A 72089-nucleotide genomic window follows, 5' to 3' on the forward strand; every position below is an offset into this window, starting at 1 on the left:
AATACCTGTCCCTTTGATGGTGTACATGGATTATCATAGCAATACATGGCATTTGAGTACCAAACCATATTATCTGTGGGATGTTTTTAGCCATGCATCCGAGCCCTACCTCAAAACTGTGCATTACTGGCATTGAAAACATCATAATGGCCAGAGCTCCACAGAAAATGCACAGGAAAATCCCATTTTGCCTATGTTGTGAGCTCAGAGAGGCAATGCTGGTTGCCAAAAGCAAACCCATAACTGTTGGGAATTCATTTTTTCTTGAATGTCAAATATGGCAAAATCATGGGCACAGAATTACTTTACTTCAGAAACACACCAATGCCATGTCCTGAACATGGACAATATACTCCATGTAATATCACTTGCTGAAATGAATCAATCTAAAAAAAAAATCCCAAGGATGGATGCAGTAACCACAAAATCCTGATGGTGGCGCTAGCGGTCTAAACTCTGACAGGAGAGCTGTCTTGCAAAACTGTCTAAGTGCAAAGAAAGGGGTCCCATGTCATTAAAAGTTCAAAGGGGTTGCCTGTCCTGAGAACTCTCGACACTTCAGAACTCAACACAAGAAGCCAGGAAATAACAGGGTTCTGTTAATTAAATGCAAAGTGGCTCCCTGGCCTCCTGATGTCAGCTTGCCAGACACCACACAAAGGACCCTTTCCTCTGAAAGGAATATGTTGATTTTTACTGTTTTACTGTCAACAAAGGCCTGCCTGCCAGAGGATGCATGAGACTGACCCACCCAAGTCTTGGAGGCGGACTCCAACACTCTGAGGACTGAATTGAAAGTAAAATATATATTTTACAAAAACACTGATAACTCTTTGTAATCAAATGACAGAAATGTATAACTTTGAGAGACTTAATTTAAAAAATGTACCTTTAATTCAAGCCCAAACTCCAAATTGTGGGATATTCTGGGACAAAACCCTGCTGTTTATTAATATTACAGACTCCCTGTTTCAGCTAGACAAACGAAAATGCATTGGTATGTGGGTAGATATGTGAGGAATAGTTGTATAAAATTTAATGAAGATCCAATGTTGTTTAGCACATTAAAACGCGCAAAATATTGCCATTTCTGAATGCAAGCTCCCAGGAAGAGCAGAGTTTGAACAGGAGATACCTCCTGTAATGCATGATGGGTGCATATGATTTTAAAACAATATGTACCTCTGCAAATATGTATTTGGTTCAAATCTAGATTTGTGTGTAAGTTGACAGGAGGAGTGAACTTTCTGCAGGCTGTAAAATGACATCACTCTGACACAACTTAGCTCCCCCAATCAGGGGAGAAATGAAAGCTGGACCAATGGCAAGTGGAGAGGGGTAGGGTCTAGTGATGCTGCATACACACCCACTCTCAAAACCCATAAAAGCAGACAGTCAGGACAGATAGGGACCTTCATTTCCATCTGCCGCTGGAAGCTCTGCCGGAAAAATCCATATTTACCTCCATCAAACCTCCAGAGAGACAAACTAGAGACTTCAAATCCATCAATCTCCAGAATCCAGAAGCAGTGCTGTACCCAGAGAGAGAGCAGAGCTGACCCAGACCCATGTTAGCAGTTCCAGAGACCAGACCGCTGTGCGGAGAGACCGTCCGTGGCGAGTGAAGAAAACCTGACCAGATCCATGGCGAGGCCCATTTCACTCAAGAATATAGTGTGAGTACCTAGAAAACTGTGCAGAACCAATCTCTTAGTTAAAATAATATAATTCAATCCTATTTTAATCTAAGTAGAACTGTCTCCTAACTGTCACCTGTCATTTGCAAAGCTGTCACCTGTCATTTTCTAGTTGCAAGCTGCACTTGTCTTTTTGAACTTTAAAATTTCAAATCTGAAAAACGACCTTTATTTAATCTCTCATATCTCCGTGACCGTTTGTGCTAGAGACTTGCAGTAACTTTCATCTGGAAGCTGAGATCCTAGGCTTTCCTAGGACCCCAAAACGATAGTGATAGTCCTTGTAGTTCCTCTGTAATCGCACCAGACGCATTCGCAAATTTTACCGCGATTTGCAAATTTCTCCACTTGCAAAAAGATAGCTGCTTTTGCTTTCCTCTGAAAGAAATTCGTTTGCCTCATAAAAACCATCCCTGCACCATTGCTAGTGTGAGCCTGGACTAATATTAACTTGATTTCACTCACCCTGAACCTCCTAGAGGGAATTAAAAGCATTTTAGCATATTTTTTCTTCATTTCCAGCACATTTAAAAGCATTTGGGCCTGTGTTTTCAACTTCTGTAGTCAAAGTTGCTGGGGTGAACTGAATCACATTTGATTGCATTTCTGAGAACTGTGTGCTTCCCTCCATTTCCTTGCATTGCATAAAAGGGGGGGGGGTGAATTGTCCAAGAAAGTGATTACCTTGTCTTTGCTGAAATCCTATCAAGTTATTTTCTGTACTGCATTTCATTCCACATTGCATCCGTTTGAAACCATAAAAGTATTGTTGCTATCTTATCCATTTCATGTCAACTCCTTAGTGATTATCAAGAAGTGTGCTAGTGCCAGATTCTCTGTTGTTAATCTTTATCATATCAGATTAAGTGTGCTATTCAATTATTAATTTATTATAAAGCGTGATATATATATATATTGTTTAAATTATCAATTAAACCTTTTAACTTGCAAAACAGAACTACTTCTTGGCTCAGTGGGGTCGGGGTTATTCAAAGAGAGGGGTGTTATATAGGGGTAGTCATCCAGAACGCATGAACTGGACATAAAGATATATTAATAAGGGTTTCCATTCAGTATCCCAGACTAGGCATTGACTTAGCTGTAGTGTTGAATTGAATCCTCTTACATATCTCAGACGGGAGCAAAGGATGGTAAATTGTGGGCATGTCATGGCAATAGCTGGTGAGCAGTATAAGTACCTGGCGACATGATACCAATGCTTACTGTGACAAATCTGAGAAATGTGTCCCTTTTTCCCAAGGAGGATCCACCCCCTTTGAGGCTAAGGAGGTGAGCCCACTCCACAAAACCTTCCCTAGGGATTTGGACAAGTAGCTCCTCACTGGGAGTGACTCCTCCTTAGGGGGTGAGAACTCCCAAGGTAGAGTGTGATCTCCTGTAAAAACTGTACTCTGTACCTTTATGGTGGCAAAAGAAGTCCTAAAGGTAATAGGGCCTTTTTGCTTGCCTGCCACCCCTACCGAACCCTCTGCAGACTCCCTATCAAATAATGAAAAATGTGTCACCTCTCGTTGCAGAGACGCATATAAAAACAATGAAACCCTCACCTGGAGGAGGAGATTCCCTGATGGCAACCTGGATATCTCACTTATTATTGCTGGGCTCCCCTATTCATTTTTAACTTGGAGTACAACAATTTAAAAAGACACATAGAGAGGGTACTTTTCAGACATCCTGTATCTCTTCTAAGAAAATATGTCTCTCTCCTGTTGGCAACGCTAGACGTCTGACTTTCAACACATGTAAAAACCAGCCCCCTATTGCTTACTTTAGAACATGGATTAGAAATCTGCTTTTGAGTAAAAATATATATTTCACTCATCTAAATAATACACTAATTGTTAATCGGAATTATGTTTTTACTCCATAAAAATGATGTTTAATTATGTTTAATCCGCTACCTGGAGACGTTGTCAGAGGTGCAAAATCCTGGGCCACTGCACCTGTGGTCATGGAGGTTTTGGAAATGAATTGACACATTTTGACTTGGTAAGTGTGATCTTGCCGAAGAACGGATGTCCACTAAATTAGAGCTGTCCAGCAACCAGAGCAAAATATTTGAGGATTACGCATTGTTTGATGTTATCAGAGGCTGCCGAGAAGTGCACTCGAACAAGAGCAGATGTGTGGCCATCATCTCATGTGGTTCAGGGGTTTTCCTGTAGGCTTATCAGTGTGGTTTCATCAGCACATCCAAATGGAAACTGGGCTGGAGTATCTTCAGTGGTTGCAGAGAATGTTGTGAGATGACCGCTGTTTCGAATGTTTTTCTAATGCACGTTAATTCAGATAGGTGGCGTTAGTTTGCCAGGATCCATGGGCTATCCTTTATTATTTTAGAATAATATGGTAATTATGGGATTGATTTCTGAAGTAACATTGCCAGCTGTTCAAACGTTAAAGTGATTTTTAGGGTACAGAAGCTGAAAATGGATTACCTTCACACTGCAGACAACTGAAAGGGCCATGATAATATGATCTTAATGGTGTTCACTTCTTGTGATGCTGTGAACGTGAGGGGGAATGTAGGCCCTGCTTCGTGGTCTGTCATGTGGTCTAGGTAGCGGGAGAGGTCCCCAAAGATCACAGGTGTTGTCATAGACAAATGACATCCAAGGTGTGCATGGTTCATGGGTTGTTGTTGTTTTTTGGTTTGTTGTGTTGTCACCAGCTTTATGTACATTCGGAGGAATTTCTTGAATGCACTTTTCCCTTTACCACTGTCAGTGCGGAAGTGTGCCAGATTTGGTTCACAGATGCCATTCTGTGTAGTGGCAGGCATCAATCTCAGGTAAATTATCAGCAAGGAGTTGCAATGTCTTCCTTTGGCGCACAAGTGCTCAATTCCGATACTGTATTCAGTGTAGATATTCGGAGAACCAGTGGTTGCGACTTTTGTCTTTGGGTTTGCACCTGAATGGTGTAGGTGAGAAAATGGTTCTATATTTTTTTGCTTTTTGTAGGTCGCCTTCCAAAAAGACCAACTTATTCCAGCCAATTTTAGGCCACCTACAAAAAGTTGAAATGCGACATTGCTTCGCATCCCCCATCCCCACCTCCATCCCCTCACCCACCCCCATCCTCTCTGGCAGGATTTGTCTGAAATCGCGGGGTTTTACCCACGCTGTCTCCATCGCCATCCAAGAATCCCCCAACATAAACACACAACACACACAAGCACACAAACACTTACCCGTTCTCCCCCGATGGTACTTCCGGGTCCTGGAGTGCCTTTCAGCCCCTGCTTGTACTCTTGAGTGGCAGGGCATGACAGTTCGATAGAAAGACCACTCTGTGCGGTCACAGAGTAGTCTTTCTAAATCAATCTTTTTTTTTTAAACAATTTTTGACTTTAGACCAAGAATACACTGACAAAGATGTAACAGTGCACTCAGTGTGCAGCAAGGATCTCAATTGGAGTGGTTGTTGTGCTTCCAGATTCCTGAAATGCCTGGATTCCTTTGGGGTACATTTTGATTATGTTCCATGCAAAGGGTAGTAGCTGCTACCTGGTGATGTGTTTGGGTTGACCTAAATTCCAGGAATATTTTTGTGAGTTTTAAAGAAAAGTGTTCGAATTTATTTACAAAGCATTGGAAATCATGCCCCAAGCGAAGACCATGTTTATCGTTCCTCCATCATCACCAAATCTGTTGTGTTGCCTTACGCATAACTCAAATGTAGCCCGTCCATGCATTTCTTTAACTCAAGTAGGCACGATTGGGTGACTGTTAGACAGCACATACCAGGCAAAGTATTTACCAATGCAAACCTTAGCTGTAGGAATGTACATACCCACGTATTGTTATGTACCGTAGGAATACGCCCACTATCCATATCTGAGAGACACCCAAGGTCCTCTTACCCACAATTTTCTTCAAAGTCTCTACTGCCCCTGCTTAAAAATTCACCACCTCAGAGCATACAAAAATCAGGCGGAAGTTGGAGGCCCATTTAGCGATACTTTTACGGCATGTGCTAGGGAGTGAGTTGCTCAGTTTATGTTGCATAACTCGGGTGATATATGTCCTGTGGAGGGCATTGTTATATTTTATTTATTCTGAGTGCCATTCCTGGATACCTTCTGCACTTGGTAAAAAAACATACTCCATTCTCTGGTAGTAAACTCACTTCCAATATCCAACACCATCCACCCATTTTTCGCTATATGTATGCAGCAGGAGTGTTCTATTAGTATAAGTAGATGTATGCAGTGCAGAGATGGCGTGCAGGCCTACACTAATATCTAGAAATGAATTAAACATGGACATGTCTTTTGGTTCTTTTGGGAAAGTCTTCCAGCAGTCATGTGCATCCTTGTTGAGTGAATTGTAAAATAAAATGCCCTCGGTTAAATCGTGGAGCGTTCTCATTTAAGGGAATGTATACCAATACAAATCTGCCGACAGAGTGCAGCCACCACACTAACAAGGCTGTGGGTCTACTTTCTTCACATCTCTAGAAAGCGTGTTATGACCACTGTGGATAACTTCTGGCATATGGGATCTCACCTGCCAAGTATTTAAATGAAGTGGCTCAAAGCTATTGTGGCCCGTCACTTCCTATAACTGTACCCAAAAGTAACTTCAGTCCACAGGATTCTACCATTGAACCGACTAACACGTTTTCAGGATTGGGTTGGACACTCGAAATATAAGGAATGAGTATAGGATGCCCTGAGCATTTTTCTTGTGTACATGATTCCACATTGAACATCTAACATTGAGGAAAGCTTGTGAGTAAAGTGGGTGTTATCCCTACAAGCCATGGTGATATCGTGAAGAAAGAAAAATAATGCATGTGTCTGATATAAGGGCATCAAGGAAGCTACTCAGTCCCTGTCGATCAGTGGGCACTCATCATGGTGCACTGATTCTATTGGCTTTGACTCTTCGGGCAGGTAGGCTTTGTGTGGTCAGGTAGATGTTGGTGTTGGGCAGACAATTGTGTAAGGCCGTGGTAGAAGTTAGGGTGAAGTGTTTGGAGGCTCTCGTATGGAGTGTGTTGGTGATAGGCTTGGGGCTGGGTGCCAGGTTGAGCCTAGGATGAGAGTTCTGTTGCCAGGAACCTTTATTTCCCTGATCATTTGAAGTTGGTTTCACTGTCTACTGTCAGCATTGGAATGCCACTAGGATATTGCGGATATCTCGGATCATCAGATAAACTTTAGTGCTAATGTTTATAGTGAGCAAGGTTTGACCACCACTGCATGACTTAACAAGATACTTGCGGCCTCTGGAAATTACAGTTATACGTAAAATAGGCAAGGCCTTCTTTGTACGAAAGTACCATGTATGTAGAAGAGTAGTTATCCGCTATCTGCGAATTTTGGGGTTGCATTGGGATGTCAGATTTGCATATTGGTTTTTTTGGTTGCTTTGGTATAGACTCATTGGAAATTGACTGATTGAGTGAGGATAGGCATCTCTACCTTAGATGGGCCAATTATCTGAGCATAAATATCAGAAAACAATTCAGTGGGAAAAAACCCGGAAAACAATACCAATGTAGCATTGAACCTGAATAGGAAAGCTGCATACAGATGCTTGGGCATAGGCGACATAGCTCTTTAATATAGTGGTTCTCGAGGATCTTGACATGCAATGGCAGTGTGCGGCAAGCGGAGCAGCATGCCTGTGGAAGCCAGTTAGCCCTCAAATATTCTCCCAAATGCTGTCATTCCATATCACACAATCAGATTCGTGGAACAGTTAAAGCCAGTGCCTTCTAAGGGGTCATCATATCGCCTGACATATGACAGCAACACTGTTGTCACGTGGCTGTGGTTTATCCTTCAACTCCCACGTCGTTCAATTACAATAATCGAGGCACACAATAAAGATACATTTTTTGAGTAAGCCATAAATAGTCTGGTAATTCCACAAAACAAATTACTTGTCCTTTCATCATCAAGCCCGGCTTTTTTATTTGTTCCCAAGCGTTTGGCAGGAGCCAGATAGATCAATGAAAACATGTCAATTTTGATGTGCCTCGTGAGATGTAAAAGCTTCAAATGGATTTCAGTCAGGAGGCGCGCAGACTAGAGAAGCCATTATTAATGGCCATCAGCGACACGGCGGAGGAAACTGAAGACGGCTCTCGAGATTTACAACGGATTGAGTGGATATTGAAAGCAGCACGATCATCAAGCACTGCAAATACTTAAAAGAATGCCCATTGCCAAAGCTAAAAGGTTTGGCATTTAGGTTGGAATGCAGCCTATACTCACCCAGTAATTTCAAACATGTCTGCAAGTACCTGTTTGCAGACATATCACATTAGTAGTAGACATCATAGCAGAAAGACTTATCTTTACTGTGTGCATACATATTTTTTCTATGTCTATTGCTAATGTTATATGCCAGCAAATACTACATTTCAGGCATGATTCAAAAGTCTAAAGTAATAATGGTGATTTCAGGGGTGAAAGAGGGTGTCAGTAGGTGTGATAAACTGTAGTGTTTGAGGGAGCCAGGGTGGAGGGCAGTATGTGAGGGTGAGCATGGCAAGCATGGGTGAAGCAGGCTGGGCGGGGGTAGGAATGGGTGATTGTTATAATGTGATCTTTTACTTATGTCTGTGCTGTGACCATTAGATCTGTGGAATGTATGAGGATGATTGTGGAATGTTGGCTGCAGAATACTGAGGGAAAACACTCACTGGCTAAGAACCCAAGGGACCTGGAAGGAAGCACAGAGAAGAAATACGTCAGAAAAACAGTGCCTGCTGTTCAAAGGTGACACAGATGAGAGGAGACATCCATCGCCGACCCAAAAAGAGAAGACCAACTCTCACCACCTTAACCTAAGAGGTCAGGCAGGGGCTGCAGTGAACAGCTCAGCAGCTGAGGTGTCAGCCTCCACCATGCTGCGAGTGGTATTTGGGTCAGAGAGGGCGTCTGCTGTTTGCCTGGAGTGACAGTGCTGCAAGGAGGACCCTGTGTGGCAGCACCGGTCGGCTGGGAGCTGCAGCACAGGTGCAGAGCTGTTCTCACCAAGAGGCAGGAGAATCAAGTCTGCAGGGGGCAGGCTAAGAGAGTTTGACGTTGGGTCTGCAGGGAGCAGGCAGAGCCTTGGCAGACAAGCTGCGGCTGGGTCAAGACCCTTTTGGTTCTGTGTAGTGCAGCAATTGCTCTGAGGAGCAGGAGCTGTGGGCAATTAGAGACTGTCTGTTGCCTGTGAGAGTATGCAGTTCCCCGAATCTGTGTGTTCTGCAGTTTGGGAGCAAGTGTTTGAAGGGCGGCAGTCAGGTAGCAGCGGACCAGTTTGAGCGAGCGGTGTGGGCACTGCCAGCACAAGTTTGAACCTTGTGTGGAGTCGCCACTTAAAGAAGGTAGGCAGTGATTCTTGGAGGAGCATGGAGTAATTGAGTACCAGCAAAGCTCCAGGGCCTGGTCAGGAAGTGTTCTGTCAGAGATCTTTGTAGGCTTGCCTCTGTAGTGAGAGTGATGATGTTGCAGAATTTTGTCAATGTGGGCATTCTTCAGCAACGGCTGGAGCGGTGCAAGATTACGGAACATCAATGATGCTGGGTTTTTTCCTCAGAGTGGATGCGAATGTTGGCTTCCTGGAAGAGAAGCAATTGGGCCGATGTTGGAGATCTGATGTGTTTGCGTGGGTGCACTCTGAAGAAGTTGAGAGTCATGCCGCCAGGCAGCGCTCAACAGGGACTAGGCACTGTCCATGAGAAGTGTGCCTTAAGGTACTGTGCTGCAGGTGGGGCGGAGTAGGGGGTGACGTTTTGACAGATCAGTCCAGAAATATTGGTTGTTATTTATAGTCATGCGCATGTTTGTACACCCTTTCAGAAACTTCATTTTTGTTCTCAATGGCTTTGAGGTGGATAGAGTTTAGTGTCATGTGAGGCCTGGTTTCCTTGAGGGCTATCCATGTGTGCAAATCGTTGAGAGTCAGAGCAAGTTCCGCATGACTGGTTGGACTGGTGAATGACATGGCAGCCGTTAGGTGAGCAACATCTAGCATTTTAATGTTTTATGTCACTTTTGCCTCAACAGGATCCAACAGCATTCGTGGACTTACAACTAGGGCACAGACTTGATAAGTGCAATGTTCTTCATTTAGTGTATACCTTTATTTATTTTATTTGCTGCGTGCTGTGTGGGTGAGGGTGCGTGTTGTGTGTCTTGTGCGGTAAGCTTTGCTGGTGGCCTTCCAAACCATCAGTTAAGTTTGAGGCAGCCAGTGTTTTGTTTTGTTTTGTTGTAGAGTAGTGTCAGTCGTTAGGGGGACTCTGGCATACCTGCATGCTGCCTCAGGGGTGTTGGACGCCAGGCCTGTTGTGGGGATTCCGTGGGACTGTGCCATTGAGTTGAGTCTTGGGCACTCTTCAGGGTGGTAGGTGTGGATGCCTAGTTGGGTGCTGTTTGGCACCTCATTGGTTGTAAGTTGTTAGTGGCATTGGACACCCCAAGGAATATCGGTGGTCAATTTTAGAGGTGTTGGACATCCCTGTGTCATTGAGATGTTGGTGGCGTTGGACACCCATTGGGTTGTGGGTTAAGTGGTGTTGGATAACCAGATCAAGTTGCACTTGTCAATTCTTTCTCTGGTTAGCCTGGGTGTGTTGGACAACCGGCACGGATTTGGTGTGTGGCGAATCAACTTCCGGGGTACCAGTAGTCCAGGAGTGAATATCGGTTTCTAAACCATCAATCATCCCCACACCTCTAGTGCACCACAAGGGATCCAAACAGATTGGAATAACAAGCAAATGATAAACCTCCTTTTCCAATTATGGTAACGTGGATGAAAAGGCAGGCTTATCTCCGAAAGGTTGTGGATCATTGGTTAATTGCAACACATCAATAAAATACAATAATTACCCAAGGATAAAAGGGTTTCTCCAGTTCAGGTTGTATAAAAAATATCTACTTTATTCATATCACAACAGACAGTCTAGTAACACTACGAAATACAACCCACCCTGTGAGGAAATGAGGAGGACAGTTTCAAAGAAGGAAAAGGGATGCACTCTGGGTACTGACAGGAGGGTAGGACTAAGGGGGCAGAACCACAATGTTCCTTGTGCTATAGGTGTTCTTGGTGCTCGATAGGGACGAGTCGGCATCAGTGTGCTTTGCTGGCTTCTGTGACAGAGTTCATGCTGGGAGTCAGCTGCGGGTATTAGACAGCAAGACGGGTCGGTGAGTGAAGCTGGATGAACTGCTGCAGGCTGGTCTACACAGTGGCTGGGGGTCAGGAATCGTTGTCTCAGTGCTGATCAGTGGTTCTGTAGCACTGGTCGAGATGTTGCGGATGTCTTTAAGCAACTGCAGCTTCACAACAGTCAGCATTGTAGTTGGTTGCAGCTTGAGGAAGCTTGAAAATGGCATTTAAGGCGGATGTCAGTAGATGCTCGTCGAGGCACTTCTCCAAGCTTCTTCCATGGGATTGTGTTGTACTTTAAGGTGGACAGCCAACAGCTGTGGAGTGCGTTGCAGGCAGCTGACCTGTCCTTGGTTGTACATTCAGAGGCCTCCTACCCAGGAAGCTTGCTGCAGATACTAGCAGGGCATGCTGTGTGGTGGCTGGGTACCAGTTCTGGAGCAGCTGGAGGGTCATCTGAGTTCTTGATCTCCCTCTGTTCCCTGGGAGATGTTTAAGGGAGGGATCTTGCTTCCCTCTTTGGATATCCTGGCGTTCCTTTACTGGCAGAAGATGTAAGTCAGACTGTACCTTCAGCCAGGGTACAAGGTTTAGTTTGTCTTTGTTACTTCTGGTGATGTCTTCATATGATCTGCCAAAAGCTAAGTGGGCCACAGTGATTGGTGTAGTCTAAGCCTACCATAAAGAACCAGTCCTGGAGTCCCTACCATCAATCTCCTATATGCGGGAGTTCATACCCAGAGTGCTTTGCAACAGGAAAGGTAAAGGGGTGAAAACAGGAACAAGGTGTGCCTAGAGCTAAAATGGTGGAATCCTTCTCTCAACACAAAGAGCTCTGGCCACACTACCTTGTGATACTAAGTCCCACCCATCTTCCCATCTGTTGTTGATCATAGAGTCTCTCTGTGGTTAATGGTCCTCTCTGTGGTTCCTGAATAAAGCAGCAGTTCTCCTTTGAAGCTGTGGCCAGATTAGACTCTCTAGCTCCTGCAAACCACATTCTCGTACTTCATGAATGTGGTCCCCCTAACCGGTTCGCCTACTGTAAACAGCAGATGCAGACATGCCAGTTCACTTGTCATTGATACCGAGGATGGGAGCTGGCTTCAGGTTGACACAGTTACATAGGAAAGGTTGTTGGGTTTCCTGTCTCCTTTGTTAACCTCTGTAGCCAGACACCATGTGGGCCTGTTTGAAGCACCATCTATTGGTATGTTCATCGCTGCTACATGCTGAAGGGCCTGACAGAGCAGGCAGTTGCATGGAGCCTTTGTCAGTTAATCAGGCTGACCATGTTAGGGGGAAGTTTGGTCCTCCTCCTTCCTGGAGGTGACATTGTGTACTCCTGGCTGTCACATTCCAACTAAATATGACAGTCCAGACTGCACCTGTAGGTTGTGTCCACCCCAGAGTACACAGATCTGTGCTTTTGTCATGGTGTAAGAATAGGAAAATGTGTATGGATTAGCCACACACATTTTCCTGAGGTTGGTCTACCATTATTCCATTTAATTAAACATTTCAAATAGCCCAGGTGAGCACACGCCCACCATTTGGATGGTTTCATTCCTCACATGGTGTTTTGCCATCTGTGTTTGGTGTCTGGACACCCAGTACCTTTCTAGGGGTTGTTCTCGAGCACTATGGTCTATGTGGGGGTTTTTAAACCCACTGTTTTCCAGTCATATTTGGAGTATTAGAGTATTGGTCACTAGGTGCGTTACCCAGTGCACCGCCATGTTGGGTGATGAGTGGTTGATCGGATATGGTTGTGTTACTTGGAAGTTGGCAGCTGTGAGTTGCTTGGAGTGTTTGGGGAGGGTCCCTTTGTGTGAGCTGTTTTGCTGTCCGGCCGACATGCATGGACTTTTGTGGGATGTCAGTTTGGGTTTGGTCCTGTTGTATATCACCCTGTAGGTGAGGGGTTCCTGTTGGTGGGAATTTCTCTCCGTGTTTTGTTTGGAATGCAGTAGTTGGTTTTAGATATGTTATCTGAGTGAGTTAGGTAATTCTGAATTCCAGATCTTCCTTTGTCTGTTATCTAAAGGAGTAATCATGTTCGATTGTAATTGCATTGTAATTTTCTATTTCCCTTATGTCTTTGCTGTGATCATGTGAGCTGTGGAATGCCTGTGGATGCTTGTGAATGTTGGATGCTGAATGCTGAGTGAGTGTTTTTCCTTGAGTGATCTGTTGAGTGTCTGTTGGAAGTGAGATGACTGGATGAGAGGGTGCTGGTGGATGTCTCTGTATTTATGGTTACCTAATGTACTTACCCGATGTCTGAACCTCTACCCTGTAACCAGAAACTTAAAGTTATCTGTGACTGAAGCCTCATCTGAACAATGAAAGTACAATGTTAACAGTGATCTAGTGTGGTTGGATTTATGAGGGTAGGCATCAGTGAAGTAGGGTAGGTGGACATAGGGTAGTTGGCATAGGGCGGGCAGATGTTGGTTGGGCAAGGTTGAGGAAGTGAAGATGTTGGCAGCGATGGAGCAATGGAGAGGGGTAGAGTTTGGTGAGTTAGGTTGGTTGGAGGTACAGAGGAGTGAGGTAGGGTGCATGTGGGGAATAGATTGGGGTGAGCAAGGGTGGGATCAGGTATGGTGAGCTAATGTGTGGTGAGGTAAAAGGGGTGTGCTAGGTTGGTGTAACATAGGGTGCTTCTGGACAGAATGGGGAGTGTGGCTGGTGGTAGCATAGGGTGAGGGTGGATGGTTGGGGTATTATAGGCTGATGTAGGAGGGTGGGTGTGGGTAGAGTAGTGTAGGTGGGGTGCGGTAGGGTGGGTGGGGTTAAAGTGTGGTGAGACAGGGTAGGTAGGGAAAGATTTGGTGAGTTAGGGTGCATGGGTGATTGTATGGTGGTGATGCAAATCAATAAGAGCTGCGAAGTCCTCTTTTTTAGGGGGCTGTGTGGCTGAGGACTACTACAAACACATGGGTGAAGAGAATGCCACAAAAACAGCTACCCGCCTACACACGTGCTGGGTGTGACTGGTTGCAAAATGTGCTACCTTTCATGTCGGTTGAATAATTACGACAGAAGTAATAGAGATATACATCTTTTAATTTATAGAAAACACTCAATAAGATTTATATTAAAAAAGAGACAAAAATGCATTTTGTTTGTACATAACTTCACATAAAACACATATAATGGAAATCAATATTTTTAACCAAAAACAATTTTTTTGGTTTTAGTGGGGCGGGCAACAAATGCTCAAGGGACTGGGTTATTCTAGTCATTTCCACGGTAGAAGATGAGGCAAAACAACAAAAGAAAGATCTAGCCACCCTAGACCAAAAGATTCTAGATGAATCTATCATTCCAGAGACTAAATCACTGCCTGAAAAATTACAAGAGGAAATGGTGAAATTTAAAACATTCACCTTAGACAAAAAAAAATTGGAAACTCAAAAAAGACATACAAAACTACAAAGAAGAGATTACCTACCCATATCTAGTTCTTGGGTTTTATCAATCAATGAATGCCAAATAAGGTCACTCACAAGGCCCTAATTGGCGAAGACAACATAAAAAATGTGTTTCTTTTTCAAATTCCAGTAACAGCAGTGATTCAGACTCTGTGAATAATGCTCCCAATAACAGAGGAGGCAATTCTTCACAAGGCCAGTTTTTTCAAGGACGGGGGAAGAGAGGCAAAATGCGACAACCGGGCAAACACGGGATGCGTACCCGCCAGTGGCAACCACCCCCCCAACCTTGGTGACCCCAAAGTTGGGGATTCCCATCTTCAATTTGAGCCAGCACACTCTGACTCCGATTAAAATTAGCCTTTTAAGTAAAGGCTTATCATTCGTGCCTACCAACAATGCCGATCTGTTTAAAACAGAAATTGAGATGCGTAACTTTTTTCGCATTGTAAGCCTAAAATATTTATTTCGTGATAAAGACCCTATAATGCAGAATACGTCCAGTGCCACAGGCCTCAAACCACCATCCTCTTTTACACCATTGACATCGATGGTTTCACCTGAAATCATAGGTTTTGAGAATAAAGTACTCCGAGAGATGAGAACACTCATTAAAACAAAAAATAGATGTATCAACAATCTATCAAAGGAGGAAAAATCAGCTCTCACTGACTTAGAGAATAATGATTTATTCATCATCAAGCCTGCGGACAGAGGTGGTGGCGTAGTTTTATGGGGCACTCAACAATACAAAAATGAAGTCCACAAACAATTGGAAAATAAAAAGTTTTACAGACAGCTCCCGGGAAATCCCACCAATGCCATATGGGATGAAATCAGCAGCCTTTTGTCTCATGCAGTACATGAAGGCTGGATAGATGAGGAAGAAAAAGCTTTTCTCACAACAAGCCAGCCCACCATTCCAGCTCTATATTGTTTGCCAAAGATACACAAAGACGCCAGTCATCCAGCAGGGCGCCCCATAGTAGCTGCTATTGGTTCACTACTCGAACCTCTGTCAATTTATACAGACTCTTTCCTTAGACCTTTTGTATTAAAAATGAGGTCGTACGTTCAGGACACTACTAGTATGATCAAGATCATTAACAAACTCGCCACTGATTCAAATGATATTTTAGTCACATTGGATGTAGAATCGCTATACACCAGCATTCCCCAATTGCAATGTATTCAAGTTATCCACTCATATCTTGAAATCAGAGAAGATCTGACAGTCCCTTCCGAGTTCATTTGCGAATGCATCAGAATAGCATTGGTCAATAACTTTTTCATGGGGGAAGATAGATTTTACCAACAGCTACACGGGACGAGCATGGGTGCTACCTTTGCTCCCGATTTAGCAAATTTATTCATGGACAACTTAGAACTTACATCTGTGTACCATGAAAACAATCCTTTTAAATTAAACATCAAAGCCTGGCATCGTTATATAGATGATGTGTTGCTTCTATGGCATGGAAGTGAAATAACTTTGACAGAATTCCTTGCGTGGTTAAATTTACAAAATCCATGCATAAAGTTCACTATGAATTTAGACCATCAAAAAATAGCCTTTTTAGACTTAGAGATTCACAAAACACCTCAAGGAACATTAATCACGACCCTATATAAGAAGCCAACAGACAAAAACACACTGCTGTCATTTAAAAGTTTCCATCCGCAATCACTACGTGAAAACCTTCCATTCGGCCAATTCCTGTGCATCAGGCGTAATTGTTCAACAAAGGAAGATTTTGACTTCCACGGCAATCATTTGTCGCAAAAACTAAAAGAACGAGGATATCCATCCCACATTATTCGGCGATCATTAAAAAGGGCACGCAATATGAATAGAGACCAATGTTTGGAAAAACGCCACAAAGTACAAGAGGACAAAATCACATGTGTCTCTACGTTTTCCCCGATTAGCAATGACCTTTGTCGTTGCATCTTGAAAAACTGGTCCCTTATTCAAACTGAAGACTTTTCTGTGAAAAAACCACGCTTTGCTTTTAAGCGTATGCCAAACTTACGTGACAAATTGGTACACACCTACCAAGTGTCAAAATCAACTCCTGCTTCACACCAAACAACACTCTGGCATCTGCCACCAGTGAGCAGTCATTTTAAATGTGGTAATTGTTCAGTATGTCGCTTGACAAAGAATGGGAAAACTGTCAACTTAAAAGGTCTCATTTGGCACCTAAAAGCCTTCACCAATTGCAATACACCATGGGCAATTTATGCTATCATATGCCCATGTAAGATAATATATATTGGGAAGACAAAGAGACCGGTAAAGCAGAGAATCTGCAAACATCGGTCATGTGTGAAGAACTTAGTACCTGATAAACCTTTAGTTGCTTACTTCGCAAAAGCAAAACACACCATTGAAGATATTGAATGGTACATCATCCAAACAGTGCCAGCACACCCCCGAGGAGGGGATCGTGATCGCAGGCTAAGACAGCTTGAGCAGAAATGGATTTATAATCTGGACACTGTTCAATCCGGACTTAACATAGGAATCGAATGGAGTCTTTTTTTACACAAGTAAGGCACTATCATTTTTGTATATGCCTCAGGCTTAACATATTTGTATTTACCACTAAATGCTAAGCAAAATACACATTCGGCATATGTCTGAATATTTTCGCTTTTTTAACAACTTTACTTGCTATATGGAAATGTTGCGATATGTTTGCAACAGTTAATTCAATCATCCATTTGAACAAAAGATGCATAGATGCCAGGCAGCTTTTCACCATCTATTCAGTAACTTGGTAAATGATAACAAACTACAGATGACAACTAAGTCGCCCTTTCCTTCGTGCCTTAAACAAATTTTGTTTGTCTTAATATGGCAGACATAATGAATCAGCATGCCAGCCTTTTGTTTGGTTGGTTGCGCCCGCCATTTCTTATTCCAAGATGGCGGACGCTCTTAACCTTTTTTCATGGACAACGCGGGTCTATTATCTCGACACGCGAGCGCGCAGATACTCGGCAGTCACCGGATGGGACTCCAGCCAAGCACTAACAGCGTTCAAGAGTTAGAGCGCTTCGACCCGCAGAAAGGTATTTACAGTGTAAACTTTGATAGACAGCCCCTTTTTTACAACTATGGGTTGTTATACCTCTGTATTTACATTAACAGATCAGGCGACCACCACACTCAGATACGACGGGACACGTAAAACCGTGCCTGTGGTCCACTGAAGCTGAATACAAGCACATTTCGCTCGGTTTGAAAGGTATGCATTCACTTAAAAAACGACATAGTTAAAATGTACCCTAGATGATGCAGTTTCAGACAGCAGTTGTGCCACTTGAGACAATCGATATTTTGTTCAAATCAAAGATGTTTTCTCTGCCCCTCTGTTGAGGTTTTCCATATGACAAATAGAGAATGTATAGATAAATCAACATTCTGCATACAATGAATTTAGTCAAAAAATCGGAAACAAATATCTTCAAAGTTTATTTGATTCTTTCAGTTCTAATGATTGTGAAGAATCACAGTTTGGACCATTGATTTTCTTCCACATTCATATCCAATTCAAGACCACACACGTCAATCAAGCTATTAAAAGGTTAGTGGAACCAGTTGCTTGTGCACACCAATAGAGATACTACACTCCTGTTGTATTTTTATCCTGTTACCAATACGGCTGTTTTCGTTTTGGTTTTTAGATTGCCATTTGTGAAGGGATCAACCAATGAACCATTTTTGACATCCAATTTTGAACATTTGCATACAAAGTCCTGAAGACGGGTCCAGCACACGCCTGATAGCATCTTTAAAAACCAGCTACAGAGCCTGTTTCTTTTGTTTAATTAATTTCCGCTACGACCCAGAAACACACTCTCTTGTGTCGACAGAGTCAAGGACAAACAAGTTGTTTTCCGAGGTTTCATTCAACAACAAAATGTTCACCTCACACTTTTACTAACCTAACCTGTGTTAAGTTCAAAAAAATTGTTTTTGGTTAAAAATATTGATTTCCGTTATATGTTTTTTATGTGAAGTTATGTACAAACAAAATGCATTTTTGTCTCTTTTTTAATATAAATCTTATTGAGTGTTTTCTGTAAATTAAAAGATGTATACCTCTATTACTTCTGTCGTAATTATTCAACCGACATGAAAGGTAGCACATTTTGCAACCAGTCACACCTAGCACGTGTGTAGGCAGGTAGCTGTTTTTGTGGCATTCTCTTCACCCATGTGATTGTATGGTGGGACAGAGGTAACATGTGAATGCAGTGAGGTGCTGTGGGGATAAAGTGGGTGGGGTAGAGTGGGCGATGTGAGTAGAGTGTAATGATTTGATATTGGAGCGGCTAGGATGTGGTGAGGTATGATGGCTGAGGGTAGGATGAGGCGAGGTAAGGAGATGATGATAGGCTGGGGTAAGGTATGGATGGTGGAAGTAGGATGAAGTAAGTAAAGGGTGGGGGACTAGAGTAGTGTGGGGTATAGGGGTTAGTGGGATAGAGTGGGTTGAGATAGGTTGGGTGGGGGTTACTGTAGGATGCATTTTGGGTGTGTGGGTGAGCTAAGGTGGGTGGAGTGATGCAGGGTTTGCAATGGGTTGTGGTGTAGAAGATGGGTATAGAATAAGGTGTGTTGTAATGGTATAATGGCGTGAAGTTGGATGGGTGGGGATAGAGAGGACTGATGTAGTTTGGTTGGATGAGTTTGGGTAGAGAAGGGTAGGTGGGTGCAGAGTGGGGTGTGGTCTCTGTTGGGCTTGAGTGTGGTGGGAAAGGGTGACTGTGGTGTGGGTGGGATAGGGGTGGTGGTTGGGTGGGGGCAGACTGTGGTGAGTTAGGGTGGGTGGGTGACTAGTGTGTAGGTTGGGTGGTGGTAGAGTGCAGATACAGTGAGGAGATGCAGAGGTAGAGTGGGTGGGGTAGAGTGGGATGATCTACAGTGGTGGGGGCTAGGATGGGGTAGGTAGAATTGATGAGGGTAGCATGTGATGAGGTAGGGAGGTGGTGGGAGACTGGGGTGAGATCTGTTCATCCTGCCACAGCTGGCTGGTCACACTGGCCAGAGGGACAGCTCATTGCATAATAATGCAGTAGGGTTTTGCAGTTTAGGAACAGAGGAATGCTAGAATAGGGAAGGGATGGTGTGAGGGGCAAATAAGATTGTACTAGGGATATGCCCCCACATAAATGCACAGGTGTTAAATGCTGTAGGTTTTTGTTAATGCAACTGATGTCCCAGATTCGAGGTACGGAGGGTGAGTGTACAGTGAGGTAAGGGAATGTGGGTAATGTATAGATGGGTAAGGTAAGGTGGGTGGGGGTTCACCCACCAACAGGGTGGTGTGGACTAGATAATGGTAGAGGGAGGTGAGGGTAGATGTGAGAGGGTGTGTAAAGTAGAGTACACCATGAAAGTTAGGGGTGGGTACTAGGAACAGAGTGGGTGTGAACAGAAAACGGTGAGGCAGGGTGGGTGGTGGCAGCAAATGGTTATTTAGGGTGTGGTGGGTGGATCAGTGTCAGACAGGGCTGGTGGCAGCGTGGGGCATAATTGTGTTTGGAGTAGGGTAGATAAGGGTAGAGAGGAGTGTGGTTAGGTTGGGTAGAGATGGGTGAGTTAGGGTGGGTAGGTTTGATGGGTGGAGATAAAAGGGGCATAGTTGGAGAGGCCGTGTGGGATGTCTAGAGGAAGGTGTGGCAGCGTGGGTTAGTTAGAGAGGAGTAGGGGTAGAGTGGATAAGGTTTCTCCACCATGAAGATGAGGTAGTGTGGCGAGCGTAGAGGGGAGGGGTGGGCAGGGTAGAGCAATGTGAGGTAAAGTAAGGGTAAAGTGGTGTGAGGTAGGGTGGGTGAAGTTAGAGGTTGGTGAGATAGGGTGGCAGGAAGACTGGTATGCAGTAGGATTTGTGGGTAGAGAAATGTGTGAAATGTGTGGTAGGCTGTGTAGGAATAGACAGGGACAAAGTAGAGTCTCTGGAGGTCTTCCCACCAACAGGTGATGGTGAGGGTGGGGAAGAGTGGGTGTAGCAAGGTAGTTTGGGTAGATCATAATCTACAACCTCTCTTGGCCTGTGAAAGGCTTTCTCTGGGGCTAATGGCAGAAGAGAGGCACTGAGTAGTGTCTCTTCACAAAAGACCACAGTTTCAATGAACAGCATGTATGTTTGTCACCGAGTGCCCCATTATCTTAGCCAACAGATCTTGGCTGCACAGGACCCCCTGCTGCCCCGCCATCTCTTCCAGCAGGGAACATGCTTGCAACGTGGCAGGTGGAGGATGCATAGCAAACACTCCTGCATGCATCAATGGCACCATTACATCAGACATGGTTTGTAAGCATTTTATTAGATTGCATTTCAGGATGCATTAGTTAACTATCCCAGATTGAAATGGATCTATTAACAATTCATATTAGATAGTGGAACTAGAGCAATGTGTTTGTATGTGCGTGGCGGGTTCCTAGCCAGCATCCGCCCTCTAGTAGGGAGGGGTGCAAATAAGCAGCAATAATACAAGGTAGAGCAGAGGGAGAATGAAAGGTTCCATGTAATAATGTCCCCTCAAAAATATCGCCATGCCAAAATGTCGCCGGAAAATTGCCGTTTTTTGTGGGGACATTATTGCATGGAACATGCGGGGGACACCCACACAATTTGTAAACAAATAAGTGCCGGCCCCAAAAACTATTGGCCACATAATACCGGGCGCGGCGGCGCCCGCAGTGCTAGACCTAGATTGGCCCACCACCAGCCCATCACACTGCTGCTGCTTCATGTCACATGTTTGGCGCTGCATGAGCAACTGCTGGCACAGGCTAGTAGTGGGATGGATGGGGAAGGGCATACATGGGTTGAGAAAGTATAATGCTTTAAAGTTGGAAAACACTTGTTATGGTAGGTGTAGTGGCTCCAGCATTCCGGCAACCCCAGAGGCAAAAGAGTGCCAAAAAATGCCTGAGGCAAAAGAGTGGGGTTATTGCCCCCTCAATCAATCCCCCCTTTAGCAATGCGTGCTCCTCCTCACCCCCGCCAACAGATGCAACTGTCCCAGGTAATGCCCAAAGGCCTGGTCCAACAGGGAAACGGGGGTCTCTTTTGTATGCTACCATAGGCATGTTTCATCACTTAGTGTTAGTGCAAGGTGCTGTCGGCAGTATTGACCAATTTCACTTGCACAGTGTGCATGAAAAAGCAACATTAAACACGCACTTTGCCCAAACTAAAACCTCAGTTGCTATGAATTAAGGTATACATTATTAAATGTATTGGTGAATTATACAGATTAACTATTCAAACGTGCCACTGGCATCCAAAGTGCACAAACTGAACATTATTGGGTGTTCCATGAAGTAAATGTTGCTATCGATAAATCGTTAATTGTGTTTGAAAAGGCATTTTAAGTCCTGGTGCCTATTTGAGTCCCCCCTTCTGGCCTTTCTGATCATTACCGGCAGGGGGCCAAATTAGGGCAACTGCACCAGTGCCACAAACTCACAAATGAAGAATGCGGTGCTGCATTGCATTTTTTGGCTATTCTGCTCCACTGGTGCTAAACTGCACTGTGCACAAGGCAATATTGTGGATGATGGGGAAGAACTGCACTGGGTGACATGTTCAACTGCTTCATTTTCATTTTTTCTAAAAATATTAATGCGTCATTGATGCCGGCTCACATCCACCACACATTAAAAAGAAAGCCACATACCAAGATGAACGTCTGAACCACTGATATATACCATCACCATGTTTAATAATGGCCTGGTCGAATTAGTGGCACCTGACAAGAGTATAATAACACAGAATGGCCATTTAGTGCTATTATTGTTTGTATATATTTGCTTGCATAATGACGTGAACGGTAGGGTAGCCACCTAACTTGCAGGCATGGAGCTCTACTGCCGTCCCCCTTCAGACTGCGCCCTCTCTCTAAGCAGATCGAGACAATAAATAGGAGGTTTCTGGCTGATTGAACCCTATATATACCTCCCTCGCAGTGTCGGTAGAACAAACCGTGATAAAAACCACCTCTTAAAACTAAATTTGTCACACACACATGCTGTTGCCATAACTGGGCCACCCCGTAAAGCAATTCCTTTTTGAACCTTTGACAGACATGGCACGTCCTGAATTGGCACAGCGGGCGCTCAACTCACTGAGCTATTTTACCAGCCAAATCCCCTTAAGCACAAAAACTTGTGCCAAATAAAATTGTTGTTCCTGTGCACCGCATTGGATGGAACAACGAGCAAAGCAAATCACAATCCATGCATGTATTGTAACGCAGCACATAAACCTCTCTCACTCCAGTTCCTGGCAATAACTCCCCTGTCGCAATCCATATGGCTAAATGGTCTTAAAACGAGTGCGGCTTGGTGTCCATCCACATAGTGCTATGCTGGCGTGCTCCCCACCCCCACTTAGGCACCCACACCAGCTGGGGAAAACAAACGTGAATAAATCACACCAAGACATAGTGACGCCTATGGGGATCAAAGAAGGGATCTTTAACACTCAATGAAAAATGGGAGCAGGCGCAAAGCCATCTGAATGAAACATTGTAACTTAAAGCGTCCCAGCCATCACTACAGTGATTGTAATAACAAACCCCATGCACAATTGAATTCGAAAGAAACTACGGATATGGCGCCCATTTCCCATATGACCTTAATCGAGGTGACGGATATTAATGCGTTAATATTAATTAATTTGCAATGCTAGACTGCAGTCACAAAACATTATTTGTTTCCTTTTGCTAGAGAGCTTAATTAAAAACACCCGTCTTGTTCATGGCCACTAGTAGCCAGTATGGCGATCGGCCTGCAAAAACTGAAAAGGCGTGCGTCCCGGAGGCCAAATGCAACATGCCTGATGATAGGTAGCTCGAACCCTGTATGTGGTTTCTGATAGACTGATGCTCTACACTTAGAGCTATTGATGTCCCATGCGCAACTAGCCATCAACTTTACAGTAAAATAAATAATCAAATGCAACGCGTGGCTGCGCCAGCCATGCCCAACTGCCCATGTACGGCCAATTCACAACATGGCTTTAAATTAACGCGGCTAACGCGCTAGCCTAATTAATTCCCCCGGAAAGCAGATGTCATGGGTTATCCAAATAACACTGTGGCCCCCTCACCATCACCCAGGGCGTAACTAATGTTTAACCCTTCGTCGAACCTGCCTGCTGAGCCACCTTTTGAGCAGGGCAGGCCCATCGGCAAGCCCAGAAAACATTTGCACACACCCAGCTGCCGTACCATCCCGCTGCTAGGACTATGCTAAGAGCAGCAGCCATAACACCGCTCCGCTCGCATTGCCCCGCAGCCTGCCTGCCAGCTCGGGTCAAATCCTGAGCCTGCGGCGGCCAGGGGCACACAACGAGCAGAGCAGGAAAGCAGCTGCCTGCCTCTTGCACGCGCCAGTCACCACAGCGTGCCACACCGGCCGTCCACAGTCAAAGTCAGGGGGTAAGGGGGGCTTAGTACTTACCGTTACTTTACTGAGTTGAGTTGAATTTACACCGCACACTAAGCCAGCCAGCCAGGCCTTCTCAAGCTGCCTACAGTTAGGCCGTGCACGGGACCACACGTGCAGGGGCAGGCTTTCCTTCCTCACGAGTCACGCCACGCCTTAACAAAGCAAGTGTGCCTCGTGAGGTGAAGGTGGCCTGCCTCGGCAACAACAACAGACCCACGTGATCCACCCCCACACGTAATCATGTAATTTCACTGGCTGGAGACTCAGATGAACAGCCAATGAAAACTGTACATTCTGTGTTACTATACAGAATGTATCAAATACTGCATAGTAACAACAGAATTTTGGTTTCCATTGGCTGTTTGTTGCTATACTCCCAGGCCCAGCAGCCAGCCATGGCCTGCAACTGCAAGCAGAGCTGCAGAGCAGACACTGAATGATTTATGATCTTGGAACTTTGGAAACTGAACAAACAAAGTAATTTTACGTGCCCCAGCCATGTTCCGGTCCCCAAAAAAGAGTGCCAGTGTTGGGCAACGGCAACCACCCCCACAAATTAATCACTGTATATACGGCGACCATATATATGGGGATAATATTACCTTATACCGAATGAACAGCACAATGAGGCCATGCAATGTGAGTCATCCACAATTCAATTTCTGCCTGGAAATGGAAAGCCAAGCAGCATTTCCTAGAGCTCCTTATTGGCAGAAATAGCGCCGTGAGCCCTTCTTTTTTTATTGTCATGGTTGAAAACAAAGAATATCAACATTTCAATGTTGTCCTGTTACAATTAAGAATTCTACATGACATAAAATACATTTTTGAAAGATGATGCAAAATGATTTTATGTAAAAGTTTTGCAATGAATCAGGTACGTTTGATAAAATGTTTCGTCTATACTAGCGTCAAAGTGCAAATTATTTCAAATGATTTCAGACATATTTCATCATAGTTCCAAGTGTACAAATTGCAGGCTGAAGTGTATGCTTTATGCTATATTAAGCTATAAAAGACATTTCACAACTACAATTCTAACTGCCGTAAACTTGGTTTCTAATGTACCATACCAGAGTATCTGAGCTGTTACAATCCTCAGATCTTTAAAGTACGGGTTCAGATACAAGGTTCGTTTGTCCACTAGCATAGGACACGTCGTCAACAGATGTTTCAGGGTTTCATGTTGTTCTGCTTCTCGACAGAATCTACATTCATTGTCACACTTACGTATGATTTTCAGTTTAGCCAGAACATCCTTTGTTAGTCACAAATTGAGGGGAAATCGTAAGAATGCATTTCTGTAAGATGGTGACCAGGGGCGTTGCTAGGGGGGGGGCTAAGGGGGCTATAGCCCCTGATCTTTTGGTTGTAGCCCCGGATAGAATCTCAGGAGCTACAGCCAAAAGACTAGCTAGCCCCCAATCCCAACAGTACTGACATCAGCTTAGCCCCGGGTCTTTTCCAGACCTAGCAACTCCCCTGATGGTGACGGAAATTGAACTAAATATATGACTCGGGTACACAAAACTTGTTTAGGGTATATGGATTGTTTTTGAATGTTGTGTCTGTCGTAGATAGTTGGCGAGTATGTATCCAGTCGTACTGCCAACGTTTTTGCTTGGCACGTGTCGGATTCATTAACAAAAGTTCAGGCGAGATGTGCGCTGTTGTCATGATTTCTATAGTTTGTTGTCTCCATACTGCTATAAAGCGATGTTCAGAGGACATTAGATGGTCAGACAAGATATGCAGGGATCCTGGTTTAGTAGTTAACATACATTTTCGATACAGGGGATACACTTTCCAAGCATATGTGCTTTTCAGAGAAAGTAAACCTAATTTGTGTCTGATTCTGATAGTGGCAAAGAGAGAGCACGCTTCCAAAACATCCCCTCAAGCCGGAGCCAGAAAGCTTCCGGTTTCCAAGCATTAGTCTCAGCACCAAAAAGGACTGTAGTCGCTACTTTCTGATTATAGATAGTCAATAAGGCTAGCCACGAGAATTTTCCATACTTTGCGTGGAAAATACGAGCTTCAGCGATCGCTGTTAACATTTTTTTCTTAAGATCCATGAGATAGGGAATGTCTGAGCTATGGTTATTCATATTTAAGCCCAGATAACGATATTCATTAACTACCTGTAGCCGTATTGCATGCAGAGACCATATGAAGGAGTGCCACCCATTGTGTCTCTTCAAGCCACAACACAAAACCTTTGTTTTCTCTATGTTAACTGATAGGAGATTGTTATTGACCTATTTTCCTAAAGCAGTCAGGAGATTTTGTAGGCCTTTTGGGGGTTTGGATAGAAGAATCAGGTCGTCTGAGGAGAATAACCATGGTATGGACGGTGAACCTAATTTGGGAGAGTCAGATGTTATAGTACTGAGGCTTTGTCTCAAGTCAGAAATGAAAAAGTTAAATAAGATGGATGACAAGATGCATTCTTGTTTCAGGACTCTGTAGGTTGGAAAAGGGGAGGACATTTTGCTGTTGAATGTTAATCGAATTTACACCGTCATATCAGTATGTAATTGATAAATCAGTGCTTGGATTGATTGTGGGCAGGCGGCTTTATTCAGTTTGGTTATCAGCAATTCTCTGGATATAGAGTCAAAAGTAGTTTTAAAATCGATGAAGGCCATGTAGATTGGTTGTTTCATCTGGAGCCAATGCATCTTTATGGCACTGATGGTTATCAGATTGATGGCTGTTCCCAATCAAGGGATGAAGCCAGTTTGGAAGGGATCCTGTAAGTTCTGGCCGATTACCCAATGATTAAAATCTCTCAAAATATGTTGTGCAAATAATTTTCACAGAGCATTGATTAGGGCTATCGGTCGATAGTTGGCCGGTAATTAACGATATCCTTTTTTAAAAATTGGGATGATTATCGATTTATGCCAGGATGGTGGGATGGATTTAAATAATATTACTTGTTGGAATATAGTATAGAGGATTTTAGCCCAGGCTTTCAGATGGGTTTTGAGGATGGCATTACTAAGACCATCAGGACTTGGGGCTCTAGATGAACTTAATTTCAAAATGTAATATAAGATATCTTCTTGGTCAAAGACCAGAGTAATATTGCCAGATGCTGGTGTATTTACAGGAGGCCTATCAATAACGGCTGTGGGTATAGGGTCCACTAGTATTGGTTCCAAACCTGTTCTGGAACTGCATTAATTTGCATTGGTGAATGGGAAATATGGTTTGCCTGGATCAATAGGCTCCAGACAGATGCAGAGTTTTTTGTTGCAAGGGCTCGTAACATCTGTTCACCATCTCTCTGCGCTAGTAACGCTTTACGTGCTGTTATCCAATTTTTGGATTGGGTATGGAGCTGTGTTATAGTGCAACCTTTGGCCCCAGGTGGAAAGAGACAAGCCGCTCTTTTTGATCGACGGAGGGCAGCTTTCTTCTCTTGTAAGACACCTTCATAAATATGTTTGCGCAAATGTATGGGCTTTGCTGATTTGGAGATTTGTTGCTTAACGATTTGTAAGGTTGCGATGTAATGGCCTTCAGAAAGCGATACTTTCAGAGATAGAAAATGTGGCTTAGCTAGGATGCAATTGTGTAATGTTTCTAAAAGTTTTGAAGTCCATGGGAATCTATTTCTACCTCTGATTAGGACAAGATTGCCATGGTAACTGCTCAGTTTGGAAAGCTTCCGAGTAGAATGCCAGCTCCAAGTGAATACACAGAGTTTGTGATCGCTGTGCTTTTGAGATTTTATCTGAATGCATTCAGCAATTGCAAACAGGTCTCTATCAGTATATATATAGTCAATGATGGCTTCTTGCTGGAATCTTCTTTTTCAGGTGCTGTTTGGAGGTGTATCTCCTGGGAGAGTTGCATTTAACATAATAAGTTGTCTGCCTGTCATCAGAGGGGTACTGCATCGTACTAAATTGGAATAAATAAAGGGTAAGTGGTTTGACTGATGAAACCTGTGTGCTAGTATCCACCTGGAGAATGAACAGCATAAGAAGGCCTGCAGCGTGTACAGTCCCACAGAGCCTCCCCTAACAAGGCTCAGGTAAAGTACAAAAGAACAAAATTAGGTTTGGGAATGTGGTCAAATGCGCAAAGCCATAGCCATCTGTAGTTTCAATCAAAAAGTCAACAGCAGGAAGTGCACATCGAAATGTGTTTATTATTCAGTGAATGTACAGTCGACATGTGTTTCGACCGAGTTGCTTGTTCTCAAGGCTGTTAACAGTAGCAAAACAAATAATTAAAAAAAACTGTTTGAAGGACACACAGTAAAATGCCAGTGTGATAGAACAAGGAGTATTAGAAAATATCATTCCAGACACCAGGTGTTGGATTTGAGGTTGGTCTGAAGGTTGGGCAGAAGAAAAATGCATATGACATGTAAATGACTCAAGTTAGAACCTCATTAAAAATCAAATTGTTACTCATCAAAAAGTTAGAAATGGACGTATAAGGAACACAATCATATATTAATAATTGCAGGAAAGAATGGCACCTCATTAATCCCAGAGTTCCAACAGCAACGGAAGACAGGTGAAAAGGCCAGATGGCCATAATTTAGCAAATGCTTTTGGAATTAAAATGGAACTCAAGTGGTCCCATGTGGATAAAGTGAGATCACAAGAGAAAGAGGTCAGGACGAAACCAAAGTACCATATACACTAGGGTGTTTAAGCTAGTTAAGAATCCAACAAGTGCATCATGTACACGGGGCTGTAATACGGAATAAAAATAAAAATGTTAAAAAAGAAAATTACATTATTTTTAAATATCACACTTCATGATGAATTCCACCCTCTAAACTGTGCTGTTAGGTGTTTTCGTGTTTCCAGGAGGGGCATGTTGAACCTGAGCTATCAATACCTCATACAACAATTATGCATTCGTCAAATCAGGCCGAAGTTTTCAATTACTCCTTTGATTACAGTCTTTTATGATCCAGTTCAACTTTAATTTTTGCAAAGAACCTTGCTACCTCTGTAATATGAGGGAAATTTGGAAGATCCTTAGCCAGCTACTCACCACTTGGATTCGGCTATGGCCCAAGTGATCAGAATAGATCATCGTGTGCTTTAAGGTCTCAATTTCACCCGCATTTCCACACAAGCAGCACAGCCGGTCTTCTATGGGCATGCACCTTCAAGCATCAGAACCTTTCTACTGTGTACTGTAATGAACCACAATAACATGAATTCCAGCTATGTACTTTTGCCTGTATATTCGGTCATGTAGCGCTTTTAAATCATGTATGAAACGTTTTATTCCCTGGCAGATGCACAAATACAGCATTATTGGTGCTCTCATGGGCTTCATTTTGGCTGCTTCATGGGAAGATATCGTGGATTGCATATTATATCTCCTTAATCTGTGATGGCGAGGGGTTCCACCGAAGCCATCTCCATGCCAGTTACTAAATAAGAGGGGTGTTCCCCTGCAGGTAGCGGGATACAGCATTAAGAAAAGCTAATGAAAATCTTCCTATTCATGTCAAGGCAATTTGTAAAGAACTAGCAGGTTTTCTCAAGGCCTTGCCGAAATGCAGATATCTGCGGCATAAAAGAAAATCTCAATTGCATGCCAAGGCTTTAGGGGACATAGATGAACTAGCGAGTCCACTGACACAGTTCATTTATTTGATTTTTAAAATTGCTTGGATTTCAAATAGCTCGAAGTATTACTTGACCACAGATGCAGCTGTTAGCTCTGTCTTCCAACAACAGTTGGTTGAACACTTTCCCCAGCTATATGGCACGGAATCTGATCTATGTCACCTATAACTTTGTGTAGGCCGTGATTCTGTCACTTAGAACCATTGTATGACCTTGCTAAGGGGGTTTATATGAATCTATTACCAACTTATTTCAATCCCACCAATAGGCCCTGATGGAGTTCCTCAGGATATCCTTAAAGAAATCCAAAGCTGTAGGGGCCGAGTTTGCCAATGTTTTCAGAGAAAATGTCATCACCAGGAATGTTCCAGAGTCTTGAGCCAGAAACGTGATAACACCTCTTTTTAAAAAGAGGGACAGGGCTGACCCTGTTTGCTACCAGTGTGCGTCCCTGGTGAACACAACTGCCAAAATCATGAGGCCATTTCTTCTTCCTAAAGTTACTGAGTGGGCCCTCTCAAGGAGAGCAATGTCAGCTGTCTGATTGGGTTTCCTCAAAGGCCTAGGAACAACCGAACAATACTTTAATCTTTATTTTATAATGGTCATGTATTTGATGGGTATTGGCCGTGTTCAAGTCTCCAGATTACATGGACATTCACTTTAGCATTATACTATTTTGAACATTTTGTTTTCAAGTGATTATTCTTGTTCTAGTCATGGTGGTTCTCTGTGGCAGGGATGGCACAACCTGAGGATCATTTTAAATTAGCCAAACAGTTGTTCCTTGGTGTTCATACTATTTAATATCCATGTAAATGACTGTGTGAAAGTTCTTCTGGACACCAAGCTTTGGCTCAATACAGATGCTCCATCTTCAGTATGCAGGCAATGTGGTGCTTTCCCTTCGATACCCAAGGGTTTTGCTGTCACTGATCAAGTTACACACAATTGTCGTACACTCCAGAAAGCTGCAGGCTAATGCCAAGGTGTGTTGCATTGTAGTAGTTGGCTTGCGAGGAGACACTGGTGTAAGATTGTTTGTTGATGGCATTCCCTTGCCTCAGGTGAGACACCATGATTATTCTGGAATATGACATTACGATTAATTGTTATGGTCTTTTAAGACTCTGAATGTCTCCTCAATTTAACAATGTAATGGGTTATAACTTTGCTTTGCCTCAACCCATGGGGGCAGGCATATTCCAATGGTCCTCAGAGTTTGTGCAGCAAAGTCTGTTTTGACGGTGCATACCAGTGAGTTATGGGTTATGCCAATTCTTCTGATTTGGGCCAAGTGGAATTGGTTTAGTTTTTTTAGACTCCTGGACTCGTCCAAAATTGTACCCTAGGATTTTGTCTACTTGGAACTTGGGTAAATACAATTCAATAGCTTATCAAAGAAAACAAGCCTTGTTTTGTGACTATCGCTCTCATCCAACCTTAGTACCACATTTAAAAGACTTACCTTAAAGAAAATATTAACATCCTTAGTGGCAAATCAATCTTTCCTCTCTATAGCCAGCTGCATTACTCTTGCTAGAGCCTTAGTTCTCTCAAAAGTAGACTATTTAAATGCATTATGCCTTGATTCCAGTAAGCAAAACTTCAACAAATTACAAATTCTGCAGAATAACGCTCTCAGAACTGCATTAAGCATCCCGAGAACGCAACATATCTCAATGGCCAGACGCAATACCAAATGCCTTGCAATTAATGACAGAATACAACTCAAAGTCTTATCCCTTACCCACAAATGCCTAGTCAACTATGCACCAAAATACCTTGTGGATAAATTTACCAAAAACATATCTGCACGACCAACAAGGACAGTGTATTCACATTGCCATAAAGTCCCCAGATATAACCTTAAAAAGGCAGGCGAAGCAGCTATCCCGTCATGGCAGCACAGCTATGGAACTCTATGCCCACAGCCTTAAGATTTGACCCATCATTCTTCAGCTTCAGAAAAAAATGAAAAGTTGGCTTTTCGCTAGGGATCTTTAACCAGTATTCGATGGCTACACTTCTTCGTCTAACTTTACCTGCTGTTGCCTGTATAGCTCTGTAAATATTTTGTAAATAGCGATTTATAACTATGTTCAAATTTGTTATGTAAATTGTGTATCTTGCGGATTATTGTATGAGCAGCAATGTAATGTGAAAAAGTATTTTTATGCAACGTGTAACGCGCCCAGATACCCCTGGGTTTGGAGCGCTAGACAAATAAATAAACAAACAAACAAACAAACCATAGATTTGCCATGTAAAAGCTGACTTAGCAACAATTAGTATGACACTCTGGATCCAAATCCTTGACTGGTGCTTGTCAAGTCATGCAAAAGAATTGTCTATGACTTTTACAGTAGGCATTTACATAAACAATTCCCCCTGCATGGCCCATCCCAATGTATGGTTCAGTACAAGGTTGTGAGCCATGCCTGGCAGTGATAAGGAATCATTGACCTTGGCAACTGATCACTTATCTAAGCTTTTCGAAATTAAATGGAACCTTTGGTAGAAGGGGTTGGGGGTCAATTGCGATCTATGACAGCACTTGTTTCTGTGGTAATATGCCATCCAAAGCTAATTTACATTTTGTTTGTATTATTTTGTTCTTTGACGGTAATATTCCAGCCGAAGCTAATTTATGTGTTGTATTGTTCTGTTCTATAACACCACTTGTTTCTTTGGTAATATTCGAGCCGAAGCTAATTTATGTGTTGTATTGTTCTGTTCAATGACACCACTTGTTTCTGTGGTAATATTCTGTCCACAGCTAATTTACATTTTGTGTTATTTTGTTCATTGTATGAACAGTCCCACAAGTAGTTTTTTGCTGTCAGTGCTGAGGGCAGCACAGGTTGCCTTTTGCTATCTAATGTTGGCTATTGCCAATCCCGAAGGACCTCAGGTATGCAACAATAACTACACTGTCGAAAAATCCCACCATAGACCTTAAAGTTCTGACCAATCACCAACCTGTGTCAAACGTAGACTTTCTCAGCAAGATCATGGAGGGCAAGGCTGCCCGCAGACTTCAATACTTTGGGCCTCATTACGACCCAGGCGGTAAGTTACCGCCTGGGTTGTACCTTTACCACCATGGCGTAAACTACATTTACGCCATGGTGGTTGGCGGACTTACCGCCCCATTCCAAGGTGAGTGGGGCGGTAAGTCCCCATTAACCCATTTACCCTTCCCCATTCCCATTTTTGCCCCATAGGGCATAATGGGAGTGGGGAAGGCGTTAATTACGCCACCGTAAATTACGGTGGCATAATTAACAACAAGGTCCCTTAGCGCCATGGATTTTAAAACCTGCTAAAAGCAGGTGTTAAAACCTCCATGGCGCTAAGGGACCTCGGAATCAGGCGGTAAGGGTCGGCGCTGTTTACGCCGCCGTAAACCCCTTACCGCCTGGGTCCTAATGAGGCCCTTTGTCTTAACAAACAACATCCTTCAGGAAAATCAGTCAGGCTTCAGATTCCTATGGAGCAGAGTCTACTCTCTGCAGCATGAAGCAGCATCTACCTTCTGCCTTAGCTCAGGCCGCCAAGAAATTCTCCCCCAAACCTCCTTCACCAAAGAACTGGGATATCTGTCTTGGAAATCATCAAGTTGCCCAGTCTCCAAATCGAGAATCTGCCGGATTCACAGGTCAGCATTGCAAAAGGCTGCAAATAACTTCTTGATCACAGGAGCTTTTGGCAAGCTTCCTACACTTACCTGGATGGCCATTCCCTATTGGTGTACATAAAAAATACTCAGGTTAGTCCGATCCAGATTACACGCATTACCACTTGAGGAATGCTGTTGGCAGCTTTACTCTTATTTATTTATTTATTTTATTTTTCATTTTTGGACCGCACACACATCCCCGTAGGCTTCAGGCCGCACGGGCATCTAGTTCTTGCATGGCACAACGACCTTTACTTTTAGTATATAACTATGTGAAATGCAGACATGTGGTCGCTTTACAAGTCACTTAAGTTAATAAATCGTCTTTAACTTATAAAAACCAAAGCAGCTTTGTTGAATAACCCACCCTTTGTACTTTCATACACTCTCGTATAAAAGTAGACTATCTCTTTCTGGGAGCCTGGCTCACCTGGCATGCAGCAGGACTCCTGCGCAGCTGAGATACCTGGTTCAGAGACTAGTGATCACAGACGCACAGTGCTCTATGTCCTCCTGCTGACTCAACTAGCCCCTCCCTGTACAGCCCCCCTCCCTGCCACTAACAAGGCGTTGGAGACTCATGGATCTGTAAAAAGATTCACGCGCTAAGAAAAGTCAGCAGGGCTCCTCAAACAAACCCGGATTCCACATGGAGCCCTAGACCACATTTCAAAGGGTTTGCAAATGCCTCATGTAACAGGCACGCGCCAGGCAGCGTTCACTAATGAAAGGATAAAGTTTGAAAGAACGCATTCCTGTCAGCCATGACAGCTAAGGCCTTGATACCTCGGGCTAAAATAATAACGTTACACGCTGCAGGGAATGAAGTCCCGGACAATTGAAAGTGAAATGTATTGAAGACATTTTACAAAAAACACTTGCTTTCCGTCGAAATGACGGGCATCCAAGATAAAAACGAGTTAAACATGCAAATGGTAAAACGGGGATATTTTTGCGAGTTTGAAATGGGTACCTAACCTCTAATAACCTTCGCCAATGAAGGACTGCTGGAGCCAGCGTGTGTTCAAGCGCACCGAAACATTGCGTCAGCGAGTTCTCCTGTATTCCTGGCTCCCTGTGAAGGTTGCATGGCAGAGGTTATTCGTAATTACCTGCTGCGCGGTGTTAATATATTTAAGTTCAGGAGCACACCTTTGCTGCACTGATAGCTCTGGTGCTAAAAAAATATATTTGGGTCATTGAATACGTCATCATTTAGGTTCAGTTTGTGAAAACTGAATGGGCATTAAAAAAATATATATATTTTTGAAACTATGAAAAAGCAATGAAAGAGGCAATGTGGTTTTTGTCAGTGCTGCAGAAACTCATTTTGGAGATATGAAATAACAAAGAGCACAGTTACATTAAAAAAAGACTGAAACCTAATAATTTGCCAATCATCTCAAATTAATATCAGAACAGTGAAGATTCTGAAACTCGATTTCATTTCACACAAACAGTGAGCCAAGACACAAACGGTTTATATGTGAGGTTGCCGAAAGTACTGCGCCATAAGATTAAAATGCCAGTTGTACAAACAATATAATATAAATCAGACGATCAACTGCAATAACATGAAATTAAAATAAAATCCTATCCTCGAATATAATCTAAATTTGTCTAGACAAGTACATTTAAGGAGCTTAGTTGTGTCTCAAGAAACACATTGTAGGTGCCCATATGCGTGTATTCATGTTATGTGTGTTTTGATAAATGGCGACTTTTGCCCGGAGGCATCTTGGCGTTGAGAAAGTCTGCAATATGATCGAAATGATATGTAATGTATGAACTTAGTTTTGAAAGAAAATAAAGTTTTTAATAGTTTTCAGAATTTTTAGCAAGTTTCTTTCACTCTAAAGGGCTAGTGGCAGAGTTTTCTGCATTCTTGCTGCTATCACTAAGAAGGAACATCCACCTCTCCTTTCCCTATTGAGTTTTTCTGAGGGTACGGAACACAGTGCAGTGTTTAAGTTTAGATGAAAAGGCAGATGCATCTGGCCAGAGCAAATGTTTAAAAACAATACTGTGAGGAATTCGATCATCCGCACAGGGAGTGTGAGCTCACCTGGGATTTTTGATTTTTTGGAAATGAAAATGAATGATGGGAGATCAACCTCCGAAAATGTGTAAGGCCATTCCGTACACATTTTCCCTGCACACTACACGACAAACGCATAGTCCAGTATACTCTGGGACGACACAGCCTGGAGGCTCTGTCCTCACCTGTCATGTTCAGCAGGAATGTGACAGCCAAGGGTACATCAAAGCAACTGAAGAAGGGGGAAGGCAAAACACTTACCTCCGGCCATGGGCAGCCTGATTAAAATATCAAAGGCTCCATGGATCTGCCTTCCTATTGTCTAAACTACTGGTGGCAGCACATACTAATAGGAGTTAAATGGAACAGGCCTGCATCAGGCTTGACCGCAGAATGGACAAGCGGAAGGCAGGACTAACACCTCTTGGATATGCAATGTGTCAACTTGAAGCTAGTCACCACCCCTTTGTATGAAGGACAGTTAATGTCATGTCTAGTTCCACTATTTACTGTAGGCAAGCCCTGCAGAGTGGACCCCCTTCAGAAGGACGAAGTATGTGATTTGAGGGAGACAGAAGTCTGTTCTCACCACAAACCTCAAGGGAGACCTGTGTTTTGATCAAGAGCCACAGAGGGCTCAGTTAACCAGAGACACTTTGATCTACAACAGACAGGAAGATGGGTGGGACTTATGAGTACATGTTGTCACCTCTTAGCCTTTCCTGTTGCAAAGCACTCTTGTCCTGACCTCACGCATAACAGAAGATTGTTAGTAGAGACCCAGGATTGGTTCATTAAGGTAGGCTTAGCCTGCACCAATCGCTGGTGCCCATTTGGCTTTAAAAGAGGGCTGAGCTCCTCACTTAGCAGATCATCTGACGACTTAGAAAGGAGTAAGAAGAACTCATTAGGACCCTGGCTGAAGGTACAGTCTGCCTTACATCTTCCGCCAGTGAAGGAAGGCCAGGATTTCCAAGAGGGAACTAAGATCCTCCCCTAAACATCTCCCAGGGAACAGAGGGAGATACTGACTCAGATGACCCATCCAGCAGCTCCCGAACCGATAACCAGACAGCACACTGTGTGCCTTGCTTGGTTCGGCCAGCAGGCTTCCTAGGTGGGAAGTGCCAAAGTGTCTCTGAACAAAGGACAAGGCCGTTGCCTGCAAACACTCTCCTCAGCTTTGGGCCGTCCACCTTAAAGGACGACACAAGCCCTGCGAAGACGCTAGGAGGAGTGCCACAACAAGCATCAACCAGCATCCATCTTTTAAGGACATTTTGGAAGCAGTCGAACCCTTGAACTGGGACCAGCTGTGCCACTGACTGTTGTCACACTGCAATCACTAAAGCCATCCGAGATGCCTCGACCAGCGTTCCAGATCCACCGACCGGCACAGAAACAGTGATTCTGGTCCCCAGGCTGCCATGTAGGCCAGCCTGCAGCTGTCTGTCCAGTAATAATTGTATTTTCACTGTGTTGCAACTAATCAACGGTCCAGGACCTTGCAGAGATACGTCTGCCATCCACGTTACCAAAATTGGACAAGGTCTATAATTTACTTGTGTTTCCAATCTGTTTGGATCCCTTCTGGTGTACTAGAGGTGTGTGGCTGATTGATGGTTTAAAAACTGATATTCATCCCTGCACCACTTGTGCCCCGGAAGTTGATTCCTCACATTGGTGGCAAGTGGTCCTATCAGTTGGAGCCTTCCACACAGCTTAGTCACTATTAGTATTATTGCAGGCAATGTTTAGTCACTGCTAGGTATCAGAAATAGTCACCGAGCTTGACATGGAGACTGTAAAAGGCATGACCAAGGATGCCCTGCGCGTCTTATGTCAAGAGAGGGGACTTTCCCACAGCACTATGATTAATAAACTTGAGTTTCTGACCAGCCTCCAAGCTTGGATAGAAGCCAGTGCAGTTGCGGAGAAGACTCCAGGGGACTGACTAGGCTACTTGTACCCGAATGGACAAGAACTTTTAGAGGGGGAAAATGACGAGGACGACCAGATGAGCAGTGTTTCTCACCAATCATCCCACCGGGGGACAAGTGTGGTTTCTCAACACTCAAGAGTGTCAGTGAGGACAGGTGCAAGTGTGCCATCCAGCAGGTCGCAGGCCTCAGCATAGTCTCTAAGTGGCCCAGTAATTGTTCCGGCTGTTAATGAGGTAGCGGCTATAAAGATCTTGCTTGAGGAGAGGAAACTAGCGCTAGAGGAATAGAAACAGTGGGACAAAGTCGCCATAGAGCTGCGCAAGCTGGTGCTTGAAGAGCAGAAGGAGGCCAACAGATCCCCCTCTGGCGAAAGCAGCAGTAGTGGCTCAAATCAGAATACCTGGGATAAGCCCAGACTGCACATCTCCAAAGACTTAGTACAGGCTTATGAAGTGGGGAGGATATTTTTGACTGGTTTGAGGCACTCAAGCTGGCTTTTCAGCTACAGGAGGTGGATGAGGTACTGTGGGGTGCAGGCCTGACGAGTCACTTACCGACAACAGGGACTGATGCAATTCTTCGGATAACTCCTGAGGAAAAGCATGTTCATGAGAGCATGAAGGCAGCCCTTGTCAGGAAGATCTGTAAAGCCCCAGAACAGTATCTGAGGGCTTCAGAGAGCTCAGAAAGAAAAGTGGGCAGACATTTGAAGCATTTACACACTTGTCATTGAAATATCTGAGCGAGTGGGTGGCTGGTAACAAAGTTGACATATTTAAAGGGATGTACAATTTGATTGCGTGTGAGCATGTATTGATAAATTGTGAGGTTGACCTACACCAACATCTTGTGCACAGGACTATCACAGACCCAAGGGAGCTTGCCAAGGCTCCCCACAGGTGTTTGAGTACTCGAGTCCAGAAAAAGGCTCAGGCGGGCACACCCAAACCAGAAGAGAAATCGGCAGACAAAAAAGTAAACAAAGATGGCAAAGACAAAGGTCCAACCCAATCCTATTCAATGTCAGGTCCCCAAAAGAATTAAGGGAAATCCCAAGAAATCTAGTTCAGCTGTGCACACCAAAAAGAAGAGCGCAGGCACCCCTAATACTGTGACACCTGCGTTCACACCACCTAAATGTTGTTTCGTGTGTAAGATGCTGGGCCATAGGAAAGGGGATCCTGCTAGCAAAGGCTTATCCAAGCAAGCCATAGTGAATGTTGGACTCATGGAAGAGGCCATCATTAGTGTGGGCCTCTTAGAGGAGCACTTCCCACTAGGCCAGCGAGTGGTTGAATGTGGATTGGTTACACTGAGTGGTAATGGTACCGGGTTTCCAGAAAAGACCCCAGTTCCCAATGCTACACAACTCTATCTAGAACATGGGAATATCAATGGACACAAAACTCCTGCGGTCCGAGACACCGCGGCTAGCATCACTACTGTCACCCGGCAGTGGGTACAGCCAGGCCAGTATATTGATGGGCCTGATTGTAGCGTATGTGGGTTTTATGGAAAGAGTAAGTGCCCCTTGGTGATAGTAGAGTTCAGCTGGCGAAGTGAAATGACCCAGCGCCATGTAGTAGTGAAAGACTCAATCTCTGTCCCTTGTTTGTTGGGCAATGATCTTCCTGATCCCGAGATACTTACAGCGGCTACCCAATCGAGGGCCAAAGAGACAACCAGATTGAACACTCTCAGGGCTTTTTGAAAGGACTGGCGTGGCTGGTAGCCCCGTTCCATTTCCACAGACTACTGAGTCACCTACTCCTGCAGGAGAGGGGCTGGTAGCCACTGAGGACCCTTCTATGGTAGCAGGGTGCTCAGTGCCTTCAGAGTTGCCTGGCGCAGCACAGGAATCTGAGGTGGAGGACCAGGTGGGTGCAGACCTAAAGGGTCAGCCCAAGCTAGATGAGTTCGCATTAGCTGGGGGCCCAGGTCTGACTAACTTCTTCACAGTCCAGAACGAGTGTCCCCCTCTGGCGGGTCTATGGAAGCAGGTGGAGGAGCAGGCTAAGAACAAGGCCCCTGAACTGTTCAAAGTGTACTGGGAAGATGGCCTCCTGTACAGTGAGCCTAAAGAATCTGGGGGTGAGGGCATCAGAAGGTTGGTGATTCCCTAATGCCACAGCAAATTCCTTTTGGATTTGGCTCATCTAATTCCTTTAGCAGGTCACTTGGGAGTGACTAAGACATCAGACCGTTTGTGCACTATTACTGGCCGTAGTTTGGTGTAATGGTTAAGGAATTTGTCTGGTCCTGCCCGACCTGTCAAGCTTCTGGCAAGTCAGGTGATACCACAAAGGCCCCCTTAATTCCACTATCAGTAGTTGGGAGGCCTTTTGAGAGAATAGGCATGGATATTGTTGGCCCTTTGGATCCTCAAATTACTTTAGGGAACATATCTATCCTGGTTGCAGTAAACCACGCCACACAAAACTCAGAGGCTGTCCTTCTGAAGAACATCAAAGCCCACGTGGCTCTGATTGGGCTATTCTCCCATGTTGGATTCCCCAAGGAAGTCGTATCTGACGGAGGATCAAACTTCAGCGTATATGAAGGCCATGTGGGAAGAGTGTGGAGTCACCTATAGTTTCTCTACATCGTTCCATCCACAAACAAATGGGCTTTTTGAGCGGTTCAACAAGCCCTGAAAGGCATGATAGGTGACGTGGAAGAGCACCTGAAGAGTAAATGGGATATTCTCCTGCCATGCCTTCTGTCTGCCTACAGGGAGGTGCCACAGAACGTAGTAGGGTTTAGTCCCTTTGAGCTTCTCTTTGGACACCCTGTATGAGGTCACCTCAGTCTAGCGAAAGAGGGATGGGAGAGCAAACCCTCATATCCTACACTAAATGTGGTGGACTATGTACATGGCTTTCGGTCTAGAATGGAAAGTACATGGAACAGTTGACAAAGAACCTAAAGGCCAGTCAGGAGCTGATGAAGCACTGGCACGACAAGAAGGCCACAGTGACAGTCTATTCTCCAGGCCAGCGGGTGTGGATTATGGAGCCTGTCAAACCCAGTGCTCTTCAGGACAAGTGGACTGGGCCTTACTGTGTGCTGAACAAGGTCAGTGAGGTGAATTATCTCATTGACGTGAAAGGACCTAACCAGATGTGCAGTGTCTTTCACATCATTGGCTAAAACCCCATTATAACCGAGATGATATGGTCATGGCATATGTGACTGATGGAGAGACTGAGGAGGAAACCGATCCCCTCCCAGACCTTTTTCACTCTGAAGCCACAGATGGGTCAGTTGAAGATGTCAAACTTGCAATGGACCTGTCAGAAGAGCAACTGACAGACTGTCACCATTGCTGGTCTGTTTTTGTGGACTCCCGGTTGCACAGATTGATGCAACCATGATGTGGACACTGGAGACAGTAAGCCGGTGAAGAGTAGGATTCACCGGATATCCGATAAGGTCATGGACACCATCAAAGAGGAACATGTTGTCCCTAGGAGTGGTAGAGCCACCCCACAGCCCCTGGGCTAGCCCAATGGTACTGGTGACTAAAAAGACCATTGGTAGAAAGACTGAAGTTTTCTCTTGTGTGGACTACAGGGGGCTCAATTCTGTCACAAAGACAGATGCTCACCCCATTCCTCGGGTAGATGAGCTAATTGACAAGTTTGGCGATGCCAAGAACATGAGTACCCTTGACTTCACAGCAGGTTATTGGCAGGTCAGCTTGACAGATGGAGCGAGAGAGAGGTCAGCATTCTCAACCCCTGGAGGACATTATCAGTTCACTGAGATGCCCTTCGGATTGAATAATGCCCCTGCCACTTTTCAGCGGACGGTTAAACCTGTTTTGTTGGGTCTGGAAAACCTCATTGTCGCCTATTTAGACGACATTGCTGTCTTCAGCCACACCTGGGAGGATCACTTATCCCACCTGAAACAAGTGCTTCAGGTACTGCAGAAGGCATGTCTGAGTATCAAGGCCATGAAGTGCCAGATAGCGAGTGACTTATCTAGGCCACCTGTTCGGTGCAGGTAAGAAACAACTTCTCAAAGCAAAGGTACAGGCTGTAAAGGAATGGGACATCCCCACCACACAGACACCGGTGAGAGCCTTTCTAGGTCTCACCAGGTACTACCGGTCATTCATCACAAGGTATGAGACCAATGCCATGCCCCTGAATGATGTAACTTCCAAGAAGATGCCGAAGAAGGGAACTTGGACCCCTGCCTGTCAAAAATCCTTTCAGGATTTAAAGGATAGATTTTGCAGGGCCCCAGTTCTAAATGTGAAAGACCTTGGTCAGGAGTTCATTTTCCAGACAGACGTCTGTTATTTTGAGATTGGAGCAGTGTTAGCACAGCTGAACTCTGAAGGGGTAGAGCAACATGCTGCCTATATTAGCAGGCGGTTGACAAAAAGGGAAAGGAACTTGGCTGTCATAAAAAAAGAGGTGTACACGGTCGTGTGCACCATTGAGAAGATGAAACCCTACATTGTTGTTTCTCACTTTACGATACATTGAGACTACTGGCCTCTGCGATGATTAATGGCCATGCAAGAGTAGATCCCTAAGCTTTTGCGTTGGGCCATACCCCTACAGAGATTAGATATGGAAATGCAGATGGCCTCAGGCGGTACTTTCGCCTTGATGACAAACTAGACTCTCAGTAGGGTGATGGTTCACAGGTTGAGGATGGGGGGCATGTGAAGAATTTGACCCTCTGTATGGGGAGTGTGCATTCACCTTTTTTTTTGTTTTTTTGGGGAAATTAAAATGAATGATGGCACATCAACCTCCGATAATGTGTGATGCCGTTACGATCACATTTTCTCTGCTCCTCATATGACAAACGCATAGTCGTGTATTCCCGGAGGACACAGCCTACAGGTGCCATCCTCCCCTGTCATGTTCAGCTGGAATGTGACAGCCACAGGTACATCAAAGCATCTCAAGAAGGGGGAAGGCAATACCTTTCTCCGGACAAGGGCAGACTAATTAAAATATCAAAAGCTCCATGAATCTGCCTGCCTATTGTCTAAATTGCTGGTGGCATTGCATACTAATAGGAGTTAATTGGAACAGGCCTGTGTCAGGCTTGATCGCAGAATGAACAAAAAGAAGGCAGGACTAAGACCTCTTGAATATGCAATGTGTCAACTTGAAGCTAGTTCCCACCCCTCTGTATGAAGGACTGTGCATGGCATGTCTGGCTCCACTATTTACTGTAGGCAACCCCTGCAGAGCGGACCCCTTTCAGAAACCATTTGGCTTTAAAAGAGGGCTGAGCTCCTCACTTAGCAGATCATCCAACAACTTTGAAAGGAGTCAGAAGGACTCATTTGGACCCTGGCTGAAGGTAGGGTCTGCCTTACATCTTGTTGAAACCAAATAACCTTGAACAGTTCAGACTGATTGCTTTACCAACTACCCTCTTGTCAGTATCCAGAAAGCATCCCTTTCCTTCGTGAAACTGTCTGTCCTCTGTGTTCCTTTACAGTGTGGGTTGTATTTTGTTTTGTGCTAGAACAGTTTGTTGTAATAATAATAAAGTAGATATGTGTATACAACCTTGACTGGACAGTCCTTTTTATCATTGGGTAATAATTGCATTTTCGCTGTGTTGCAACTAACCAATGATCCACAATCTTGCAGAGATAAGCCTGCTGTTCTGTCCACATTACCAAAATTGGACAAGCAGATTTATAATTTACTTATTTTTCCAATCTGTTCGGATCCCTTCTGGTGTACTAGAGGTGCAGGGCTGATTGATGGTTTTGAAACCAATATTCATCTCTGAACCATTGGCGCCCCGGAAATTGATTTGTCACAAGCACACATGCACTTAAAGACTATTCATTTCACTGGGAGCCAATGTAAGGATTTCAGAGCAGGGGTAATGTGGTCACATTTCTTCAGTTTCAAGAGTATTCTGGCTGCTGTGTTCTGCATTCTTTGGATACGGTGGAGCAAAGGCTCTGATATACCCAGGAAGGTGCTGTTACTGAAGTCTAGTCTGTAGAGGATCACAGAGTTCATAATTGTTTCTAGCTGGGGAAAAGTAAGTTATGGGAGTACAGGTCTGATAATTTTAGCAAAAATAAACACAATTTGGTCACAGCATTTGTTTGTCCTTTAAGTGAAAGGGAGGTGTTGAGAACAACTCCTAGGTTCTTTACTTCTTCTTTTGGATCACGACACATTCCAAAGTCTTCTGGCGGAATGCAAGTGAATGAGGACTGGGGACATGATTAATGAACATGATCTCAGTTTTATCTGTGCTAATTTTGAGATAGTTCCCGTCCATCCAGTCCTTGATCGATCGCAACTAGGCAATTATGGACTTGCTGTAGTTGGGAAATTGACTCTTGGTTGATGTCAATTAAAATGTGGGTGTCATCCACGCAGTTAAACAACAAGAGGCCATACTGGTGAATCATTTTCATTAATGGACGTATATAATGATTGAACAGAATAGGAGACAGGCCTGACCCCCGGGCTACCGCAAAGGTTACTGGTACCAAATGGGAGTGAAAAGAGCCTATTTGAACTTGTTGACAGCAATCAGTTAAGAAGGGGCAAAGCCAGTCTAGGACTTGACCCCTGAAACCCCAGTCATGTAGGCAAAAAAGTAGAATTCCTTGATTCACTGTGTTGAATGCTGCAGACAGGTCCAACAGTGGCAGTATACTTGATTGATCCCTGTCCGTTTTCTCTCCAAGGTGATCTAAAATGGCACTGATAATATATTCTGTACTGCTCATTGGCTGAAGCCGTTTTGGTTCCTGTCAAACACTCCTATATTCTTAGTAAACACCTGTATTTGAGCTGCTCTCTCTAGTTGTTACATAGTTATTACATAAATTTGTTGCAAATGGAGGTTAATTTTACGCTTTCTGAAGGCATTAACATTAATCTGTTTTACAATCTGATGCTAGATTATCTAACATTTGCACCAGTGCAAATGTTGAGCAAATACTTTGATAATACAAAATGGAGCAAACCGGTTTTGTTGCAGTCCATATTATCAGAAAAACGTTTACACTACGGCAAAATGAGTTTACTATATTTATTTTCCTGTTATGTAGCTTGCGTAGTAAATAAATCAGCCTGCTTCAAATTTGCCATAGGAGATTCTTTTTTTTGTTGATAATACTGATCGGATCTAAATAGGGACGTCAATTTACCAAAATGCCAGAGGTAGTTGAAGTGACCTCACACACTTGATGACATCGCAGGAAGTGATGCCACATGGCCTTTGGCCCGGATGTCATCAGTTCCTCTTTAACCCTGATGATATCACCGGATGTGGCTTGCAGGTGTAGAAAACGGACATAAAAGTATGCCTTTGAAAATACCAAATAGACTCTAATATTTTATATACCAACCACATTTAAACAAGATATACCATGGATGGGGTCAAGCTATGATAGGGATAACCCAACAAAATCAACATAGGCTAAGCCACTGCCATAGATATGCCCCTTCAGCATTGCATGGCCAGTTACTTCCATAATATGCCAGTTATTGCTGTATGTCAGGTATTGTCATTATATGATAAGTAGAGCCCCTACACTGCAGGTTGCTGCAATATTACAGTATCCAAAAATCCCATAGATGCAAGTCACCAACAGGTCACAGTAGCATTAAGGCTTTGATTCATGATAAGGATATGTCATGTATGTAGCGCTTTCACCAAAGGTTGGAAGAATGAAAGGTTGAGTTGGCCTTGTTAGAATTCGAATCTGCATATCACACATAGGTCTCAGCAGCGTGCCCTCAACCGGCTAAACTATCTTACCACTTTGCTATTAAAAATGCAATGCCACAATGGGAAAACATGTAAAAACTGGCACGTAATGACACGTATCATGTTTGTTTTAGCCTTGATGATGCACAGTAAAACATGCCATTCCACATTAAGACATACCTAGATGGGCTGCACCAAAATGCCAATCTAACCATGTAAAAACGCTTATCATGCTTACTGTGTCATAGATGCCCCAAAAAATATACCACGCCACAGTAAGGAAAAGCTAAACTGCCTGCACCCAAAGGCACGTCTAGCCAGGTAATTACACTTATCTTGATGGCTTTGTAAGAGAGGCACTTCTGATGCTTACTTCATTATATATTCCCAGAAAATATGCCATCACACAGTAAGAAATTGATATATTGGCTTACCCAAATGCCAGTGTAGACAGCTAATAACACTTATCATGCTTACTTTATTATAGATGCCTAGTACAAATGTCATGCCAGAGTAAGAAATTACTAGACTGGCTGTACCAAAATGCCAGTCTAGCCACTAATACATATAATGCCTGCTTTATCATTGATGGCCATTATGTATGAGGCAACCCCTCTCCTGCCCTGCCCTTCCAACACATCCCTCTCCCTCCCATTCTCCTCCTGCAACCCCCAAAATGACCTCCTCGGCCCAGAATTACCTCCACATTCTTCTTCCTCGTCCCAGTACTTCGCCATTTACACGCACCCCCACCCCCATACATCATGCACTCATTCATGCCATTGCATGATATATACACCTTCCTTGAATCCGTCGCTCCTCCTCTGCAAACATGCATCCGGCTCCCATGCTCCTTTCTGTATTATCTAAACAGCAAATTTGGTGCTAAATGTGTTTGGTCTGCCTTTTTGCACAAGTGAAAAGCTTTGATAATCTGGCCCATGATTAGTGGGGTGCGACGTAGCCGCCCTTAAATCTCTGAGAAGGTGCTAATTGTTCAAAACATGTGTCAGCAGCAAGATTTCAATTGTGTTTTATATTATTGTGCATTTATAACGTGCTTAAGACCAGCAAGTGGTTTCTAAGCTAGCGATCGGGATTCAAACCTGTGTTGCACCACATTGTCTTTTTTCGAAGACAAACACATTGCCCCTGAGCTATCCTTCCTGCCCTGCGTTTTGCGTCAAGTGATAACTTTGCTTCTGCTTTGAGAAAACACAAAAATGTAAAAAAATGCACCAACAATGTAAACATAGAAATGCGGTCTCCATTTGGTACAACTGATTATGAAATCAATATTTAAACGAATATGTTACCAACCAGAGTGATTTTCATAGTACACACCCGAGCTCCTCTAGGACACTGGCCTCATCATCTTCTTTCAGCTCGTTCTCTGCAGTGGTGATGGCAGCTTCCAGGGACTCTTGATTTTCCACCACCAAACACAACACTTTCCTTCCGTGATGGTACATCTTCTTGCTGCAACTTTTCAAATTCAACACCATTTAAAGAGATCTACGGTTTGAGTTACAGGCCTCCGTTAAGTAACAATCTAGATTCATTGTGTTTCGGTGAGGAAATGCAAACTTCCTTGCAAAAGAATTACGTAGCAGGAAGTTAAAATACCAGATGTCTTTATATATCTGGAATGGAGTCAGTCCCATGTACATGGTCCTGTAGGTTACAATGAATCAATCCAAACATGTGTCGATAGACTACACTGACAATATGATTGAGACACCATCTTAGCTGATTCCAGTGCACATCATAAGCAACATCATAAGCAACGTCTCGCAACAGTTTTCAAATGCCCACATACCTGATACCCTTCACCCCACCCACACATGGGAGAGGAAGGCTAACCTGCTCCCTCTAATCCTTCTCACCTCCCCAAGCATGTCTTCTGTTCCACAATTTCTCTCTCTCTAGACACTTCGGATCGGAGATGCACAATTTATTTGTGATTAGACCTCCTTCATTAGCAGTAACTTTGATTGTAAATACCATCTCTATGGCAGTCATGAGCATCACTGCGAGTTGGACCAGTCCTCTTAGGTTTTTACCCCTGCTGTCTTACACACCAACTCTGCCATCTTCTCTCACTTCTCGTGTTCCTCGAAAGGATGAGGTGGGTGAGGAGGATTGCCTTATGGCAAGGGTGTAAATGCTACAGCTTTTTTCATTTGAATTAAAAATAAAATGATGCGGGTAATCCATACCAAAAACGGTGGTCTGCTAGCCAGACACCACCACCCTCTATTTTACTTCATGCCAATAGCATAGTGTACACATGGGCATGAGTATCCTGATCTGCAGCCCATCTCTCCAGTGGCACAGAGAACATTCAGATGTCTTAGTTGGCCCTGTTTGACAGCTGTGGTCACAGCCAGGAAACCATAGTGTAGAGGTTGCATTTAAGTATACACCACTGTTCCAAAAACCATCATAATTATGGTAAACTACCAACCTGGAGACAGTATAATCTGGAAATATAATACACACCTACGTTTGTATGGTGGCAGGCAGTTTGACTAATTATTAAAACTTGATTTTTAGCATACCAGTGTTATGTGAATTTCAGGCACCTGCCCGACTTTATTCCAGTAAATAGGACAAAAGGCAGGATGCATGCCTCTGTTGACTCTCTGGAAGGAAAGGTAACTGCTCCCTTGCCAGACCTGTTATCTCCCATCTGAGGGTACTCTGAGAGCTTGGCTTTAATGGGAAAACTCCCAAAAAGGTTATGCCTCACACTAAGGGCATGCACACCAGAGAGGATTTGAAGCTGCAGGCTGGGTAAGAGTGGAATTGGGACAGTCACAGAGAACAAGTGGGTTTGGGGAAGGATTCCTCCATCTTACTCTTCTTCCAGTTTTCTATCCTTCCTGTCCACTCCACTTCCTGTGAAACAACAGGGATTGGACCCCTTAAAGCAGACATGTTCTGATCCAATCCCCTCTAGCCATTTGCGTATAAAAGATGGGTTTCCCATTCCTTCTTTGATTCACGTTTGGGCCTTCAAGGACAGCAGGAAGAATTCATCTGGGCCCTGTTGGTAAAGCAATCCTTTCCAAAGCCCTGCACCAGAGGTGAAGACAGGTGTTGCATGGCAAAGGAAAGCTCTGTCCCTGCACATACCCAGGGCACATTTGGGCTGACTTTCGCTGAGGACCAAGGCATACATCTTTGCTAGAAAATCTCCCTAGGACGTGCGAGCAGAGACTAAAATAAATGTCTCATCTTGCTCTAAATCCCCCCTAACAACCCATACAGTGGGGCTCAAATAATGCAGCGGGCTAAATCAGCCAGCTCAACTGTTTTTGATGACTCAAACCAACTCGAACCACATTAAACTGTGTTCACCACTTTTGAACATCCAGGACCTTCAGTGCTCACTTTTGAACATTGAAGCACTGTTGCTGCATTGTCAAAACTGCTCATGCTGCATCACCCCAGCAGAGACTCGTCCCTTATCCAGCTCAACCACACCCATACCATGCATACGACTTTGAAGTGTCGCATTGAACCATGCATCAAACTGCCAGGACTTGGCATTGCAGCTTGGCTGGAACCACTGTATCATCGCATCACACATTGAACTGGACCAGCAGTACTCATCATTCCGAACCACGCTTGAACGTAAAACTGTTCCTGGTGACCCATCAACGTACATCGCTTAATGCCAGCTTTGAACTGCATGGAGCACCACTCAAAATGACTCACCATCTTGGATCAGCAAGACTCGTCTCACTCCAACCTTGTACGACCCGCATCCACTGCACCTTGAAATCTAGTATGACACTATCAAACCACCTTACATTGGAATTAGATACTTTCAAGTGACCCTGTCTATTTGGTCCACCTTTGGGACCCTAGAGAGTGGTTAAGTCCCTTTTTAACCGTTTTCCACTAAGACATATAACATTGTTGCATTCATGTCCTGTTTCCTCCCATGTAAATTGTACAGAATGCTAATACATTCTGGCTCTGCATCTTCTGCCTTCTTTTACAAGGATGAGGTTCTGATGGTGTTTTTACATGTTAAATGTATGATTTATTTATTTAATTAAAGTATTTTTATTCAACCTTGAGTGGAATTTCTTTTACTTTGGAACTATTGTACTATGGCAGTTTGGAGTGCTACTGTGTCACTTTCACACCCTTCTAAAAGTAAAGCCTTCTCTGGGCCCATGTTACCATAAAAGGCGAAGGAGGTATATCTCTTGGCTGTGCCTGTTTTATCTTTGTGAATGGGACCACTGTTGGTTTTTAAAAGGGAGGGGGCTGAATATGCGTTTTAGCCATGTCTCATTATTATACTCCTGCAGAGCAGAAGTAATTTTATCACAGTGGCGTTGGCCTAATCTGCAACAAGGCCCATTCTTCATTTCTGCTCCCCTTTCTCCGCTGACTTTCTACCAATGCCCTTTGAATTTAATAGCACCCAAATCCCTCTCACCATCCTCTTAATCTAGCAACCACCTGGCCATCTAGATCATTTCATCTCAGATTTGGACCCTCTTCTCAATTCCATCCCTAATGAGGACCCAATAACACTCATCTATGACTTTCACCTCTCCAAACTCTCCCCCACCAACTAATTTGAACTCAACTTGGGAATTATCTTGACCTTGTCTTTCCCTCCTCCTCACTGCCCACATTTAAGCTCACTACTGGTCCCTTCATCTTTACCACATTCACCACCACTACCCTTCCCTTCATTCACAAACATCTCAAAAGGTAGACCCAAACCGACTCCATGCTACCTACTTAGCTGACGTCAGAACCTCCCTTCTCTCTTTTGGTTCTTCCCAGGTCGCTGCTATTACATAGGCCTTCCAAGATGGTTGCACGGCTCCCTTTTAAACACCATTATTTTTTCACATAATCACCCCCCTACTCCTCGCTACCAACCAAAGATCACCCCCAGAAACAACTTCTAGAATTAGACATGCAGAAGAACCTAAATAGGTGGTGCAAGGGCCATACCCCTACTCCTCTTCTCTCCTATGCAAATGACCTCCTCTCATTCAGCTAAACTCTTACCTTGGACAAATCTACAAACTTCATTAATCCCATTACTACTTTACCATCTCATCCCCTCAAACTCTCCTCCAATCTCTAAGCCATGCAGGATCCTTCTTGCCCATGTGCTATCTCCTCTTCCCTATCCACAAATAATTTTGCTCATTATACTCTTCGAAAATGAATACAATTTGCAACCTCACCTCCCGCCATCACTCCATCCTTCAGCTTCTTTCTCTCTGCTACACCTATGTCTACAGCCTCCTTTTCATGCTCCTTCTCTCCAAACCATCCCAATGAATTGTCAAACTGTCCTAAGGAATGTCAAGCCCTTCTGCACCCCCACTGACCTGTTATCGGCAGAGATGGTCAAGGAGATGGCAACCCCCAGCTGTCCTTACCTTTCACCACTCTTCAACTTCTCCCTCTCCCTAGGAATCACTGATGCCTTGTTCAAGGCAGCAACTTTTCTATCAATCATAAAGAAGACCACTGCTGATGCCAATAATCCTGCTAAATATCAGCCTGCATCTCAATGCCCACACTACTTTAAAATCTGGATCGTCTCATCTTTCGTAGGATCTCCACCTGTTTGCATAATAATTATCACTGGGATCCTTTTCAATTTGAATTTCATAGCCAACCTGCTACTGAATCAGCCTTCTCCCATGCCATGTGTCTAATATTCTGAACTCTACTGTAACTTATCCTCTATTTTAACCCTACTGGACCTCTCGGCCACCTTTGGTAAGGACCATCACTATTCGCCTTCATAACCTTGCTGACCTTGGAATACAGGAAACTGCTCTTGACTGGGTTGCTCCCTCTCTTTCTCATAGGCCTTTCTCCATCTGTTGTAAATCTGGCACTTTTGATACTACCACCCTTCCTCTTGGCATGCTCCAGGGCTTTGTCATTGGGTCACTTACTTTTCACTCTCCACCTTCTGCTTTGTCCAACTGATCTTCTGCTTTGGGTTCTCCCAACAGCTCTTTACAGATGACAAACACATTGTCTTCTCCATCCTATCCTTTACTTCTCACCTCTCCGTCCACTCATCTGCCTATCTATCCAGAACCCATCACTTAATGGCACTTGTTGTATGCTAACTCATCCAATACTGAAGTCATCTACCTTCCTGTACTTACTGCCAACTCTCCTTCCTTTAACCATCACATCTCCATTTGACTTACTGTGGGGTAAAAAGGCAGCCCCAGAGTGACAGAGATGGAGAGACCATGCTAGGCTACACTGTGATAGTGATGCTGGCTAAGTGTGGAGTTCCATTGAAATATACATATCGCAAAACAGTGATTTCGACATAAGGCCTAGTGAATGAACACAAATGGGCCTATTGCATCTTTAATAAAATACAGAGACACCAAGTTGAAGGAGAGTGTGCATTAGAACTGTAATATTGTTAACTGTGTCCAATGGATTAAAAAAAACAGCTGGGCTCTTGCAAGGACCAAATAGCAGAGAAACCCCAATCCTTGCATTGGAGACAGTAACAGGGAAATCTAGAAGCTAGCATGGACCCCTATCAGAGGAGCCAGAGGAAGTATGGGTGCAGGGGAAAATCCTTGACTAAAGCCCTTGACCAGATATGTGCTGTCCTCAGAGTAGCCTTGCTGTTTTTCCCTGGATGCCCCATAACCAGGGCCTCCCATGTAAGTAGACTAATCGAAAAGGATGGGGTGAAAGCGTGTATATATTTAGCACCTTTAATTAAAATAAATCAATTAATTCCCATATAGAAAAATCACAGGATGAGTATTGTTAGGGTTTGAAACTAACAGAATTCATGCCCAGTGGGTTAGAGCCAGTATAGACAATAAAGAGTTGGGTGACTGTCCTTCTGAAACCACTGACTTCTGTCCCAAGGGGAGGGTCCTGAATCCCAAAATAAGTCATCCTAAAATGCTATCTTTCAAGTGAATGGGCAAGGAGTAAAATGAAATTTCTCATGTATTCCCTTGCATCCCAAACCAGAACTACCGTTACTGAGGGAATCCGCTTAGTAATATGCTTAAATTCAGCGGGTCACCACGTCTGATCTGAGGTCATAGACGCGGGGAGCAGACAGCTCCGGGGGTGGCTGGCCTTGGGCTGTATGAGGGGGTTAGCCAGAACTACCAAGCATTACATCTCATTTGTATGTGTGTTGCAAAACAACATTTCCCATTTATTCCTCTGCATCCGAAACCAGAATCCCAAAGCACTGCATGTCCTTTGAATGTGTACTGAAAACAATTTTCCCATTTGAGTTACTTTTCCAAACCTTGCTTTTCAAATAAAAGCCCAAAACTATTTTCCCATTGAGTTCTTCATCAAACATTACCTTTCTAAAAATAAAGCCAAAACAATTGTCCCATTGAGTTTCTTTCTCAAACATTGCCTTTCTCAAAATAAAGCCAAAAACTATGTTTCCATTGTGTTTCCACTCCCTGGACATTGCCTTCAAATCAGATGAGTCATATTCAATTGATGCTTGGAGGATGGGGGTTCTGGGAGTACAGTGTATTGGGACACACTAAGCAATCACTGTATATTGTGAATGTTTTCTATTGGTTAATTTGCAATTAAATCTGATGTAAGTTGTGACTGCATATTTCAAAATTCTACCTGTGTTGTTGTAATAACGGAAAGTAATTTGGAGTTATGATATGGTGTAGTGCCACAGCGTTGGTGGTTGAGGTTTGTGTAATTGTTCCATCATCCTAGGTAAGAACTTAAATAAATCTGAATCTGTATAAGCACTTTGGGTGCTCACCACCTTGATTGAGGGAAAAGGAACTCCCTGAGTTGAGAGTGGCCGCTTAACAAACTGTGCCAATGCTGGGGGCTTGTGGCCGGGGTTTGATTGAGAGTCTTCACTTGTTAAAGTGCAGTAGCAGCAGAGTAGTCATTTGGGTGTGATTGCATTGCAGTGGATGAAAAGTTGTGTTGCAGTGTGAAGGTGCCATTCAGACCAGTACCCTGGGCTCCAGGGCGTTGTATAGATAAAACAGTCTTGATTTTGAGTTGGCTTTGTGAGTGGAAACTAAGCAGGAAAAGGGTTGAGATTTTTTGCCCTTGCATAGAGAGTATATCAGGTGCAGAACACATTTCACAATGAGCACCGTAGAAATCAATATGGCAAGGAATCACCTGTTTTCCAAATTGTTTTTTAAAGGTGAATGGGTAGACAGGAACATGAAATGTGGCAAGCCAGAATGATGCAGGAGGTTATCTCTGCAAATGTTGACATGCAGCAGGATAATGGGCTATTACATTAGGCCCAGACAAACCTTTACATGAAACAGACCAGCAAAGCTGAGCAAATTAAAATGGCTCAGCTCAGAGCATACATTTATTTCCACGGAAGCAAGACACCAGAATAGTGTCGTCTCTGTGCAAAACCAGACTGAGCTTTTGAATCAAGCCCAGAAAGAGCTGGAACAATTTGAAGCGCAAGTGCAACAGAGACAACATTTGGAGTTAAAATTAGGATATATTATTGAACAGTTAAAATATGAGTTGAAAGTACGGCAGCAAGAAAATTGAGAGCAAGAGGCTCAATTTTCAGCACTGCAAGGGGAGTATAAAGAATGTATTGAAAATCTGAGCGCAAGTTATCACAAATTAAATGAGCAGGTTGTTCATAATAGAGCCTGCTCAAATGACATTTTCACATTTCAAGCACAGGTTAAGCAACTCAAAACTGAAAACAGCCAGTTAATTATTAAGGAGGGTGATTTACAGGGTGAATTTGATCAGATGCACCAAGATCTGAACACCTTGCAACAGCAAAGGGAGCATTTGAGGGAAGAAAATTACCAATTATGTCAATTGAATAGTCCCCTGTTTCAGGAAGTGCGTCAGTTAAAGATGGACATGAAGAAAAGTGAGTCATGTTCTCAGGAACTGGATGACGATATGTTATAAATTGCACAATTAACTTAACGCGTGAGGCAAGCAGAGATTGACCTACAACATGCAACACAGGCCGGAATTGCGCACGCGGAGGGGATTAGACTCCTGAGAAAAAAATGCTTTGAATATGCTCAGCCAATGCAAGCCTCATAGAAGGAAAATGAGTACCATTGTGAAGAGAACAAGCAACTAAAAGACTGATTAACGGCACAACGTAAAGTGCTAGAAGCCACTCAAACACTGGTGTCAGAATTAAAAACTCAAGTCTGTGAATACCACCAAGAGATAGGGACAGAGAAAAACAAATGTGAGAGGTTGGAAATTAAAATAGCCAAATACAAACAGGCTTTGAGGCACCCCAACCAGGCATGGTATGCAACAGTTCCCTCCTATTACGGAGTGATGACTTCTCTAACAGGGACCTCAAACCAATTCTTCACCACCTATGCACATAGCCAAGCTGACTTCACTCCTGCCGCTTCTCAAGAACAGGGAAACATGAGGCAGCTGGACTCACCTAGTCACGGTCAAATTGAGCCAGAAGGCCAGCCCTTATCAGATACATATGAATATTCATCTCTACCAAGCAGAAGGGAAGGTGGCCAGACCGGTGGCCCCTGGGAGTTTAAAAATAACCTGGCAGGTATTTCTGACCAGGAGGAAAATATCAGAGAGTTGCAAAGGGACCACCTGGTCTGCTTTGCAGACAGAGAAGAGCCAGAGTCTTGGCTTCAAAAGAACATTTTAAAAACCTCCACACATTCTGGGAGGTGGTGGGAATTCCCCACCATACCCGGAATGAGGGATGAGGAAGATGAATACTCCCCTGTGTGAAAAGGGGAGTACAAGGGAAATGACCCTGAGAGCCCACAGCATCACATGTGGGACAAGTCCAGACCCCGTCATTCTGGGAGGTTTCCCAGTCTCATAGATGTAGGGTGCGCCTAGAGGACATGGAATGGACTACCAATTGCAGCAAATCTGAGTCAGAGGGTGTGTGGACTCAGGTGCAGTGAAAAAGAAAGTCGACCAAACAGAAGAGAGGTCTGGTGACACACCCAATTCGCCAGATAAAGGCCACAAAGAGCTTCATGACTCCCTACCATAAGAATGCCAAATATTCGGTATGGGAGCATCTAGAGCTTTATGACCAAATGATGACATCATTGTAATCCTGACAATTAAAATTCCATGGAGTTTGTGAAATGGACATTCTCCCCGGAATACTCCAACTTCTTTGCAGGGCTGGAGGTCCAAGATCACCCAAAATAGTCCTCCTACAAGGCAGCCATTCTGAAACACTTCCCCATTCATAGAAACCCTCAGGAGGCACGCAAAGCGGCATACAACCTGCAGTGTGGGGAAGACCAAGCGCCTAGAGTGTTTGTGCAGGAGCTGAAGCGAGCATTTGCACAGACCTCTAGGTGGGTGAACACCAATAGCCGGGAGTTCATCAACACTTACTTCCATGTACTCCCAAAATACAGTATGACCCAACTAGTAATTGATTTACATGAGTGGAGGACCCTGGATTGGGTAATAGAACAGGCCACCTGGATTCATGAGGACCAAAAGCCCTCTGAAAACAAAGACAACCCTAAAACACCAAACCATCAAACACACCCGCTGCTGCAAAGGTAGTATTGGTGAAAAATACCCATCCCACCAACAAGCAGAATGAGAGGCAGAGGATACCCTCGGATCCAACCCAATCGGGTGGTAGCCAGGCAGGGTACAAGACCAACACTGCATCTGACCCTGCCACCTATATAAGTCCAAGATACAAGGGTATCAGACACATCCTGGGGTAGGTATGGATGCCCCTGGCACAAGTGGGAGGTCCAATCAGTTAAGTTCTACCCCAGGAAACCTCCCTCAAAACTTCCCTCAGAAGTAATACTAAACCCCCCAACCTAAGCTTCTTTGTCATATACCCTTAAAACTTTAATTTCCAGAGCAACCCTTCTCTTACTCCCTGCTATTAGGACAATAGATTCCCAAACTCGGGAGAAGGGAGACGTAGGACATAAGGTTATCAGGGAAACTTACAAAACCCAAGCTACTCCGGGAGAAGGGATAATTACCCAACCAGAAAAAAATGTCACAACTGGAGCGACAAGTCCAACAACTAACTCAAGACCTGGATCACATGTTGAGGGATCAGCAGAACCCTCAACTGGAAATTGCTGCCCAGAATAACTCAACACTCAGGTCTGGTGCCCTGGGGGAGCAATGACGGGAAGAAACCTCAGACAACCTACAGGTTCCAGAGGAGTAGCCCGGGTGTAAAGGAGATACGCAGCCTTAGGGGAAGCTTCTTTTCCCACCGGAACAAAACCTCTGGAAACCTCTGAGCCTGAACATAAATCTTCTACCCCCAAAAAGCTGGAACATAAAGAACATAGGGTAAGTTGGAGAAATCGAAAGCCAAAGACAACCCACTTTGTGGAGGAAGTCCGCATCATCCCTTTCGAAGGAGAAGCATCACTAGAGGTTTCAGGGAAGAAAATCTCTTTCAGAGATGAAGGGATCCCTCCCAAGGAATTATGGGTCCCAAAAGACCCGGATTTCAATGGGGTAACTATGGAAACTGACCTAGAGCAAGAAGCTCTTAAACCCACGCAATGTCACTGAGAGGATCCAGAAATCACAGAGGTATCCTCACCCCAAACAGGTTCGGGTAACTCTCTCCAGGAAAAGGGGGACAGCAAAGAATCATGGGAAAAGGGTATTTCCCAAACCCACCTCTTTCTGGGTGCAAAATCTTTTTTTTACAGATTCCCGGACTCTGACACAGAAAACTGTCCAAGATCACAGTGTCGGACTTCAATATAAAAAAGTGAACCACCAAGCTGGCACAGAATTCATATTTTCTTTGCCCCCTTCAGGAGAGAGAAGGAAGATTGTGTGCTTCTATCAAAATGCAGGGTCAGTGTGCATTATCAGGGCTGGTGGATACTGGATCCTAAGCTACTCTCCTGTCCAAAAAGGCCTTCGACCAACTAAATTCAGGAAGGAGGGAGAGTCACCAAATTCCCCTCAAACCTCTTCCCGGACAACTCCAAAACTTTGATGGGAATGATATTTCGGTCGAAGAGACTGCGGTTCTGGAAATCAAAATTGGGTGACATAGGGTGAAACACCCGGTGACAGTCCTCATTTCAGAGGGCACACCTTGTCGACTGGGGAATGACCTCCTTTGGAGGTTATCACCCTTGATTAACTGCATGAACAAGATCCTCTGGATTCAGACTAAACGGCCAACTAAATTAAAACAAAGCACAAATTATGTGAGTTTGAATGGCACATGCCACATGATTGAACAGCGATCCGATAAAACAGAATTCCATTTCAGGAACAATCAAGACCCAGATATCACTGTCATTTCCGTAGGAGAACAGCCTAGTGATGGGAGCCCTTCTTCATTCTTGAAAATCAACCTCCCTCCCAGTTTTAAGTGGCATCCCACACTGGAGAGAAAGACTCTGACATTTTACACCAATCCACAATCAGAGGAAAACCCAAATCCCATGACAAAAGATGATGAGAAACCAGCTCAATGTTTGACCAACATCCAGAAAAAGGGTGAACAGCTGTTTTTCCTCAATCAGATAAATGAGGAGGAGGAGCCTGTTCTCGCCAGAGTATGCTTGAATAACAGAAGAAGCTTCATCAGTGAAGCATTATTCAGGAAACTCTAAAAGATCAGACCATTCCCACATTTAAATAGAATAATAAGTGAGAAATGGTCCTGGAAACTCTAACTTCCAAATATCTTCTGCGCAGCAGGTGTATGCTAAAAATGTCCCATTAGCGACAAAAGCAGAGACCGTAATTTTTGGGTTGTGAGAGATGGCCCCTCCACCTTTTATTTAGGCTGTGACATTCTCAATCGAATTGCAATTAATTTGGACCTAATTGATAACAAAACCTGGTACTGAATGGGGGTTAACCCCATGGGCTTTGACAACACTGAGAAAGCATTTCGGTCCTCTCAATTCTTGCCGTATGCAGTTGAATTTCAAGTGAGAGAAGAGGTTGCGATCCCAGGACAGGTGTGACAATTTACACTTCCCCTAAAAATTAAGTGAGGACAGAACCTCAAAAACAAGGACGCCTATATCAATTTGAACTATCATTTCCAACAGCAAGGTTTGTATTTACATCCGACAACCCTTGTTGACCTTGAACACGATACCATTGAATATTGGATAACAGCGACCCTCGAAGTATCACTTTGGGCACAGACACCTTTTTTGGAATTATTCTACTGATTTAGGTAATGAGATCATTGGACCAATTCCAAATGACTGCTTACATATAAGGCAACGTTATCCCTCTAGAAAAGATTTTCACCAGGCAAGGGGGGAGAGGGGGGTGGAATTGCTGGGTCTACTCTCCCCGCCCCTATAATGTGGAAGAGCTTACCTATGACATCAGGTAGGATGAGGTGGTATTCCGAGTCAACAGTGACACAGTCCCATCCTTGGAACCTCACATCAAGGCCAACACCATAACAAGAGATCTCTGCAACCAACTGTAGGAAACTGCCGAAATTGCCATGCCTGAGGTCTTTCCAGGCTTTAAGCAGATGGTTGAAGAATAAATCAATCATGCTGATGCCTGTGAGACCGAAGAGCAAAAACAGAAGATGAAACAGGTTTAGCTGGATTTTCAGGATATCTTTGCAGTGAATTCATATGATTGTGGACGCACAGAGATACATTCAACCACCATACCAACAGACCCCGAAATGGCGCCAGTATTTATGAAGCAATACTGGTTTGCTCTCACGTCCATGGAGTCACTAACAGTGATAAGCTGGCTATCCTTCTGATCTCGGGCCCAGGCCCCGCCAGTTGCACACCTGCACTGCCTCCCTGGCAACCCCCGCACCTGGGGATTGTTTTCTGTACCCCTTCAGTCCCCCTACCAGCACTTTGTCTGCACCTACCCTGCACTTGCCACCAGCTGGCCGTTTTTTATTTATCTTATTTATTCTACTATTCTATGTACTGCACTTTCCCCTGCCCCTTCCCCCACGCACTTTTCCCTTTCCCCCTTCTCATGCACTTCTGCGATCTGAACGACACCTGGCCTAGTAGGGTCGTTGTCTGTTTTCCCTTTGTTCCCCCTCCCTTGCCACGTTGCGCCTTGAAACACTTGTGTACATATCATATCATATCATATCATTATTAAAAACTAAGAATCCACTGGGATAATTTGTCCAATCCACAGTACCTTTAACAACACAGTACTGGGGATACTCAGACCCAATGGCCAATGGGGACTTTGCGCAGTCCTAAGGGAGTTAAATGAACAGGTCCAAAAGTCAAGATGGCTCCTTCCCTATATCGACCAGGGACTGGCCCAGATCCAAAGATCAAATGGGTATACCGCTATTGACCTGACCAATGGTTACTGGATAGTAACCGTAAGTAGGGAAGACCAGTACAAGCTTGCCTTTACCATTTGGGGGCAGCAATACACATGGACCCGAATCCTCTTTGGATACATAACTCCGGCAATTAATTTAATGTTTTCCTACATAAGCCCATGCCTGATTTGGGACAAAAGGGGAAACATGGCCTATGTAGATGATGGGCCTCATTCCGAGTTCAGAAGTAACAACGCCGCTCTTTGCGGCATGGCTGCCTCCGAACTCGTCCAAACTCCGGCCTGGTGATAGGAGTAATTACCGGTCCATTCTGAGGTCAGAGGGACCGGTAATTCCCCATTCACCAGGGTCATTTCTCATTCCCATTTGAGGCCCCATAGGGCTTGCTAAAAGCAAAAAGCAGGCGTTAAGGAAGGACCTGCAAAGGGAACTCGTAGTAGGGCGGTAAGGGTTTAACGGCACCGGTCTCGTTACCGGTGACCGTTAACCCTTACCGCCCAACTCGGAATGAGGCCCGATGTCTTAATCAAGAGCTCACCTGTGGAGGAACATATAGTGGAAATACGCTATGTTCTGACCCAGTTGAAGAACTCTGCAGCCAAACTGTCCTTTTAGAAGGCACAGTGGTGTAAGACCTGTGTGAACCTCTTAGAGCACAAAATCACCCCTTAGGGTCTCAGTCCCAAGGCGAAAAAGATGGAAGCATTATTGAAATTGAAACACCTTGCTACTCTGTGGGAACTAAGAAGCCTTCTTGGACTCAGTACTTATAGTAGAAAGTTAATTGAAGACTACACAGAGGTCACTCAAACCTTGGTCCATTTATTAAAGGCCGGAGTCAAAACCTGATATGGCCAAAACAAGAAGAGTCCTGTAGCGCAAGGATTGGCTGACTTGAATGACTGTGCTCAAGAAAACTGTCTCGACGATGAAAGTCTAAGGACCAATGACAATATTGAGGTGGACCTTACTTCCCCACACAAAGTCTGTGAGGAAGACATGAGTCAGAGGATACCCACAGTTTATGTGGATGGGTGCTCCTACAATGTTGACAATCAAAGGGAAAAAGAACTAGTGGCTTGCATTGGGAATGCCTGGGTGAATGATGTTCCGGAACACTCTGCTGGGTAGTAAATAGGCCCCTGAAGTAGTCAGGTGGCAGAGTTGATGGTGGATAGAGAAATAAAGGGGTATACCTGCAACACTGATCCTTCAGGTAATGTGTGCAATAAACAAGAAAAGGTTGGATCAGTGGAATCGGATGACACTGGCTATTTTCTATTTAAATCACATATTTTAATTTCAAAAAGTTATACAAGTTCATCATAAAATACATCACAAATCATTCTAAACGAAATAAGGTGGCAGATAAGCCACTGGTAGAACATTTTTCGAAAATGCAACACAAAGACACTGATATAAAATGGTTTATACTTCAGCACATCAATAACACGATGAGAGGTGGCGGTATTGATAGGACATTACACCGTATTGAACAGAGATGGATATACACTCTTGACACTGTGAAGAATGGATTGAATATATCCGTTGAATGGAACAATCTGATAAAGAATTAAGTACAAATACTAAGTAAGTAGCGGGGATGGATTCAGACACCATATTTTGTGCCTAACCTTACTATCTAGGTCAAGTTAACCACTATGTGTCTGTCTGTGGTGTCATCTTTTCTCAATTATCCCCTTGTCACTCATGAGTTTATACAAAATATCATGTGTGTGTACATATCTCTTTGCTGATACATCATGAAGTAGGTAGCAGACACTGATGCCACCGTGCTGTCGAATCCATTGTAAATTCTACGTATGTATGACAATTATATATTGTTTATATGCAATGTATGTGATGGTGCCCCAGTTCCTCTTATCAGGGGGCTAACTTTATAGACTCTTTAAATATTGATATTTACCAATGTAGGTGTTGTCTTTGCTTTTGCCACTTGTTTTTACTCTCTCTGGATTAGGAGTGTTTCCTTCCCCATAACTCTGTCTGAGCTATTCTCTGCGAATTAGGGAGGTGCTATTTACAACGCGGTAACATACAGAGCAATGGGCAGCATATGGAGAAGCCGTAAGATCTACTTCATCATTTATAGTGTCTCTCTCTCTCTAATTATTCTTGGTTGTTTTTTGGGTCTTTTTAGGTCTAGGAACATGTTGCTCTTTCATTATTTCAATTATTTAATTTTTGGTTTTTTCGTTTCTTCATTTCTATTATTTTTTTTTTCATCGTTCCCATTGTGTTTACTTTTTTACGTTTACTTTTCACTATTCACTTACACTGTTTGGGTGTTTTCTGGACATTTGTCCTATGACAAGTCCCATTTAGAGTGGCCATTTTCAGTGGCTGGGCCTTTTGTGCAACGCGGTTAGTTTCAGTGACTGTGTCGTACTTGTAGTCCCTTTTTTGTGTCCATGACAGTCAGGATCCGTTTGTCCTTCGTCTATGTGAATGAAGAGAGGCGGGTCGAGGACACACGCGATACTTACACAGGGACACCTGGCATCTTACTACTTCAAACACCGGTGTCCGCGGCGAGACATTAAGTATCGTGCTGTCTGCCGACCGAATTGAAAGGATTCATTGTCTTCGTATGGAATTACGCGGTAAGCATTTAATGAGCGTTGCTCACGAGCGGGAGCTGGCGGTGGCGGCCGTATGCTTCGATCTCACATGGTTCTGTGCATGCATCACGGACATATCCCTCCGAGATATCATGCACGCTATTAAGGGTTTCTTTTCTTTTTCTTTTCCTTTTCTCTATGATACACAGAAGAGGCAAGAGATAGAGAGAAAGAGAAGATGCATGCTGGTCGTGACTGTTTGGGACCGCTAGATCGGTTTTCCATTTAAGCACGGGGAAAAGCGCCATAGTTATAATGGGGTACTTCCATCTATTAGGAGACTATTTGTGCCGCCTTCATTCTGCTTGATAGTAGGTGGGGCACAGCCCCCTTGTGAATTAGACATTCTACTTAGTGTACTCTCCGTTCTGTCTCTGTTTGTTCCACAGTGCTACAGTGATGTGGTGGCACACGAGAAAAAACTAAACAGAGGAGATATTTGCGGAAAAGAAGTCTTAACCAGCAACAGTGTTAGTGTAAGTGTTTGATCTTGAATTTGAATAGAGAGGTGTCTGGTCACACGATAGACACCTAGAGGTAATTCCACTTTGGTTTTTATATATCCCATAGGCTTTACAGCTAGTTGAAGTACTTTGGGAGGAGATTTCCCACGCCCTGTCTTGCCATCCCGCCAGTAATCAACGTGGGGGTGAGTTAGGGCCGTTGTGCCCATTTTTTGACAGCACACTGTGATATTATGTATCACCGATAAAAGAAATAGGGATGACAATCTGGCTTTTATTTATTTTTTAGATGTATGCCTGGCCCTTACATGTGGAATATCGGGCGGAGTAAGTGCTCCTTGCCCGACGTCCTGAAGAAGGTCTTTTGACCGAAACACGTGTCGACGTGATCTCTATGAGAGAATTTTTGGTGATTTAAAACACCAAGAAAGAAGTGACACCCGATACTATGGACTGGGTCATCATTTAAAATGTTAATATACATGAGAACAAAATCATTTCTGTAATCATTTGTACTGAATAGCAAAATCTGGTGCTATTCTCACATTAGGGTGTTTTATGGTCCGATGTTTGAATGAATTTTTTGAATGTGAATACTTAAGTAGGCATGAGTGGTTTAGAATGATTTGTGATGTATTTTATGATGAACTTGTATAACTTTTTGAAATTAAAATATGTGATTTAAATAGAAAATAGCCAGTGTCATCCGATTCCACTGATCCAACCTTTTCTTGTTTATTGCAGAGTTGATGGTGGTACATCAAGCCATTCTCACTGCAGCACACAACCAACTCAAACAACTGGTCATAATTACTGACTCTGATTATGTCAGGAATGGGTTTGTAGAACACCTGATTAACTGCAAAAATCGAGGCATGCTGGGTGAAAATAATAAAACGCTAAAGGAAGTGAAATTAATTCAATCAATTAATGATCTGGTAACCTCTAATGATATGGCCATCTAGGGTAATAGGATCAGCAGTCACTCCAAAATAGAGGGACCAGACAAAACTGGAAATTATTTGGCTGACCAGTTGTCCAAAACTGGAGCCATTCACAGGGATCTCATAGAAACTGAATGCCTGTTGGGGGAAATCCAGGTTGCTGCTGTCACCAGGTCCCAAACCCATGTCAATGATGATCTCTCAACTGCCCAGTGGAGTAAAGAAACCCCAGATGCAGATTTGATTGCTGCACAAAAAGAGGACCCAATCTTTGGAAAATGTTATCAACATATTGAAGACCCTGTGAATTTTCCTGTGATAAAATCGATTATATCGGGAAGGAGGATCTGCAGGTGTTGATGACATTTTCAAAAATGTTCCAAATCCAAGATGGTTTGTTAGTACCAAGAACCATATCTGGATGTGACCAGTGGGCGGTACCTACCTCATTCCGAAGCCCAATGTTATGTCACACCCATGATGCAGCCTCTGGCAGTCATAGGAGGTTTCATACCCCTTTAGAAATCTTGCACGAGGTTGCATATTGGCCAAACATGGGTCAGGACCTCAACATCTTTTTAAAGGAGTGTCTTGTGTGGGCTCAGTTTCAGCCAAGTTCACGCACACACAGAGCTCTCCTATAGAAAAGGGGAATGACACTGCCTTAGTCGGATTTGCAAGTTGATTTAATCAGGTCAGTGATTTTCTCCTCCAGAGAAAACAAGTACATGTTGACCATGACATGCTTGTTTACCCAGTGGGTAGAATGTCTTCTGGCCCCAAATTATAATACAGAGACAGCAGCCGCACTAATGATCCACTATATCTTCTCTCGTTTTGGCCTTCCCCAAAGGATTGAGTTAGACCAAGGAAGTCATTGTATCAGTGAGGTGATAACCAAGATCTGGGAGATACTAGGTTAAAGAGAATACTCCACATTGCTTACCACCTAGCATCGAGCGGGGGAGTTAAGAGGTATGATGAAACAATTGTGGGCATCTTGAAGAAGTTTGTGGTGAACTCTAGACCAAGTTGGGACATCTAATTACTGCTTGTCCTAATGACCATTAGGTCCAGGCCATCTTCTGCAACCAAAATGTCTCCCTTTGAGCTCCTGGTGCTACCTCGGCATCTGCTCTACATAGCTCAAGAGCAGACCCTGATCAATGTGTCCACTACCTATGAGTACATTGAGAGTTTATGGAAACACCTTCAGCAAGTTTTTGCTTATGCTCAGCACAATTTAGAAAAGGCGGCAGAAGGAATGAAAGGCTACTATGACTTAAAAACGACCATGAAGGAGCACAAATTAGGAGACAGGGTCGGGACAATTTCCAAAGGAAGTTCCTCCTCTCTTAGCACGGTGCTTTTGAAATTGTCAATGAAATTTCACCTGTTGCCTATACGATCTGCATCCCTAAAAGAGAACAGGCAGAAGCGAAATGGGTCCATATCAATCAGTTGAAGAGCTATCACCCCAGACAAGTGCAACAACTGATTGAAGAACCCAGTGAGGGTAGAGCCCAGGAACCATCTGAAGACTGAAAGGAAAGGATGGAGAACTGGATGGCACATATTGCACATTTACAGGGAGTAAAGGAATTTATACGTACAAAGCATCTATAAAAATCAGAAAAGAAATATAAATAATATGTATAGAAATGTTCATTCAAGGGAAACAAATGTCAATGTGTTATGTGATGTTGTTTTGTTGTTCAAGTTGTATGCCTATTTACTGGGGAAAGAAGTACTATATGATACACTTAAACTCTCTTTTACTCTCTGCATACTGAATAGTTCCTTACATTAACAGCTTGGAGGTTCCAAAAACGGAGGGGTTCCAGAACCAAACCCCAAAATCCGAAAAGAGTAGAGTGCAGACCAGAGCACCACTCCCTAAGGACAGGAATAGAGTGGATGTGCTCCAACGAGGCAATTCTTGGAATAAGCCAAAGCAAAAAAGAAAACAAAAACCCCACTCTCCCTTGCTCTTTTCTACAGGTCAACTGAGTCAAAGTCCCGGGGGGGACTTGTGGGGTAGAAAAGGCAGCCCCAGAGTGACAGACATGGAGAGGCCATGCTAGGCCCCATTGTTAGAGTGAAGCTGGCTAAATGTGAGTTTCATTGAAATATAAAAGCCAGAACAAAACATTGATTTCCACATAAGGCCTAGTGAATGAACAGAAAAGGGGCTATTTCAACTTTAATAAAATACAAAGACACCAAGTTGAAGGAGGGTGTGCATTAGTGCTGTAATATTGTTAACTGTGTTCATCGGATTCCAAAAAGACATGTGTGCTGCAGATGCTGACTTTGTTGTGTAAACTAGAAAAAGGCACGTGACAGATTTAAGGCTGCAGAAGTGCACATGGAAGGAAATAAATACATTTGAAATACTGTCTATTTGAAAGACAAAAAGGAGGAATGACACCTTACATTTTAGAAATAAAGTCAAGTGCTAGATTGTGTCTACTGATAATAAAAGACTTATTTTCCTCATCCAAAATTAGAGCATGCGAAGAGAAAAGCCTATTTTGTTTTGTTGCATAAATGAACACTGGTTCTCTATGTTAACTGTGGCCTATCTGTGTGCATGGAATCAAGAATGAATCTACCTCTGTTCTAATATAGTAGAAAAGAAAGATTGTCTTCATGAACAACAGGCCTAAGTGTAATTCAAAATGTAATATGGTAAACGCATTGTGCCAATGTAAAAGGTTATTCTTTTAGAATTATGCGTGTAACTGGCTGCTATTGTGTTTCTCCATTGAACTGCTGGGTAAACTGTGACCCCAACCTTAGGGGCTGGGCCCACTAGGAAAAACAGACCTGGTTTAGTTAAAAATACAAAGAATGATGAGAGAGAGATCCAAACTGTGGTGATACAGATAACATGATGAACAGAAATGAGCCTTAAGGTCAAACTTCCCAATAAATTGTGCATTAGCTCTGAGCAAAGACCTTTGAAGCTCAGGAACGGAGGGCTGAATAACAAGGGCTGAAAAGCCAGATGTACCAGACATGTGGTTTTGGAGAAAACTGCTTGGGTTTGATCTGAATGCGAAACTGGAGGTCCCATTTAATGCATGGCCATTGATTAACATTGAATACATTTCTTCTAATAAAAAGTGTATTGTGTGTCCCACTGAGCTCATTCCGGGTTTATTTGAAAGGGGATAAAACACCTGTCAGAACCCTGCAAAAACACATTTTATGTAATGTGCATAACTTAAGTTATGATCAAAATTATGATTCTGGCATTTTCATAAATCTGAGGAACTGGACAATTGGTGATGTGATAGATTGTGAAATTAATGTTTGAATTGGGAAGTGTCCCATTTCTAGGTATTTTGGTGCAGCAGCAAACCACAGAAAATGGTGGCTCCACCCAGGAAGGGTGTGCTGAAATAAGATTAGTATTTTCGACTCGCCATAAATGTAGAATTCAAAAATATATAGATCCATGTAGTTATCTGAAATATTAGGGTAGCTGCCATGTTGTGAGAGCTTTCAGCACATTTTGGGATGACAAATATTTCTCCTCCCTCAGCCTACATCATACACACCTCCCAACCCCTGTTCCTATCAGCAGCGAGTGGGCATCTTGGTGGGAGGTGAAGGGAGAAAGCTAGCCAGTACTTATTGTGGGAATTTGAATAATGTAGGAGTGTCATTAGTCCTATACGAGGTTAATTGTGCAAAACAGAAAAGGGCTTTTTCCACTTTATTACTGAAGGTAGTCCACTGCTGGACTCTTGCGAGGAACAACTAGCGGAGAGGCCTCAATCCTTGCAATGGAGACAGTGACAGGGAAATCTAGAAGCTATCTGGGACCCCCATCAGAGGAGCCAGAGGAAGTCTGGGAGCAGGAGAAAATCCTTCACGAAAGCCCTTGACCAGATCTGGGCTGCCCTCAGAGGAGCCCTGCTGTTTGTCCCGGGATGCCCCACAACCAAGGCCTCCCATGTAAGAAGACTAATCCAAAAGTCATCAATTGTGTGGGGAGCTACCTGCCTTTATCCCATCCCATTAGTGGGTCAAGGTTTGGGGGGTGAAACTGGGTAGGCCCTTAGTACATTTTATTAAATCTCACTCAAATTGTTTCCCCATAGAAAACCACCCTCTCAATGAAAATTGAATTGTGTGGGGAACTGCCTGCCTTGAAAGTGTGTATATCCTTAGCACCTTTAATAAAAATACATTAATTAATTTCCATATCGAAAAATCACATGATGAGTGTTTGAAACTAACAAAGTTCATGCCCAGTGGGTTAAAGCCGGTATAGACAATACAAACTTAGGTGACTGTCCTTCTGAAACCTCTGACTTCTGTCCAGCAGGGGGGTCCTGAATCCTAAAAGAAGCAATCCTAAAAGGATACCTTTCAAGGGAATGGGGACGGGGTAAAACAAAAATTTCACATTTATTCCCCTGCATCCCAAACCAAAATTACCAAACATTACATCTCATATGTATGTGTGTGGTAAACGAAATTTCCCATGCATTCCCTTCCATCCCAACACAGAACTACCAAGCATTACATCTCATTTGTATGTGTGTTACAAAAATAACAATTTGCATTTATTCCTGTGCATGCCAAACCAGAATCCCAAAGCACTACATGTCCTTTGAATGTGTGTTCAAAAACGATTTTCCCATTGACTTTCTTTTCCCAAATAAAAGCCTAAAAAACGATTCCTTTTCCCAACGTTGCTTTTCAAATAAAAGCCCAAATCGATGTTTCCATTGAGTTCTTTCTCAAACATTGCCTTTCTCAAAATAAAGCCAAAATGATGTTTCCATTGTGTTCGCACTCTCTGGACATTGCCTTCAAATCAGAGGAGTAATATCCAATTGATGCGTGGAGGGTGGGGGTTGCTGGGAGTACAGTGCATTGGGACACACTAAGAAATCACTGTGTATTGTGAATGTTTTCTATTGGTTAATTTGAAACTAAATCTGATGTAAGTTGTGACTGCATATTTCAAAAATCTACCTGTGTTGTTTTAATTTGTTTTATTTATTTATTTATTTATTTATTCGAATGTATTAAAGCACACATCAGCCCTGGGGCATTGTGGCGCTGTTACAGATAACCATTAGGCTGGCTACAGTGGAAGGAAGATGGTTACAAGGCAATTTTCATTACAGTATAATGTATACAGATGCTGGTATTTACAGACGCATTTCGTAGCAGAACGTATGAGAGCAAGTGTTGGTGATGGTTAATTGAATAGTGTAGTTTTGAGGGATTTGCGAAAGGAGTACAGCAAGGGTTCTGCTTTGAGTGAGTTGGGAGAGCATTCCAAAGCTTAGGTGCTATGTGGGGGAAGCCAATGCCACCGGCTTTGGCTCTTTTTACAGTGGGTACTGAGTTGATTAGCGTGATGGCCTCTTTTAGGACGAATGGAGGAATTCTTGGTTATGGTTTCTAATAAGTAGGGGGATGCTGTGTGATTGATATATTTATGTGTGAGAGTGAGTATTTTAAAATGTATTCTTTCGTTGACTGGGAGCCAGTGCACGAGTCTTCTGGCCTGTGAAATATGGTCAGTTGTGGGGATGAGTAGTGCAGCACAAAGGGCATTATTTTGCACTATTTGGAGCCTGTTTAAGTTTTTAGTTTTTAGTTGTTGTGCCTGCTAGAAGGGTGTTGCAGTAGTCCAGTCTGGCTCCTGTAGTAGCTCTAGCTATGGAGAGGCAGTTGGGTGTGGTGAGGTAGGGTTTTATGGCATAAATGAGTTTGGTGGTCAGAGCAGATGCGGAGGCGATGGCGCTGACTTGTCTAGTCATGGAGAGTGTGGCATCTAGGTAGACTCCTAAGGTCTTCACGGCAGAGGAGACAGGTATGCTAATATTGTCGATGGACATGTGTGAGTAGTCGGGCTGAGTTTGCTTAGTGTTTCACTGGGGGCTAGGATGATGATTTCGGTTTTATCATCGTTTAAACAGAGACCATTGATAGCCATCCAGCTTTGGATAGTGGTATAGATTTTAACGAGGGCTTCTGAGTCTTGGTCGTAATCTCTGGAGAAGGGGGGGAGAACTTGTGTGTCGTCGGCATAGTTTGTGTAAGCTATGTTGAGGGAGTCCAGAAAGTCAAAGAGGGGTTTGGTGAATAGGTTGTAGAGGGTCGGTGCAGTGCATGACCCTTGTGGGACTCCACAACTGATGGTGGTGGGGTGAGCGCTGGCCTGGTCTGAGTACACTTTCATGGCCCTGCCTTCAAGGAAGATGTGATCCAAGTGGTTGCCTTATGAGAGAAGTGTGCAGCATCAAAAAGGTGAGAGGTGAGAATGCTGTGGTCGACCAGGTCAAATGCTGCGGAGAGATCGAGCAGTAGGAGGAGAGCAGGTTTGCCTTTGTCTATTATTTTGGTGATTTGATTCTTTGAATCTAGAAGGGCAGTTTCAGTCCCATGGCCTTTGCGGAAACCTGATTGTCTTCTGTCTAAGATGGTGTGGGTTTCCAGGTAGTGTTGGATTTGATTATGGGGAGCTTTGTCTAAGATTTTGAGGAGGAAGGGGACAGTGCTAATGGGTCAATAGTTATTGGGGGAGGAAGGATCAAGGGAGGGTTTTTTCAGGAGCGGGCAAACCCAGGCTTCTCTTAGGCATTGTGGTACGGTTCCAGAGGCGAATGAAGCATTGATGAAAGCTGTGATGATGGGGGTGAGTGATTCTGTACACTCTTTGATGATGGAAGTTAGGCAGATATCCCCTTTGCAGGTGGAAGGTTTGATTTTTTTTGAGGAGGTCCAAGATTTCCATCTCTGTGACTTCTCTGAACACAAAGAGGGTTGTTTGTGAGTGAGTATCATTAGTGGGAGGTGAGAGAGAACTGGTGGGGGTGTTGAGAGCTTTATGTTGGGAGGCTATTTTGTCTTGGAGTGTTTTGACTTTATTGAGGAGGGCAGTCTGAATGCCTGTGCACCATGCTTCATCCTTGATTATTTCATCCGGGCTGGAGGCAGGTGTGGTGAGTTCTTTGAATATGGAGAACATTTCTCTTGATTTGGAACTGGCATTAGTGATTCTCTGGTTATAGGATTCAGATTTAGCTTGGAATATAGCTTTTTTGTAGGTCATTGAGATCTCTTTGAAATCATTGAGAGAAGATTGGTTAGGTGCTGATTGCCACCTCGATAGAGCTTTGCGTTTCTTGGTGCGAAGGGCAGATAGTTCTTCAGTGAACCAAGAGTTGGAATGCATGGATTTCTTATTCTTTTTTTTCTTCTAGAGGGGCAATAGTTTTGATGGCTTGAGTGAGCGCACTGGAATAGATGTTGGCGAGAGAGGTAGGGTCATGGATAAATGGAGGTTTGAGTTCGGGTATATCGAGGAGAGGAGCAAGGTTGGAAGCAGTGAGTTTTTTGGAGCTTCTTACTTTGGCGGGGGGCATGAGTTAGGGTTTTATGGGTGGGAGTGATGGGAATGGAGAATTGATTGAAGTAGTGGTCCGTCCAAGGGAGGGCCGAGATGGAGGTGATGGTAGAGGAGCAATTGTGATCAGCAATCCAGTCAATGGATCTGCCTTTGTTGTGAGTATGTGTTGTAATTTTGTGTTCGAACCCCATGTGTGAGTGTTCTTTGGCTACGCGGCTGCTTTGTCTTTTGGTGTCAGATTGGCCAAGGTTAATATCACCTAGAAGGATGGTTTTGGTGGTGTTTTTAAGGTTGTTGCCTATGTTTTGGAGGAGTTGCTTTTGTTAATCTGAGGGTGATCCTGGGGGACTGTAGGTGATAAAGAAGTTTATGGTGCAGTTGGGGGAGAGGGCAAGTTTGGCAGTGAGGAGATCAGTGTTGTTGTCCCACTGTTGGTTACACATTCTCATGGCAGGGTATTTTTAAAGATGAGGGCAACGCTGCCATCTTTAGAGTTTTTACGGTCCTGTCTGAGGATGGTATAGTCTTGGGGGAGGGTAACGTAGATAGATGGGCTGGATGCTTCGTGGAGCCAGGTTTCGGATATGGCTAGTAGGTCTAGATTGTGGGTGGTGATAAGGTCATTGATTTCAATAGCATGGGCATGGACAGAGCAAGCATTGATGAGTGCACATCTTAAGTCTGGGTTGGCTGGTGATAGAGTATGTATGTTGGCGTTGGGTGTGGGAGGTGGTAGGTGCGTGTTTGAGTGAGGGAGGCTGGAGTGTGATAGATGTGGCATGATGGGTGCTTAGGTGGTGTGCATGGTCAAAGAGGTGAATTTGGGCGACTGATGTGTGGGTGCAAGAGCTAAGTCTGTTGTTCCTAAGGTAGGTGGAGGGTGGTGTGCTGCGGTGAGCTAAGAGGGGTTTAGTGCGTGTTCTTAGTCTACAGAGCCTGAGATGGTGTGGGTAATGTCTAATCGGATTGGTACAGTGGTTGAATGTAGTTTGGAGTGCTGAAGATGATGTGGTGTGCAAGAGGTCAAAGAGTGGTGTAGGGCATGGGTGAGCAGGTGGCATGCTGTAGATGGCCAGAAGGGAGAGAGAAATGAGGAAGATGGAAGATGAGGAGAGAAGGTGCGTAGGCGCTGTGGGGCGGCTGCCAGGGGGATGCATTTGTAGAGAGCAGATGTAGTAGGGTGCTAGTGCAGAGTTAGTTAGACCGATTCAGTAGCATAGCATTCAGAGCATTTTTAGGCTATGCTGTATAGTCTGAGAGGCTGGTAGTGGCAGGAATAATCAATGGCCACTAGGGGCCGGCAGCAACATAGTTAATCAGGCCGCTAGGGGCAGGCAGCAACACAGTTAATCAGGCCGCTGGGGGCAGGCAGCAACGCAGTTAATATCAAGGCCGCTAGGGACAGGCAGCAACACAGTTAATATCAAGGCTGCTAGGGGCAGGCAGCAACATAGTTATAATCAAGACCGCTAGGGGCAGGCAGCAGCACAGTTAATATCAAGGCCACTATGGGCAGGCAGCAATAACAGAAAAGAATTTGGAGTTGTGATTTGGTGTAG

Source organism: Ambystoma mexicanum, chromosome 1q (assembly GCF_040938575.1).
Source record: "Ambystoma mexicanum isolate Mex_15411 chromosome 1q, UKY_AmexF1_1, whole genome shotgun sequence".
In the NCBI taxonomy this organism is placed as follows: Eukaryota; Metazoa; Chordata; class Amphibia; order Caudata; family Ambystomatidae; genus Ambystoma; species Ambystoma mexicanum.